Source organism: Alosa sapidissima, chromosome 4 (genome assembly GCF_018492685.1).
Source record: "Alosa sapidissima isolate fAloSap1 chromosome 4, fAloSap1.pri, whole genome shotgun sequence".
Taxonomy (NCBI): Eukaryota; Metazoa; Chordata; class Actinopteri; order Clupeiformes; family Clupeidae; genus Alosa; species Alosa sapidissima.
Genome location: NC_055960.1, coordinates 9,336,793 through 9,406,815, shown reverse-complemented (window position 1 = coordinate 9,406,815; position 70,023 = coordinate 9,336,793). Strand labels below are relative to the sequence as shown.

Sequence of the window (70,023 nt, the reverse complement as noted above, 5' to 3'; positions counted from 1 at the left end):
ACGCACAACGTCTGTAGCAGATGAGCTTTGCCGGCAGGTTCTGATGAAAAAAGTTTGGCTTTTCACACATTAACATTCCTCTCTCTCTCTCTCTTTCTCTCTCTCTCTCTCTCTCTCTCTCCCCCCCCCCCTCTCTCTCTCTCTCTCTCAGACCAAAGCCCAGGCAGCTCAGGGACGGTGGGCTGTTGGCTCTAATAGCTGCTTTGATGAGAGCGAATGAGGCCAGAGCCAAATGGGGGGGAGGGGGCATCAAAATAAGCTAATGACAAGCTGTGTCCATGACAACACAATAGCTGGGTTCCCATCCAACTTTTTAACAACGATTTTGACCATCGGAAGTCCTGAGTGAAAATGCTTAAAATTTGTCAAATAAGGAAAGTCAAATAAGTGAACTTTCACTTCTAATTCACGGAGTATAATGTGAGTAAGGTCTGTGGAAAAAATGTTTATTCACATCAAAAACACATTTGTCGAGATTTTATTATGTGTTTATGTTAAAGTTGCCATGACAACCTCCTTTCAATCCACAGCTGTTCACAACGCCTCCCTTCATTAGGATACTGACTATTTCTTCTAATTTACACAACACAGCAAATGGAGAAAAAAAACCCACACAGACTAGCATTTTTGGAGCCAAATGTTCATCAATGTGTTTAAAATATGTGATGAGCTGAACGCGAACCCAGCTAGTGACGAGCGAAAAGGAAGACAAGAGGGCTCACATGCAGGGCTGTGTTGGGACTGCTCCGAGCTTGCTTCTCCCCACCAAGGCCCAAACCTCAGCAGACTCTGGATCGCCTCGTCCTCGAACAGGTCAGCCCTGCAGGGGTCATGCGCATGGGAGTGGTGAGACACAAGCAGTGAATCAACTATTTACCCCCAGGTGGGCTGCACGCTTCAAGACATCTATACTCTTGGCCTCCCAGCTCATGCAAACTCAAAACCTTGACTCAATTCAATGATTCAGTTAAATTTCTCATGACTCACAGATAATGGTCCGGGTCAAACTTGTTGTGCTCGGCGGCTTGTCGGCCACTTCTCCTTGCCGCTGGTGTCGTTCTGTCGGGGTCTTTCACATCAACGACATCGCTCAGCTCCTCCTAATCGAAAAACAGAATAAATCTTCCACTGCTCTTAAACGTTGCAACCTTGAAGCAGGCACACTGGTGGTACACTTTCAACATTCTTTAATACAGGGATAAAAAGCCAACCTTGGATTACATCAATGGTGTCATTAACAACCAAGCCATTGGTGTGCTCAGTGTTGGAAATGACAAGGCCAATAGCCAACATAGTGACCACATAGAGCTTTCTGTGGGGCTGTCTAGACCCTGCTAATGCTCTCAGCCTGTTTCAAGTCAGTAATGCTGCAAGCGACACCAGTTCCCCTCGGGTCATTCTGTTTCTAGATGCAGAGAAAGTAGCCGACAGATTGGATTTAGCCTCAGGCTTTCTCAGGAGAGTTCTGGAGCATTTGGGTATTAAGTGCACGTTTCTCTGCCATGGTTCAAGTTCATCATCTATGGGTCTACTGCACACCAGGAGTGGATGACTAACAGAACTGCATACCATGCCGTGAACTATGACCTCTTGACTCCCAGGGGAAACGGAGCTACTTTAAACAGATTTTGCTTGAGCAGCCTAAAGCAACGAGACTAATACCTAGACATGCCTTCTCTATGTCCATGTCATTTTGTAGTATTACCATCTGGATTCAACCAGGCCAGACTTTTTCCAGATAATAAACTGCTTTGCGTAGATGAAGGCATGCTAAGCAGCCCATCAGATGGGATTAATTACACCCAAAAGCCGTAATCCTCCCCATTTCTGCAATTTGTGTCATCTGGAATCAATGACAAGCACCCTCTATGGGTAAAAAAAAAAGGTTGATTAACAACAACTGGGGGAAACGACCGAAAATGTGTAATCCACGAGCGGCCTCTGGCACCAGCTCAGTGTGGCAGGGTGTACAGTACGTACCTGCAGTCTGGTGAAGACCCCACACCTGAGGTTGCCAAAGCCGTACTTCTGCAGCTGGTTCAGTTCCTCCTCAGAGCACTCGGTGTACACTGCCTGCTCCACCTGCCAATCAAACTCTTCCTCGTCCTCCTCGTCCTCCTCTTCCTCCTCCACCTCCAGCCCAGCGCCTGCACTCCCCACACAGGGTTCTGGGTCAAAGCGAAGACCAGCAGGGAAGGAGTGAGAAGTTACAAAAGATGGGGGACTGAGAGGAGATCGTTCTTATCCAAGATCTCAGAAAACCCATGTCACAGAACAAGAGCATGTCAAAAAGGAAACAAATGAGACACACACACACACACACACGCACGCACGCAGACACGCACGCACGCACACATGCACACACACACCCAGACAAACACACACATAAGCATGCACGCACATACACAGACACAAGCGTACACTCACACACAAACACACACACATACACACACACACACACACACACACACACACACACACACACACAAACACAAACAGAAACACAAACACGCACGCACGCACGCACGCACACACACACATAAGCATGCACGCACATACACAGACACAAGCGTGCACACACACACACACACAAATACAAACACAAACACAAACACACACACGCACAGACACAAACGTGCACGCACACACACACACATGCATACAAAAACACACACATACCCAAGCACGCACACACATAAACACAAGCACGCGCACACAAGCGCGCACGCACACACATATACACACACACACAGAAGCGGGCGCACAAACGCCTACACACGCCTGCACGTGCGCACACATACATGCACAGTTGCACGCCTACATTCAGTGATTTTTGGATGACCGCTTGTGAGTGCATGCCCGTCCACTCAGACATACCCATATCCTCCACCAGGGGCTTGGCAGAGCGGGTGCCCTTGGGTGCCAGGAGGCTCGTCAGCATCTGCAGTCCCTCAAAGTGCTGGCCCGGCGTCTCTTTGGGCACACGCAGTGTGAAGGCACCTGGAACAGCCACAATCACAGGGTCAAGACAGGGTGAGACGCATTCTTCCACTAAGGAAACATTTCTTTAGATGCTCATCTCAAAAGGGTCTTTGGCTCCTCTCATCTGCCGTCTCGTTCAGTCTGCTACCATATAGGCCTGTCATGATCATTTTAGTTGACAATTATTTGTCACGTAAATAATTGCAATTAACGATTGTTCATTTGCTACTTTCTACAGGTCTAATAACAGTTGAATAATACACATTCAGAACAGTTTAATAGTAAACATACATACATTTGAACAGTAGTACATATCTAATAACATATCTAAATTAAAATAGGGTTGGGCGATGTCGCCTAAATTGGCATTTGACGATGTTTACAGTAAAACATTGTAATGGATGATGATATCGTGGGGGGGGGTGGGGGGGCGGGGTTAGTGTGGTAAACACTAATTAATTAGCCTATAGGTATGTCTGTACAGAAATACATGTATAATGTTCTACATAAAAAAATAAAAAATATATTATATAGGCTATACGGCCTGATGAAAGTGGACAGCTAAGAGAGACATACTGACCAGGCTACCGAAGTTGTGTGGAAGATCTGCTCCAAGAAAATTGTTGTGAAAAACGGATAGACAATCAATCCGAACACTTGTGTGTGTACCAACCAGCGGAATATTACACATTGCCAGCCTACGCTGGGCCCAGCAAAAAAGCTACTTAAGACTACTATCGTGGTCACTCATTTAAAATCTTAGTACTATGCAGCATCCCACGTTATCAGGCTACCGTCTATGCTGACTATGCTGCGATCACGCAGTCCAGGCTATAGGAGGGCGAAGTAAAAACACTTTTACAAATAACGAATCACGATTACCACTCCGCTGCTGTCTGGGACTTTTGCTAAATGCATGAAATACAAGCCTTACAGTGAAAGACGAATAGGCTACCTTCTGATCCTATAATTAACGAAAGAAATGGTTTATTTTAACACAGAGGAGAAGGACGCATTTGGCGCTCGCTGTAGCCTTGCAAAAATATTTGAGCGCTAGAATGTCCTAGTCGTAGCCTAACAATAATCTATATTTTCTGCTAAAACATTAGGCTACCTATTACGTCCAATGTAGGCTATAGGCCTGCGAGACATGTAGGCTACAAAAAGACAATTAGGCTACACATTCACGTCACAGTCAGGAATTATTTGAATAAGAGGGTAGACTAATCTAAGTCTTTTATTTTACAAGACGATAGACTAATACGTGATAACTGTTTGGTTGACAGCCTTTAAAGTAGGCTCAATTTCATTTTCAGGGAAAGGTTTTTTTATGTTTTAGCCTGTTACAGCAGGAATTAGTGACTGGGATGTGGGGGCGTGGCATCACGATGGTTGCTTGCCAACGTGATGCCTGTCAACCATCACGATGGACGATGATATCGTCCATCGGCACAACCCTAAATTAAAATTTTTAAAATACACATTCATTTACCAATTTACTAGCACTGAACATTCAAACATGCCTTGTAGGCTTAACAAAATGCATAGGCTAGGTATGACATGAATAACAACTTAAATACACAAAGGCTTAAGCCTATTACTAACATAAACAAAGAAACTGACAATGCTGCTGACAATGACAGGTACCAGTAATGAACTCACTCAAACCAGTTGTTTTTACACAGATGAATGGAAATGATTCTCACAGTAATGTAAAACGATTGCGGTCAGTGCAAGGAGTCATGATCAGGCGCTTATGTAATAACTGTGACAAGCCTACCACCATGCAAGCACTTCAGCCTACTTCCCCGTCACATTAATAAGCTAGTGCCTTGGAGGGTGTTTTGTCATTGAAAATAAACAGTTTTCTCCTCCTCAACAGCCAGGCATGTGAGCACATGTGTGTAATGAAAGGTATAATTATGGCTCGATACATGCGCAATTACGTTTAATTAATCAATCCCAGAGCCAACGCTAATGCTCGTGGTGAGGACCAATTGCATTTATGTGCTTGCCAAAATAGCTGTTAAAAAACGAGCCGAAAAACAAAACACTACACAAAAGGCCAATCTTTGCTCAAGTCTGCCAGGGAACCATTTCATATTCTCATGCATTTTAAACACCTAATAAAAATTTCAACACTCTGCCGGAGTATTCATCTTAAAAAATGCATTATGTCATTAATTACGTTGGCCGACTGCCCTGGAAAGAGAGACATCTCAATGATTTGTAATTACAAGTGTAAACTCACTGCGTGATTAGCGGGATGGTGTTACGAGCTGCTAGTGAATCATTTACAGGCCGCGGAGCGTGGCCTGTCACAGGGGGAAGTGGCAGACATCGGGGCAATGGTGTCAGGTTAAATATGCCACACGTCTTATAATTAAGGCCGGTAATTGACAACTCATTACAAAGAGCTGCCACATCTGATAGCTTGAAGATTAAACTGGCGAACCGCATTTGCATTAGGCGCCTTCATTTCGCACGTTGTGCAAGTGATGTGCGAAGATGAGACTGTACACAGTACAATGATAACAACGTGGGCGGTAAACGCGGACAAAAAAATGACAACAGCGGAAAACAAATTGCGAGCGTCACAAAGATTAAGCAAGGCATACATGGGAGCTATGAGAGAGCGCTCATGATGGCACTGACGGGCCAAATGGTCAATTAAATCTCCAGCCACTGTCTGTAATTGAGCTGTCTGCCGGCATTGCAGCCGGTGGGAAGGAGACACCGGGGATCAATCAACTCGTCCTCGCGTGCAGCCCGGGCCAGCGCAACTCAAGGACCTGCTGCTGCTGTGCACTGAGAGGAACCGGCTCCAGTGGTTGTCGGTCAGTGCTGAGGATAACCTCAAAATTTCATTCCCATGGCGACTTGGGCTTTGGATTCCTAACCAACATGCCTGCTTCCCATATAGTGCAGAGAGTGCAGAGTTGAGTGAGACGTTATAACCTGTATGAGACAAGCCTATGCCTTTACAAATGTGTGACTGGGAACTGGATGGTTAAGTTAGAAATCCAACAGCATGTGAAGGTGGAGTTCTAAAAAGCAGTGTTGAACTTGATTCATAACAAAAAGCAACGTTAAACATACTTGTCAAGCAGAGGTAGATATTCACTCAGAAATGTCTCCCATGAGTAAAAAACACCATTGTAGTGTAACAATCATTAGCAGCAAAAACAACATGTAGTTGAGGCTTATAAGAAGAATTTACCTTTATCAATATCGAATGATGCTTTCTCTCTTCCATCCTCTACAATTCTGCCAGGTAAGGTCAACCTTTAGACAGATAGACAAGCATGAAGGGTCAGCCTTTAGACAGATAGATACAAGCATGAAAACAGATACAGATAATAGTAGTAAACAGTAAAATACAGATACAAAGTAAATAACATTAAAATACAGTATACAGGTACCACATAACAAAACAACACTGAAAACACAGACCTCGAATCAGGAGTATCAAATCAGTGCAACAATTAAGTTTTCCCATAAAGAAGCCAAAGGCAAGATGTGCACCCATCTGATTTACTAATGTCACACTGACAGAAGCATGTCTCCCTTTATCATAGGCTGGACTAGTATCATACATTTACATAATACACAAATAACACATAAATAATGAACTACCAATGACCCTCCCTTGTGTTTTATATTTACATGAAACTATTTGACATTAAAGTACAGAGTCAAAATATCACACTCCTTTACCGAAGAAAGTACGGCTTGGCATAGAACTTGAAGTCCTCCCCATCAATGCACAGGTCAAACTCTGAGGTCCTGGTGTAGGGCACACGTATCATTAGGGTAAGGAAGTCCGAGTCCTGACTCAGCTCAAACGCTGGGGTCAGCATGATGATGTTGGATCAACTCTGTCATTTAAAAAAAATAAAGATGCTATTTATCTTTTATTATGATTGGATTCTAGACATCCACACACCCTCCTCCAAAAGTGGACTATACTTTATTCCCTATACACTGTTAAGTTGAGTGTAATGCATTTGCACTTGTGATTAATGCATTTGTTTTTGTCTTGATTAACATTTATTTAACATTTATTTTCCGAATCGAACAAATGTGAACAGCAATTAAATGTGCCTACCAGAAACAAGCAGGCAACGATCATGTAAAGACATGATTAATATTAACTGCATCAACAACGCCATCTTATGGTGAGATAGGACATGTTCTGCACTGCAGTCTACATACTGTCAACATGACATAGCTCGCCACCTATTTGTTTTAACACAAGTAGAACAGTTTCATGTCTTACAAAATTACGTTTGTTTTCATCAAAGCTGTTATACAACAGTTTGACTTAGCCAAGAGGCTGTTAAATTCCATGCAGACCTATCCTCTCAAACTAACGTTGTGATGTTTAGCAACACGTTGTAGATCATTTATAGGCTACTACAGCTACACCCACTAATTTACTAAATCACTTAACTCCCAAATTAGATTAGCTATCCCTAAATTCAAAACACCAATAACATTCATGCTGACACGTGTATTATTATTAGTCGAGGTTAAAGAACTGGCTATGTTAAACGTTAGCTAATTGTTATCAAACAGTATTTGAGAAAGTTCATACCTATATGACAATGTTGATTAGAAATTGTACTGTCGAAATCACCATGACCAATTCTGTCATTTCACTGTCAAACTTCCGAAAATAGTTACAGAAATCAGCAAAACATTTTCAACGTGGTTCCAGCTCTCTCTGCTGTGTACATTTCCCGCATTATGGCCAAGCGTTACCGTAAATAGTCTAAACATTTCGCTTCCCAGATTTGGATTGTGGCACGCGCCACCTACTGTATCGGTGGTGCAACATACACGTGCTCGAGCAGAGACGGGCTGTCATGTGTTTCTTTGCAGCAGCAGGAGACTAATAAAGCAAATTTGCTTTTGTTTAAAAACCAAAAGACACTAATCTGAGAAAATATAAAACAAACTTTTGATTTAACTTTAGTGTCTAAATTACTTGTATTTGTTTAGCATAAGTAGGCTATTAAAAAGTTAATTGCGATTTACCATTTTGTATAGCGATTTTATTCTTGCACAGGTGATCACTTTCCATTCACTTTTGGCACTAGCCTTCCTCCAATGACGCATAAAGACATTGTTGGACGAGGTTGGTATGAAAGTTTGGTATTCATATTATATTCATGAATTATATTCATGTGGTGGTAGTGGTTAAGGAGCTGGGCTAGCGTGCAGTAGCCTGAAAGTTGTCGGTTCAATTCCCGGCTTCCACCGTTGTGCCCTTGAGCAAGGCACTTGACCCCAAGTTGATCCGGGGACAATGTGATCCTTTGTAATATAGCTGACATATGTAAGTCACTTTGATCAAGAAGTGTCTGCTAAATGTAATGTAAATGTAAATATTACACATTATATAATATATTTTAAAATGCCCGTATCTTAGGCTATTGTGGCTTTCATGGTCACAGAGCTCTTTACAGTAGATGCATTGAGCAGGCAGAACCTTGAGCAGGTTTCTCATCACAGTCTGATCTTGACCTCAGCCTTTCAAATGTGCTGACATTCCTTTACCAAACAGCACAACATCTAAACTGCAATATCTTCACTTGACCTTAGAGTTACTGACTTGACCAGATTTACTGAAAACCAGTTGGGCCTCAGGCAACACCTAGGCTACAAGGTGTTCATATTTGACTGCAACAAGGTCTTACTGCCAGTTGCCTAAATAACAACCTTTTAAGCATATGCAATTAAAAAAAAGCCTGGTCGATCCTAGATGATCCCAGTCACCCCGTTCTCATAAATTGATTCTGTCTGGCCGTGGATTTGTGTCCAAGAGATAAGACAAATAGATACAAGAACTTTATTATACCTACCGCTAGCTTGATACACTCTTGAGTGTTTTCTACAAGTGCTATTTATTATGTTCTTATGGTTGTGTTTATCTCCACTGTTTGGTGAGTGTCCATGTTGTATTTATGTCTATTTATGAATGTGTTCTCTCTGCTGGCAAATTGCCCCTTGGGGATAATAAAGACACCTTGAACCTTGAATGTTCATTATATCAACACCAACCACACACATAATACACACAAATCAACACCATCAACTATATTACCACCTTAATAACTATAATAACATGTTTATAGCAACTTTCTGGTAGAGGCCATATGTTACAAGATTAATGTAATAAAATCATGTGTAGGGCAAATTGTGTGTTGTGAAATCAAGACCTTAAAGTAGCCTATGGTTTAAGAAAATCAACAAGGTGCCAACAAGGTATGGTAATCATTTTTACATGAACAAGTTAACCTTATTGTCAACTCAACTATACAAAGGAGATGAAACAATTTGGCTCCATGTAAAACAATGTGTACACACAAAGTACACAGAATAAACATTTATAACACAGGTACACACAACAACACATACAGTAGGCTAAGATACATACAGTCAAGATAAGGGTAGGAGTGCAAAAGAATGGTAGGCTAGTAGAAGTGGTAGAAGAGGATGTAGAGGTGGGAAGAGAGGGAAGTGGAGGGGAAGCAGGTAGAGAAGGGAAGAGAGGGAAGAACATGGTAATAGGTGTGTGAGGTTGTCAGAAGAGCCAGAAGAGGAGCCTATTCTTGGAAGAGTAGCCTACTGTCTTCAAGAGGTTTTAAAGACAAAGAGGGACGCCCCTGCTCTTAATTCTTATATATTAAATGTAATGTTATAATTAACTTCATGTCAACAATATGAAGTTAATTATAACATAGGACGTTTCCAGGGACTTTACCAATTCAAACTACCAAAATGAGTCAATTTCCTCAGCTCTTCTGCATAGACCGTTACGGTAAGTCACTGAAGGCCCTCCTCCTCGCTGTGGATGATCGAGGCGCTTAGTGTATCATCATCGTAGCACAAAACGACTGGGGAAACTACTAGCAGAATGTCAGCACGGGATGTTATTTATCACTTACAGTCATGAAGGAAGACGCTGATGCATTTCCGATCAAACGGGGCATTCTTTCACGATGAGAATCCATTGCAAAATTGTGGCGATTGCAGTATGTTTCGGAGTTTTTCTACTTTTGTACTTTTTAGGGGGGAATGCTGCAGACGAGCCGCCTTTGAAAGAAGTTGAGAAAGACAGCTACTTTCAGCCTTACTCTGGACCAGAAAACGTAGTTTCAGTGAAATTACCAAAAAAGTCACACGAAGAACCTCTTAAAGTTCTAAAAACCCCACGTCTGAGCCGGAAAGAAGTGAAAATATCCGCCAGAAAAAGCGATGTCAAGCCAAAGCTTAGGTAAGAAATGCGACTCCTTTCAATGTTTTGCGCGACTGCATTCCTTTAGCCAAAGTGATTTGTGTCCGTTATTAAGACGTAGCAATTGCGATGTGCCATAAACTAAACGTATCAGGTTATATAAATTGCAATACAGCTGTTGTGCTTGAGTAGTTCATCGAGGGAATACACTCGTCTCTTCTTAAGTTGCAATTGCATGCAACCGCAGCAATAGCCTGCTGCACGACTGCAAGTTATAGTCAATGTAACCCCACGACCAACAGCAGCGAGATGGACATTTGTATCTTCAAGGATTGGGCTGTGTAACCTCTTCACCGAAAATGTTAGCCTATAGTCATATTGAGAAATGGGTCATATTAGAAAATATTCTGTTTCAAATGGTGTTTGAAAAGAACCAGTCTGTCCTGTCCACTTCAGGCAATCATATCCGCACAACTAAACTGCAATACCAGTCACACGTCTTTGAAGTCCAATTAAAGAGAGAGAGAGAGAGACATACAAAACCGAACCTATGGATGCCCAGACTGCAGTTAAGCTAAAAGAAAATTAACAATCATAAAAGGGAAAATGCATATAGCCTATATTGTCACTATGAAAAATCAGAGCATATGGAAAAGGAAGATTCTCCTTGCTTCGCTCAGTGTAGAAGAGGTACACATTTCATAAGAGCTCATTTTCATCTGTTGGGTCAAGACCGTGGAATCTTAGTAAAGAATTGGGAAAAGGTCACCTTGAAGAGGATTATCCCTATTAAAATCACTCGAGTTCAAAGACGTAATGAAAATCAATTAATTAATTTAACATGCTCCCAAGACCATCTTGAAAGAGATGTCACGCATACTGGCCATTCAAATCAATACAAAAGCTGTGATCTCTGAATGAGATATTTAGGCAAGTGGGATTGAAAGGGAAAGCCTTAGTCACCACAGTTGGTGTTAAATATTTACCGATTCATGCTGAAATATCATTTGTATCCTTCACTAGGATCAATGCCCCAGACAATAGGACCTCATCAGTGGGAAAACCTTATGAGTTCATAATTGGTTATGCTGTTAGATTAGCCAACTGTGTCCAAAAGCTATTTTTTTCCAGTGAATTTTGGCTTCACAAGGCTGCAGCCCCACCTATGCGTGATTATATTGGAAATCTGGAGTCAAAGGGCCTATGTGGATACATTAGGATAATGACTAAACCAGAGGAAAGGAGGACTCTGACGATTAAAACACACTAGAGTGGACAAGGATACACACACATTACACACACACGCACACACACACACACACACAAACAGTCCGTGACACCTCAATCTCTGCCACAGAGGGAGAAGCTCAGGGGAGCCATTTATTTTGTTTTTTTTCTTCCCTTTTAGACTGAGCCTTGATTAACTCTTTCCTGACCACTCCCATATATCCCTGCCGTCTCTCTCTCTCTCTATCTCACACACACACACACACACACACACACACTCATCCTCTCTCCTGGCCAGCGCGTCACTTGGCAGTGTGTTTCCTGCCCTGCTCATCCCAAATATACAAACAAGGCTCTCCTGTCTGGACCGCATCACTTCCTCTGGACACAGTCTGGCGTTGCACACGCTGCAGGGTGGTTTCCTGTCTCATCTGCACAGAGTAGCGTTTTTTTTTTTTTCAGGTTGCGTTTGTGGCTAACGTTTGTGGAGTCTATGGCTAAGATGGGTAGTGTAGAAGTTTAACAGGTAACAGCTCCAAATACTGCTGTGCAATCACTGGAAAACATGTGATTGACTCTAACACTTTCCAGATCTGTGCTGTCACTCAATAGAAAAACACGAAACACAGAAAACGACGAGCTGGATGAAAGGGAGAAATAACTAGAACCAGAGAGTCCCGTGCTCCAGCTCTCTCGTGCACGTTCGCCAGTGCAGCTGGATCTAGTTTCATCCAGTTCAGGGTGTAGCAGTGTCTTTCTTGGCCCAGTGTTTTCTATGGCTGAGCCGTGTGTGTGTGCCAGAATGACGTGGAAATAGCAAAGCTGTCCAGAGTCTGCTGCTCTCAATTAATCAGTCCGTACACCCGATGGTACACACTGGCCTACGTGTACATACATATCATGCAGCGTACTGCTGCAGGGCCCTTTCCAGCCCAGAGCAAATCATCGCAATCGTGAATCACAAAAAAAAAATATATATAACTCTCTCTCTCTCTCGTTCTCTCTCTGCCACGGAGAGTTTTGTAGATAGTTCTGTGGTGTTTGAGACGGGTCACGTGGCTTGGTCGTAAACGAGTGGAGGTAAATGTAGCATGGAGGTTCAGAGATGTTCTGGAAAGCTGTGAAAGTGTCATGGGGAATGACTTAAGGTTCCCCTCCTAACTCTGGGCACACAGACAGCGTTCCACTCCCTTGACTCGTGTATGCAGATGAGTTTTTGGGCGGCCTTGCGGACTGCAATCGTTGTTAACGGCAAGACGTAAAGCCAGTAATGGCACCAAAAAAAGCACCCTCTGGCAGATGAAAGCGCAGACTTGCTCTGGAAAATGTGTTAATCAGTCGGCCGTTGGAGATGGAGCACACTTCGGGGGTCTATTAAAAGGCCTGGATTTGCGTTGGCTCATGGGGATGGCAGAAGGGGGGAGAGATGAAAGCGGCAGCGCTTTTCTGATTTTTGGGAAGCCTTTTGATACTAAAAGGGAAAATGCATATAGCCTATATTGTCACTATGAAAAATCAGAGCATATGGAAAAGGAAGATTCTCCTTGCTTCGCTCAGTGTAGAAGAGGTACACATTTCATAAGAGCTCATTTTCATCTGTTGGGTCAAGACCGTGGAATCTTAGTAAAGAATTGGGAAAAAGTCACCTTGAAGAGGATTATCCCTATTAAAATCACTCGAGTTCAAAGACGTAATGAAAATCAATTAATTAATTTAACATGCTCCCAAGACCATCTTGAAAGAGATGTCACGCATACTGGCCATTCAAATCAATACAAAAGCTGTGATCTCTGAATGAGATATTTAGGCAAGTGGGATTGAAAGGGAAAGCCTTAGTCACCACAGTTGGTGTTAAATATTTACCGATTCATGCTGAAATATCATTTGTATCCTTCACTAGGATCAATGCCCCAGACAATAGGACCTCATCAGTGGGAAAACCTTATGAGTTCATAATTGGTTATGCTGTTAGATTAGCCAACTGTGTCCAAAAGCTATTTTTGAGATGTTCTGGAAAGCTGTGAAAGTGTCATGGGGAATGACTTAAGGTTCCCCTCCTAACTCTGGACACACAGACAGCGTTCCACTCCCTTGACTCGTGTATGCAGATGAGTTTTTGGGCGGCCTTGCGGACTGCAGTCGTTGTTAACGGCAAGACGTAAAGCCAGTAATGGCACCAAAAAAAGCACCCTCTGGCAGATGAAAGCGCAGACTTGCTCTGGAAAATGTGTTAATCAGTCGGCCGTTGGAGATGGAGCACACTTCGGGGGTCTATTAAAAGGCCTGGATTTGCGTTGGCTCATGGGGATGGCAGAAGGGGGGAGAGATGAAAGCGGCAGCGCTTTTCTGATTTTTGGGAAGCCTTTTGATACTATTCAGATGGCGGTGCCGCCATTCACAGTCAGGGAGAAGCGTCGGTCTAGAGTACTGGCAGTGGTGAGTCCACCACAGTTGCTGGTACGTTCTGCAAAAGTCAGATGGAATGCTTTGTCTGTGGAATCTGCTATCAGGGTAGCAGCAGCTGGGAGGAGAAGATATGAAAATGAAATATCACCATGTCTGTAGCCAAAATGATCACTGCTGAACCTCAACCATAATTTCAATACATATCAAATTCCCAGTCACATTATGCATTAATTAAACGTGTAGCTGTATTAGTATGTTATAACAACATTGTATTCATATTGTCTTACTGTGTGCCTGGCAGAGTAAAACATAACTTGAGTAAATATGAGATTCCTAGTCACACTAAGCATATTGTTGCATATATTATACAGATGTGCATTAAGGCCCATTCACACCAAGAACAACAACGATAACTATAAATAAATATCGTTCTTGTTAATATATGAATGACGACGTTCACACATAAACTATAACGATAACGACATGAAGAACGATATCGTTGGGGATCACTTTCAGAGCAATTTTCAGAATGATAAAAAGCTAATAGCCAATCAGAACCCATCAAATTTTAACCTTCACATTCATTAACAAGGAGAGACTTTTTTATCGTTGTTCAGTGTGAACGCTTTTATCGTTATGGTTATAGTTATCGTTATCGTTCTTGGTGTGAATAGGCCTTTAGTCTATTCACATACTGACATTGTAGATTGTGTTTCTTATGCCTTGCCCAGTAACTGTAGTAGTAGGCTATGTACTACAGTCACAATTAGATGGTAGTTATCCATACTCACCAGTGATCAGCCCAACCAATAAGCAGACAAGTAGCTGATCATCCATGTGATCCCTCCCATGTGTTTGCATGCAGTGCCTTTGCCTGTGGCCTGTGTGAAACAAAACTGTTGTACCTTTTCACTTCCCCCCCACTGTGGCCTGTACTATAAGCTACACTACTCAGTCGGTGAAAATGCATCCAGATGTGGAGGAGGGAGGCAGGAAACGCTGTGTGCCCTGTTGGTTTACAAAAAAGACTGAGTCAACACAGCCGTTTCCATTGTAACCAACCAGCACATAAAACCTTGACTGTGTTTGGTGCCCTGAACATGGCGAGGACATTTATAGTTCCTTTCTCTCTTCTACTATCCACCCCCATCCACCCACTCCTGTGAATTTTAAAGTGGCATAAACAAGCGGTTTGTGCTTCCCAAAGAGCACGCTCACCTTCAAAAAAGCTCACACAACACAACACAACACAACACAGCCACTCCCCACGGGAGCCTCATCTATAATAATTTGTGCCGAGTGATTGTCTCTCAGTCAAGCAGAAAACGAAGTGTCACGCATGAGGTCCGCCCTGTTTTCCTCCGTCGCATCTGTCTGCCCCTCGCCTCGTGTGGGTTTATCTCGGGTGTCCACGTTTGCCTATCCATGGAGGCACAAGCATTAAAACCTTCTTCACCCCCCCCCCCCCCCCCCCCCACTGCCTATCCTCTTCTCACTGCACCACAAAAGCTCCTTTTGATGTGTTTTTTTTTCTCCCTTCGTCCTTCCTCTCTGCTCTCACAGGCTACATAGTCTTTCTGGCAGCATAGTTTGTTTCCTTTACAAAACCCCTGGATAAATGGCGGCATCTGTTCCTTGGGGGTGTCATTCCCTCATATCTGTAAGGGAGCTCCGAGTCCTGTGGGCCATGAGAACATCAGCCTTTACACAAGCCATGAAAACATGCCCTAAACCAGAAACATGCGGCAGGTTGTATGTCCTCAGCGCAAGGCTGCGTGCAGCCACAGACCTCTCTGTGTCTTGGCGGTGCCGTACACTTAGCAGAATTTGCATTCTGTGGCTGTCGCCATTTCGGCGTACTCCCCAGGCAGCGGTTATGCATGGGATACGGGATCTGTTTAGCTGCATCAGAAAGAAACATGTTATGGATACGGGACCCTGGGAGACAGGAGCGCGGTCATGTGGTCCATGGATCAGCATGTATCCGCCGCCTGTCAGGGGAAACAGCACCAAAGTATGAAATGTTTCCCAGACTGATCATCTCTTTCTCTCTCTCTCTCCTAGCTGCCTTTCTCTCTTTCCCTCCCTCTCCCTCTCTCTTGTTCTCTCTCTCTCTCTCCTGGCTGCCTCACTCTTTCCCTCCCTCTCCCTCTCTTGTTCTCTATCTCTCTCTCTCCTAGCTGCCTCTCTCTCTTTCCCTCTCTCTCTCTCTCCTAGCTGCCTTTCTCTTTCCCTCTCTCTGCCTCTCTTGGTCATGTTCTCATTTCCTTCCTTTTTTCTCTTCCCAGCCAATACTCAGAACGCTTCAGGAAGATAATCCCACTTTATTGCGCAAGGACAGCATTCACCGAACAGCAGATAATATATTTGATCATGAGCGATGTCTAAAATGAGTTTGAGGTATTTGGAGTCTTCATCACGTGAGATCTTATAAGCTGCTGTTGTTGCTTTTGACAGGCCGAAGAGTGATGAGGGGCGAGCTGTGGATAAGAGCGGTCGTCGCGTGGCCAGTAACGTCATGCACTTGGCTGTGGTGGCCTGTGGGAATCGGCTGGAGGAGACCCTCACCATGGTCAAGTCGGCCCTGATCTTCAGCGTCAAGAAGATCAAGTTTCACATCTTCGCAGAGGAGGACCTGTCTTCAGAGTTTGAAAAAGGGGTATGTGTGTGGATTGGGGCCTGAGGTTTGGTGTACAACAATACATACAAAAGTGTATTTTTATTTGAAAGTGCACATTGGTTTACAAGTTGTTACTGTGTTAAACAAGAGCTTCAGCATCTCATTTTATAAAGCAAATCAAAATACATTGTTCATGAATGCATGTTTCTATAAGTTTGCAAAGTCACCATGCGATGTAGCCTACAAATGTATCTACATTCATTTGTGCATGTACATTCATTCTAAACTGGCAATATGATTGACGCATGGCATGCATTTAAACAAGATTTAAAGTGGTGCTAAATGCTTGACCAAATTTGGTCGCTTTATGAATCTTCACAGGATTAGTTCAACCCAGGGCCAGGAGGTTGCTCTATTTTCCAGCAGACCTCATTTTTATAAAGGCATTCATATGGGTCAGCCGCACTCTCCCCCAGAACAGCTTTATGATTTTGTGCAAGTCTGGGAAGCAGTATCTCAATAATCCTCTCATAGGAAGGAAGAACTCCACCAAAGCCTATGCTGTTTGCATAAGCACTAATAAAAAAGTTGGGTCCAGGGTTGCTTTGAACTCTCTCTCCCTCGACTCGTTTAATCTTAAGCCAGATCAGAGCATATTTTACCTCCTCAGAAAGTGCCGTGCTGTAGCACCATTTATCATTTCTCAACTGGACAGCAGTTGTGGCTGACCTCTTGCGGCCGGTCTAGAGGACTTTTCCCCCAGCGAGAAGACATAGGCCTATGAGACATGCTGTGACTCATGAAAACATCTGCCATTTGTTTTGCTTTGTCACATTGGTCTGAACTGTCAGCAATTCCCTGGTGACGTCATGAGTTTTATTTGAGGTTTTGAATCAAGGACAGCAGTACTCGGTACTTTTTAAGCTTTCGAAATTGCCAGAGAACGCTGCAGAAAAACATCTGGCCCAAAACATCTGTGGGGCGATTAAAACAAGTTTTGAAAGCATTGAGGAGTGCTGTCCTTGATTCAAAAACGTTATAGTCTAACTCTAAGAAGAGGACTCAGCACCCAGTCCAGTTTTTTTGAAAAAAAAACAAAAAAAAATCCTTTTTATTTTACTGTTTAATTGTTATTTATTTATGCATGTAGCTGACGCTTTTATCCAAAGCCACTTACAGATGCCAATTGCAAGGGGCAGGGGCAAGTCTCCCTGGAGCAACTCAGGGTTAAGTGCCTTCCTCAAGGGCACGCGTGCTAGCCAAGTTCCTCAGCCACTACACTACCACATCAAAAGTTTTATGTGAACAATCTGGTGAACGTATCTGTATCAATAATGATGGCTAGCAGAAGTATTGGAATATATCCCTAAATAATGTTTTTCTGTCCCACTGCTAATCATAAAATGCTTTGAAGCCTTTTGAAACCTAAGATGTTTGTTCACCTTAGTGGCTGCTGCACAGAGTCCAAAACATTCAAACATACCAAACATGTCCCTATGGGTGTGCTTACTTTTCCCGTCTGTGTTGGTAGAACAAGCGCCGTGCGGCGAGCAGGAGTCTGACTGCTTTGATCTTTTTCTACCGTGTCAGCACCAGCATTGCCAGCTCCTCACGCTGTGGCCCTTTTGCCTCTGATCTGAATTGTTTGCTAATGCTACCAATCACCGTGCTGGCTCAGTCTGTAGCAAAGCAGAAAATTGTTGGAGCACAGGCGTTTAAAGGGGTTTAGAGGCGCCTACGCCTCCAGCTACTGTCCAGCCCCTGGTGAACCTGCCCATGAGTCGAGCTGGGAAAAGTGTGTGTGTCTGTGTCTGTGTGTATGTGTCTGTGTCTGTGTCTGTGTCTGTGTTTGGTGGGGGCTTGGTACTCTCTCTTTACTTGGTTAACTGAACTGATGTCTTCTGGGAACCACTCAGGAATAAGCCACCAATTCTGCGCTTGTTATTAAATTGGATTAAAATGTTGTTAGCATTTCTCACTTCATCAGGAAGTATCATTGCCTAAACAGTGTCGGATTGTGACCACTCTGAATGATGACATTGTCTAAATATTTGCCCTTTTCCAGTTGAGCAAGTGGCCCCGTCCTTTCTCAGCCAAGTTTCAGTACAGCATCTACCCCATTACCTTCTCTGTGGGGAATGCAGACGAGTGGAAGAAGCTTTTCAAGCCGTGTGCTGCTCAGAGACTCTTCCTCCCAGTAAGACCCCTTTTCCCTTTTGCTCCAAAGCACCTTCTCTGTGGCTTCCACAATGTGTCTGCCATGTGCTCTGCAGCCCAAACACAGTGAAAAATGGACGGATTTTCTGGTTTGTGCCATCAGGTCATCCTGAAGGACGTGGACGCACTGCTGTATGTGGACACAGATGTGCTCTTCCTGAGGCCAATGGATGACATCTGGAGCTTCTTCAAGGCCTTCAACAGCACCCAGCTGGCGGCCATGGCTCCCGAGCACGAGATCCCCAAAATTGGCTGGTACAGCCGCTTCGCCAGGCACCCGTTCTACGGGGTGACAGGCGTCAACTCTGGCGTGATGCTCATGAATCTAACCAGGATCCGTAGCACTGTGTTCAAGGTGAGGGAACCATGCCAAAAGGGAGCCATTTGGGAAAGAATCTGTATTTGGACTGCGGTAAATAATCTGTATTTGGACTGCGGTAAATAATCTGTATTTGGACTGCGGTAAATAATCTGTATTTGGACTGCGGACTGCAGAGGTAACTTTAGAATTATTTTAGTCAGCACTCAAATATACCGATAAAAACGATGAACATGCAGAGAGTTTCAACGTCCATTACTGTGGAGTGTGTTCAGTGTGGGCTAAATGCACAGTGTTTCCCAGAGAATTGAATTCCATTTGTGGTGGTTGGTTTGCAGAATTAACATGAATGCAACAGTTATTAACAAATTAGCACAGCGTGGTTATGATGATAACCTGATTTAAGCATAATTTAGTACAACCTGGAAAATCATTGTGTGGTGGTCAATGTTGATATTGTGGTGGGCCGCCACAATAAGTCAATGTATGGGAAACACTGATGCATACCTAGGCTACACTTACACATTCACTTTTCTGGGTGAATTCCAGTTCAGCAAAATGCAATAATTTTTGAAAACTCTTCATGCAGAGAGAAAAAAAGACTTTTGTATGGAAAGAAAGACTTTGTATGGTAGTTATACAAGATGGTGCTAGTGTGGTGACTCACCCATTTCCCACTCTCTTCTCTTCTCTTCTCTTCTCTTCTCTTCTCTGCTTCTCCTCAGATATTTTTTTCAACCCCTTCTCTCATTGTAGTTCGGGCTAGAAAATGTTTTCTACTGTTGCACTCTATGCTTTGAATGTCTCCTGCTGCTTATCTGATGTGGTGAACTGAATAAGTACTTATGTCCTTATCCTTGAGTTCCAAGTACAAACTCACCGCTCAAAAAGAACACACTGATAGAAGTGAGAAAACATCACTGTCTACACGCAAACACTGACTTTTTTTGAAAATCTCCATTTTGACTATAGTTTTTTAAAAATAATAATTTTCTGTGACTGAAAACACATTAAAAAATCTTACAATCTCAAAACATATGGACATAGTCTCTGACTGAAGTCATGGGTGACACTCTTGATTAGCAGGTTTAACTAATCAAGAACAGCATGACGGCACTGATTTCAATCAGGTGTATCTTATCTAGATTAGGGATGATGGAAGATTATCAGTGCACTTCGTGAGAGTGTTTTTTATGCAGTTACTGGATGTGCTAATGCTGTTGTATGTGTCTATTTATTTATATTTTCATAGACTCAATGAATAATGCACTGACTGGAGAGCACTTTAAATTTCGTTGTGCCTGTGACAATGACAATAAATACCTATTCTATTCTATTATATTCTATTCTATTCTATTCTATCAAATGTATGAAATAAATGTGGACAACATGCAACATCCTGATAAATCTGTTCACTCTAACAGAATAGCATGATTGCCACTGGTCTATCATGGGAGGACATGCTTCATCCTCTATACCAGAAGTACAAGAACCACATCACGTGGGGTGACCAAGATCTCCTCAACATTATTTTCCACTACAACCCAGGTATGGTACCAAAACCTGCTGGTTTGAGACTTGCTTTAGAGGCAGCCAGGAGGAGAAAGAAAAGAAGGTGTCTGGAGTTCTTTTATACATTAGTAGGTCATAGTTGTTGTGAAGGAAAACCTTTTTTTCCGTTTGTGCATAACCTCACCAGAAGGCTTTGATGTTGCACATAATGTATTTTTGTAAACAGCTGGGTTTTCAGTGTAAACTTCAAACACATTTTCAGGGTCATTTGTAGATTCAGTCCCAAGGACAGCATCCTCCCTTATCTATGACCACAGTGAATTATATTTGTATTCTTCCATTTAAAGGCACAGTCCACAATTTTCATCCAAAGCTCTTTGTTATCAAATTCAGTAGATAGCTTCTCATGGCCATCTGGCTTTTTATGTATTTGGGCAGTAAAAACACTGAGGATTTGGCTCTGTAAATGGGAAGCAAATATACTGTCTTGGACTGACACATGAACAATCTCAGCCAATCAACACAGTATTTCAGGAGCATGGAAAGGGGGGTGGGGGTGTAATTTGAGCTTTCACAAAACCAAAACCGAATCGCAAACTAGAACTTCAAGCAAAGATACTGGCTGAAAAAAGTTACAGTGTACAGTAAAACACTACTCCAGAAGGGACATGGCAGTGGTAGTGTTTGTGTGATAACATTAACAGCACTTTCCTAATAACAAGCATGGCCATACCAGAGGCACCAGCAAATGGAAAATCAGGGACATATGGAAAGAAGCAAATGTCAACAGTCTGTTAGCCTCTTGTATAGACAGTGCCCAGACCCCCCTGCATCTGTGTTTTTAGTGGTGCCCAAGTTTATTTGTGTTTTTCCCCCTCAAGTCTGGCATGGTTAAACACATGGCTGGATTCCGTCTGGTCTCAGTGGCTTGGTGATTCAGCTGTATTGCTTTGTCTCCCCAGAATGTTTGTACACATTTCCGTGCCAGTGGAACTACAGGCCGGACCACTGCATGTATGGCAGCAACTGCAAAGGGGCAGAAGAAGAGGGTGTGTCCATTCTTCATGGAAACCGAGGGGTGTACCATGATGACAAGCAGCCAGCCTTCAAAGTAGTGTATGATGCCATACATGATGTGAGTCCTGATCATATCATCAACATTGTAGGAATAATTATTCTTCAAGCCTTGCTATGAACAAATCATTTGTACGATTGGGGAAAACAATCCTGCACCCACACTCCTGTTTATTTAGCTTCTACTCAAAATCTCTAACTTCAAGTATACATCCAAGATATCAATGTTTTTTCTAGCAGTGAAGACGTTCTCCGATCAAATTCTGCCCTTTTGTGTCACTGGATGTCTAAAGTTGCTCTGCAGTAAAAGCTGGTGGGGGTGGGGTGGGGGGGGTAGATGACAACAAAAGTAGCCCATTGTGTATTCATATAATTCTCCCCATTCAATTAGCAACACGGCTCTTGGAGCACATCACTTTATCTGCTCATCACCGTGCTCCCTGGCAGCATGAGCCCCCTCTGCTGTTCAAATCTGATGAAATCGGCAGCACCAAATCACGCTGACCCCATTTCTGGTCGAATCACACTGTTCCAAACGGCCTCACCGCATTCCTCTTACCTCTGTTTGTTTTGTTGTTTTTTCTTGTGTTTCAGTATCCTTTCGAGGAGAACCTCTTCCAGTCCCTCTTCTTCCCTCTTCAGACCAAGTTTTTGGACACTGTGAATACGCTGTGTGGTCGAATCCCGCAGGTGTTCCTGAAACAGGTGGAGAAGACCATGAAGGCTGTGTATGAGCAGAAAGTGGTCAGACGGGTTAAACATCCATAACCTTGAGACACCTTGGTGGTGGTCAGCACTAAATATGCCTCGTCATCCAGTGACTAGAACAGGATGTCTTTCTGTGAAAGATGTGCAGAGGCAGCCAATGATCCTGTAGCATGTTGCATAACTGCGGTCAGCTGTAATCAGTCAAGTTTCAAAGTGAACCGAACTGATGAGGTTTGCTTAAAAAATGAAGATTCCTTTCTGGAATTTGAAACACAATGTTTGTGGCCTTGAACAAGGATTTCCACTCATGCACAATTGAGCAAGATGCAACACTCAAATCTTTAATACAACTTTAATGAATATTATTATAAACATCAATGAACTGATCAATGAACTGATGTGTATGAATGCACACCTATTTTGTTTTTATTATATTGTATATGTCTACATCTGAAGCTGGACAAGAAGTTATCTCAGAGGAACAAAGCACTTCTCAATTATAATGTGTTTCAAGAACTGAGCTGTTGAAAATACATATCATATTGTGATAGCTATAAGGACATATATAGCTATGTTTCACCATTGTGTTATGAATGTTAAATTCCAAAAGCCCTTTCAGAAGCCACTGATGAACAAAATGTGAATCATCAAAACCCAATGAGTATTTTGTTGTTAGTTACAAAATAATGTGAATCCAGGTCATATGTAATACTCTTTTGCTTTGAATATGTCCGATTTTGGTACAGTTAACAAAAATACATTTGCCACATTTTCACACATTGTATATAGACATTTACAGTATTTCAGTTAAAGTATATAGACTGGAATATAGTCCTCTCAAGTGCACTTTTGCCCAGCTAAATGGCTCTCAATGGTATGAGGAATTGAAATGTTTCATATGGAAACATTGAATTGTCTATGGTAAACATTTTCATTACATTTTTGTTGTAACTTTGTGAGGTCTGAAAGCATTGTGTTGCTTATAGTGTTACTTTTAGGAAATCTGAAAACCTACCTGGGAAAAATAACTTCTATGCTGAAATAGGACTTGTGGTCAATCCATGAACTGTTGTATTTGTGCTTTAAAAATGGAAAAAAATGGATGGGGCTGTGATTCCTGTTTTATAATAAAAAAAATAAACTCATCTGTGCACACGAGCTGTATTACATGTTTGCATTTAGCTATTAATGCAGCAAGGGGGGGTTGGTGTAAAACTAGGGAGCAAATGCCAACAACAGCACCATTAGCACAGACTTGCTTGTGATGTTTTTTTTTTTTTTTTTTACATTTTCAGATCACAGAATTACAGCATGCATACAAGTGGATTGTGGAAACAACGGGGGTGTTTGTTTTCACATAAAATATTGAATTATGTTGGTTTAAGAATTGCACATGATTATTTTTACATGTATGCCTAGACAAAATGGCAAACTTGATTTACATTTTTTAAAAATAGGACCACAATGACTATAAAACACATTCAGGTAAATACTTGGTGGTTTATAGAACCATCGCCTAATGCCCTCTGTTTATTAGGTGCAACAAAATCGTATTTTATGATATAGGCGGGTCAATATAGGGTTCAACGTCAAAAAAATTGATACAAAAGGTTTTTTTTATGGATTCTGGTACTGTTGGACATGCTAAATAACATACTAAAAATCTAGTAAAATCTGACCTTGGGAAAGGGGTCATTTTCAAAATGGCCGCCAAAATGGCTGTCAACAGTGTTCAACAGGTTAAAATGGCTATATCTCAATTACTATTCAGCCTACAGGGGTGAAATTGATATCAAATGATGGTCAAATTAAACAAGAATAGGATTTTAAATGTTAAAATTGAAAATGTTTCAATGCTCTACCTTTTTCAGCCATAAATTAAAATCAATGCGTTTTAATACAGAGCAAATGCAATACAGGATTGTTAACCATCTCCATGGCATGGAGGAAGATAAGACATGTCTTAACTGGTGTTATATCTCATCTAGAGGTTATATGCTTTTAGAAAATATATGGTTTGGGGTGTTTAATCTGTTTTGCCTGGACAATATAGGCTAAAATGTACCCCCTTTACACTAGATTTGCCTATACAGAATAGAGGGCAATGCATTGTTTATGGCATGGAGGAAGATGGGACATGTCTTAACTGGTGTTATATCTCATCTGCAGGTTATATGCTTTCAGAAAATATGTAGTTTAGGGTGTTTGATTTGTTTTCCCTGGACTGTACATACCAAAATGGATCTGCTTTACACTAATAGTTTAAGATTCAGTTCAGTTCAGTACTTGGATCTAACATGAAAGAGTATTTGATTGAGGTTGATTCCATTCCATTCGGTAATCAGTATCTGAAAGCTAAACTGAGGGAGTGGTACGGGAATGACATATGTTTCACAGAAGGGAAAGGTTTTGAAGGCATTGTGACACTGAGAGAGAAAACATCATGCATCCTCAGGTCCTACTATAAGAACACTAAAAAAGGTGGAGATAAAGAGTCATCAGTGACCTCTTAATCTGATAAAACATGAAAAACATTTTCTAGGCTGAATAATGCTTCAGATATAGCCAAAATTAGCCTCTGGTGGCCATCTTGAAAATGACCCCTTTACTGGGGTCAGATTTTACTAGATTTTTAATATGTTATTAAGTACATCTAAAGGTATCTTAATCAGTTGAAAAACCTTTTGTATAATTTTTTTTGAAGTTAGGTGTTTTTTTTTTTTTTTTTTTTTTTTTTTTTTTTTCATATATTGACCCGCCTAATACGCTGACTGTGAAGCAGATAAGCCTTGCCGTTGCGTAATTGAACAATTTCAAGGTTCACTGTATTCCACTTTACCACTGGCAGTGACATCACAAGCGCCATATTGAAACACTTTTCTTTTCCCATTTTTTTCTTGTCTCCAGACGGCCATCAGCGCTCTATCTCCTGCTGAATTCTGAAGATTTCTAGAGAACACCTCAAACATGGAAATCGATACCCTTCTGGAGGCCCTGAAAGGTTATTAACTATTAATATAGCTAATCTGCGAAAGGCAAACAGTGGACTTGAAATTAATGTTTGGGTTCTGAACTGCTAGCACTATGCTACCTAACTTACCTTGCTAGTGCTAGCGAAGCGACTAAAACGAAGCTAGCTGTGATAGCTAGGTATCGCTAATCTATTTGTGACATCGGCTAGCTCGGACAGCCAGCTTTAACGTTAGCTGCTGATCCCACAACTCACAAAGTTAGCTTGCTTGGTAGCTTATAGTTTTTGTTCCTGTATAAAAATAGGATATTGCTGTGATCATATATGCCATCTCTGTTGTAATATTTAATCTTTCCCTGATATATGTCATTGGTATGTAACACAAATTAAACAAAGTTTAGTCCTATATCATGTATTGCCGGTAAACTTTGCAAGCTGGCTGGCTGGTTAGCTTCTAGCTAGCTAACGTTGAGTAGCTTCATTTCGCAAATACCCGGCGCGTTTCAGCAGTATTGAACCAGCACTGGCATACCGTGGTATTTGATGTTATAAATGTTATGCCTATGTTATACAGTTGTCTGGTTTGCCCGGTGTATCATTTCCGTCATTTTCGAGTCATGGTGCTAAAGTTAGCATGGTTGCTCGGCTAACAGTAACTATACATGCTATTTAACGTTAGCTATGAGTGTACCCTCTGCCATCGTTGTTTTGCTAGTCAGAAACTATCAACGTCAAAGGTATTTTGAATAGGCTAACTTTAATTTCAATTGGTCAAATATTTAAGTTATCACCATTTATGTGAGTTTTTCAGCGTTTAATATCGTTACCCATCTTATAGTAGTTAGTGACACACTTGATATAACATGGACAGCATTTCTTGTTGTGATGTTAGCCAACTTGGTTAGCTTTCTGCGTGTCGATAGTTCACTTTACTGTATGTTCATTGACAGTCAGACAGCGTTATTGTGGCTTAACTATGCTATGGTAGCTAACAACATTTTGTAGCAATGTTGACCTTAGTATAACTAAAAAACGTAACTTGACAACTGTATAAAATACACCTACATTCATAAGGTCCCAGTCTGGTACATAATATGAAATATCTGGTACATAACTTGTAACGTTAACATTAGCAATAGCACAAAGAGAGAGGTAACGTTAGCTTATTGACTTGGTCACGTTGGTCAGATGGTGGATTAAAAATATATATATATTATATATATATATATATATATAGCTAGCTAACGTAAACTAAACGATTAATGTGCATTTTCGTACGTTACTCGTAGGCCTAACGTTACTTGTACCGGTGTAAGTAGACCCACACATTCAAGAAGTTAGCCAGCAGCTAAGGTTTCATAAATTGAAATAATTTCCTTATCTCTCTTCAGAATTTGAAAAGAAGGGGAAGAAGGAGGTCTCCCCTTTGTTGGAGCAGTTTCTGTGCCACGTTGCCAAAAGTGGAGAAACACTGTAAGATATTCTAATGGAGCCTACCATACCTGTAATTCTGCACAGTGTGGTTTATTATGCAATGCAAATAACATAAGCAGGAACTTGCTGTTGTGAACAAATGTGATCTGAACAAGTGTGATATTTAGAGATGTGACATTTCTCTTAATCAAGTGCTTGCATGTTCACCTCAGTGCATCCATTAGAGTCATCAATTTAGCATTGCAACTTGGAACTATTAAGCTAGTGTGCTAATGTGTCAGGAAGAGATTGCAATCTCTTATCTCGTTTACCCTTTCCAGGGTCCCATGGTCCCAGTTTAAGAGCTATTTCATCTTCAAACTGGAGAAAGTGATGGATGACTTTAGGGATTCAGCACCAGAGCAACGGGGTCCTCCCAATCCGAACGTGGAGTGCATTCCCTTTGACGAGATGAAGGCTCGAATAATGAAGATTGTGGATGGATACACAGGGTATGGAGTCCGACATTTCCAGTATCATTAGTGTTGCATGTCCTGACTAGAAACTGGACTGAGACTTTGAACCTGACTCGCTCAAACCCTGAGAGAACGCTCTGCTCTTTTCTCACTGAGCTGTAAGGAATTGCTTGATGAAGAGCTTGTTGAATTTCCCCTTGGGGATCAATAAAGTATCTATCTATCTATTTATCTATCTATCTAATGCATAGAGTCAGTCAGATGTAGGATGACCAATAGATTTCATGTCTCATCTCTCGGGACACTTGCTTCCCCCTAGAATCCCCTTCACCATCCAGAGGCTGTGTGAACTTCTGACTGAGCCAAAGAGGAACTACACAGGGACGGAGAAGTTTCTACGAGGGGTTGAAAAGGTGAGCCAAAAAGGATATTGATAACCTGGGGTGCGTTTCCCAAAAGCGTAGTTGCCAATGGGGAATTGCATTACAACCAACAAAGCTGCTAACTTAGTGCTTTTGGGAAACCCAAGTTTAGGGACACTTGGATGTTGAGTAATTATACTTTTAGTCAACTTGTTGATATTGTATACACTGCAAAAAGTGCTTATATAACCAAGTGTAATCTTATATTAAGATTAAAACAAATCTTGTTGGTATAGTTTTTTAGTGTAGAGAGTCTTACCTAGTGTTTTGTTGTAAAATCATTTGACTTTAATTTAATAAGTTTGACTTATTTTAAGACGTCTCATCATGAAAACAAGCACATTTGGCTGCCAGTGTGTTAAGTCAAACTCTATTAAATTAAGTCAAAATGATCTTACGAGGGGGCACTAGGTAAGTGTCCAACCAAAAACAATACCAACTACATTTTGTTATCTTAATATAAGATTAATAACACTTTGTTAGATTTTATTTTTTGCAGTGTATATATTAGGTGTAATTAAATAAAACATTAAGGATAATGTATGAGAACACTAGTAATGCCCTTATACAAGTGTAAGAATTAATTTTCCTCTTAATTCTCTTATGCACCTATACCTCATCGGTATAATAGAATGAATGAATGAAATATTTTGCTGAAATTAATCTCTGATTATTTTTGTCCTCCTGTCCTCAGAATGTGATGGTTGTTAGCTGTGTGCATCCTACGTCAGAGTAAGTGATTGAAATATGTGATTGTTTAAGCAGATTAATGTTATTGCTGGAAATGGCAGGAAAAGGGTACTTATGTTTGATTGTATGTGCCTTATTGTTTACAGGAAGAATGGATGCAGTGGTGTCAACAGAATGAATGGTGTGATGTTGCCTGGCAATTCGTCTGCATTTGCAGAGAGGTAAGTATGATAGTGTCAAACTTTGCCTTACTTCTCAGGGCCTAAATTTCAGCATGGGATTGCGGGTATAGCGCATCATTTATTCAAGCCCCGCAACTCTAGCCATTATAATGAGAGATTCCCCCTACACATTTTACAGCACTGTCTGATAATGTTAATCTAATAATAGAGCGGTGTGAATGTGGGACCAGACTGACCAACTTCTGACTTGAATCGAACGTAACTCCATGCAGAGACACACACACTCACAGAACAACTTTGCAGGTGCGCGCTCTCTCTCGCAGCAAGACTTGTCACCACTGAAGTCAAATTATGGTGCTTTTACATCCACTGCTAACTGACAGGAAAGGAAAACAAAAGTTTAGCGATCAGGAACTGTCAGGAAACACAGAAGGATTATATAGAGTGGCCATGAGATGCGAGGGAACATGGATGTGTTCTCCATTTAAGGAATGTAATCGATTGTGGACGTGCACAGACGGCTACAGAAACGGAGCGCATCGTAGGCCTAGGTTAGGCTACTTTCACTTTCTAGTGTGCGCATTCATTATGTGATGCTTCCTAACAAAACAGCGATCAAACTTTATCAAATTATTATGACGTGTTGTCACAGACACTCCTATTGGAAAATCAAAACCAAAATCATAAAAGTAAACACTATGTTAAGTGTTGTTCTGTCATTGAAGCCTGTAATAAGGATAATGTGATTTTGGTTTGTAAAATGTAAACTGTATTAATCCCCCCTATGTGAAGCACTGAAGGGGGGTATTCCCCCCTGTTTTGAAAAATGAATTTTAAGCCCTGCTTCTCTTTCTCTAGGATGCGTAGCAATGGTGCGTTGTTACTTGCTTTTGCTGCTTTGCATTCCTTTCTGTCCACCTGTTTGCCCCCTCCCACTCCCTCTGTGTGTTTTCCCCCCAGGAAAGTCAATGGTCCTGGGACACCGCGGCCTCTAAACAGGCAGAAAGTCCCCCTATCCAGCTCACTAGCCACCAATGGCCTTCCCGACAGCACAGAGAATAAAGACCCCAACACGGCAGGTGGACACAGCAAATCACACAGGTATTGGCCACAGGCTTGATCTCGCTCTTAGAGTCATTAAACATTTACTCATTCATGCATGCATACACTCACTCTACTCACACTCTCTCTCTCTCTCTCTCTCTCTCTCTTCCTCCCTCCCCAGTGAATCGTCTGTGTCGGGTCCAAGCCGAGGCTTGGCGAGGAACAAGCACGCCGTGAAAGAGGAGGACGAGGGTCTGGAGGAGGAGGAACAGCCCGAGGTGAAGAGACTGAAGTTCCTGAAAGACGGGGAGGACGGAGCAGAGGAAGACGACGAAGAAGAGGAAGACGAGGAGGAAGACGACGCGGATGAGACGGCGGCGGTGGAGACCCTCCGGCCCACGCTGGCTGAGAGCTCGTCGGACGCCCAGCAGGCCCGTGCCCAGTCCTCGGCGTCGCCAGAGAAGCAGAGGGACGAAGAGCTGGAGGAGGAAGAGGAGGACTCGGTCCCTGCCAGCTCTGCAGCTGATTGCCAAGACCAGGGTAAGGCTGCCATCCTCTGTCACGTTGGTGTTGTTTTCCATGGTATGCTGAAGGCTGAGTCTCCTCTTTATAGAATAGGGATGTGCATTTTGGTCATGAGAAGACGAGCGAGTACTTGAGTACTTATATTCCAGGAGGATATTTGGCTACTATTTTGACTATTTGCGGAGTTGCTCTCGCAACTCTCCTAGTGTGGGTAGCGTCTTTTGTTTATTTTTTTGTTCCTGGTTTTCCAGTTGATGGTGCACCTCACTTCTTGTTTACAGTAATTGTTAGCTAGTTCTGGCTTGGGCTGCTGTTCTAGCCTGGCCGAACCTGTTTGAGCACTTGAATCGGCTTTGCAGGTCTCTCTTGCAAGTCTCCCATTAGAGCATCCTTCTGAGTCACCAAAAACCCAGGAACCTATCACAACCACTTATCTGATTTTGGGCTGGGCTTTGCACAATGACACAGTAGAGGACAGTTGGCACTGCCAATGGCTGCGCTGATGGCGTCACTTTTAAGACCTGGATGTGTGTTTTTCTTTGATACGGATTAAGCAATTGCATGTAAAGCCTATTTTATGCTTCTGCGTCGAATCGAGGGCGTAACCCCGCAGACCCCTCTGCGTCGCCTCCAACCCTCCGCCATAGCTCGATGTGCACCTCCAAAAAAGCTTTGCAAATAAACTCCGACATATTTTGGTTACAGTGACAGAGTTATCCATTTGTAAAGTGTCTATATGTATATGTCGTTTTGAAATTAGCACTTAGCCAGCAAGCAGTACTTTGTGGGCAGTTGTGCTAAAGTTTGTTTGCTAACATAACTTAAACTGTCTGGCAGACACCTTGCAAATAGCGTCAGACTTATTTGCTGGTTACAGTAACAAGGTCAATGGATTTTACTGTGTCTATTTTGCTGTCTCGATACTTACAAAATCTAAGCAAGAAAAGGCCAAACAAATAAGATTAATTTTTTAGCACAACCGTCTATAGGTTTTGCCATTCTAAGTACCGTTTCGGTCATACAGTCTATGGTTTTGGTGGTGAGCAACACAGACACAGGGGACACCGAACTTCGAAGCCACACACCCCCTAGCGTTATGGTGGTGAAATGGACCGCAATGCAAAGCAACCCGATGGAGAACCATAAAAGGGTCTCGACACCGTAGGAGTGACGGCGTAGCTACGCTGTGGAGTTGACACAGAAGCATGTTAAAGCCTTAACACCTTGGTTTACAAGAAAGATGTATTTGCTGTATTTCAGTAAGGATTCGGTTAGAGTTTAATGCACTTAAATTTAATTTCACTGCTGGTTTTGCCTCTTGGAAATTGGAGGTGAACCAAGTTTTGTTTTTATTTGTTTACTAATTCTCCATTCCAGAAAAACAATTCCAACTTCAGTTTTTGGAGTCAAGCATTGCCAACATTGAATACTACATAGATCCCTTAAAAAATCCTAATGCTCTGTTTTGGAATGTGGATTCCAATGGCAGTGAATGTGGTTAAACGAGTGCTCTGGCACATAACCGGTGTGAAACAGAATCTTATTCCCAGGGTGGAGCATTTTTGGCCACAATTGCACCCTCACATTGGAGTCTATTGTATACCAGTGAAAATTTGTGATTTGTTGCACAGCTGTTGGAACTCAGCTAGACAGCTGCTGCCAAAAGTCATCAATACTTTTTTACATAAAAAAAAAAGAAAATGTCCGTTACAGTTGCATGATGCATGTACGTACCCTATTTCATTGTATAATATTGTCACATATTAAACCACGTAAAGTTCAACAAATTAGTGAATAAAATGGGAAAATGTATTAGCAGGTGGGAAAAAATTTTAGGAAGTGGGTGAAGATTTATAGACTGACATAGCCATGTTGCAGACCAACACCAACGGCACTGTAACTAAACTGTTGATCAGTCGTAAACTAGGGATCAACAGATATGTTTTTTTCAGGGCCGATACCGATATCAATTATTACCAAAACAGGAGGCCGATAACGATATGTCAGTTGTCAAAAAGGGGGGTAGATAGTAAAGGCTATATGCTGCAAAACTGTAATTAAAAATCATTTAATTATGCAAACTTTTCTTTCTTCTTTTGATACACAATTGTTTATCAACTTGCATCACTTTGCAAGTGTAAATCCTGTGTATCATGTTAATCCAAGAGCTGAGTGATGGCAATTATTTTCATAGAGTAGGCCTGCACAATGGGCTATGTGCTTGTTAAGGGACCTGTCACAAAGAGGATGCTTTGCCATCGTGTGTGTGAATGCACGAGAGAGGGAGAGGAAGAGGTGCATGCGTGATGGCAAGTGTTACGGTTGAATAGTTTAACAAAACAGTTTTAAAATAGTTCTTAGGCTATTTAAGCATGCAATTTGTGTCCATGTGTAGGCTATAAGATACACTTTTGAGAGCCTAAAAGGCACGTTAATAGCCAGCTCATGACGCGATTTTGTTCAGGTCGGATTAAATTACGGTTGGCCCTTGGTGCATGTAATCTTTTCTGGCAGTCCGTTCTGGTGTCCCGTTATTCACAATTAACGAACGAGGCGGAGGTAGAGAACTCCCGACGCGCAGCACCCGAGTTTGTGGGCTAACTAGTAAACAGCATCAGTAACGTGCATTAATCGGGAATTCGCTAAATGAAGGAAGTGGGTCCTTTACTTATTGATCCGGATCAAAGAGACAATAGCTTACAAAGTGGTGTTTTTGTAACTTCAGTGTAGATGATTGTGATTCACTGCAACTTCAGCAATGTAGGCTACCTTCCTTACCTTCGAAAAATAGCTCCGTAGGCTACAGCTGAAGCCCAGTCTGCCTCAGTGAGAATTAGTGGGGTACGAATTGTATTTCCGTAGGATTTTTTTGCTAAAATTGCTTTATTTGGGGTCCTACTGTTGAAAAATGACGGGGTGCAAATTTTCTGACCCCGTTTTGCCCCCCCCCCCCCCCCCCCCCACACACTCTGGGGGGCGCTTTGTCACCTTGGCCAGGATTCTGACCACACAATCTTGGTGTCAATTTAGGGGTTATTGAGGATGCTGAGTCCATTTATGACAGTTTCATTGTGATCAGAAGTTGTTATGACTCATATTTTGCAGTAATAAAGGCAAATCCAATGGGGCAAAGTCGCCAAACAGTAAGTGAGCTCATATTTTGGGAACACTTTGATGTATGTTAACGAAACTTGGTCACATGACAACTGACCCCCTCCCAAGGGTACACAACAAATTTGGTGTAATTCGGCCACTGAGGGTGCTATAATTTGCGAACCTGCATTTAGGGGTTACAGTATATCATGATGACGTAGGGTTAGCAAAAAAATTCCAATGGCTAGTCATACTCTTCATACTTATATTGATGATCATTGCAAATTTTCCCTAACCTGACTCTCGCCAGATGAATTTCGTTCCGCCTAGCTCCACTCATCCATCTGGGACAAATCCATTGGAGTGTTGCTTCAGAAGGCTGGGCCTAATCAAAAAATGCTTGCATATAATTGAATAAGCCACTTGTCAGTCATCTATTGACGTGCTACTTCTACCACTCACATCGAAGCCAACCCATGACGCTGATAAAAATCTCACAGTTCCTTCTGCGCTGTGTCACATCTATGAAACTCCCACCCTGCGTCCTGATTGGCTCTACCATACAATCTCATGCTGAAATCACTCTCAATGGAAGAGGTCCCAGATGGATGTGAGTGAAGATAGGCGGAGCTAAGCGGAACGAAATTCATCTGGCGAGAGTCAGGTTAAATTTTCCCCACTCATTATAAACAATTGGCCATTTTTCCTTGAAGAAAAACTAAATCATCAGCAGTCACAACTTTATTTGGCCCCCTCATTGCTGCTTGCCAATTTTTGTCAAAGATAACTATTTCAACACAAGATATATGTGTTTTAATTCTGTCTAATGACACAAAGCTGAGAATCACATTGCTAAGATACAGACAGAAGATACAAGAAGACAAAATTATTATTACTTGGACCAGTCTTTAAAAGCAAAACACGCAAGAAGAGAGCAGCAACATCAAGGGTGTTTGAAATTCATCTGGAGATGAAACTCACAATGTCTCTAAAGGAACTTTTGAAGAGGCAGATACACTTATTGCTCATCAAGCAATGGTGTGTTCAGCTGAGACTGGATGGAGTGAAGTTAGGTTTTTAGAGTTTGGTCACCAGATACTGATGTCCTAATCCTTCTGCTTGATCTTGTTGCTGGTAAGCACCTTGGACCTCACACTCATCTCAAGTTTCTTACTGGTAAGGGCACAAAATATAGAGAAATTGATGTGGTAGAAAGAGTGCAGATTATAGGACATCAAAAATGTCAAGGCCTTATCGGTCTCCACAATTTCTCTGGTGCTGGGGTGGTAAATTTGTGGGTGTCAGCAAAAAGACCTGGGTTGATGCCTACATCAAACTTGATGATGATGATCCTGTCATCAGTTGCTTTAAGAAGCTTGGTGAAGGTCCATTGCCATCTAATCTCATCAATGGTGAACCCCAACAAGTCAGAGGTCTAGAGCAGTTTGTCTGCAGTGTCTATAGGTCAACTGGTCACACAACTCTACCAAAACTGAGGTGGGAGCTATTTCGGACCAGGAACATGGAGGGAGAAATGTTATCTCCGTCACGAGCTGCCTTGTTGCCTCATATCCTTCGTGCCAATTACATTGCCATGCGTGATAAATCCTACATTTCAAACTGTCCAGTTCTTCCTCAGATTGAAGAAAATGGTTGGACTTTCCAAGAAGGAGTTTATGTTCCTGTGACATGTCTTACTCTCCCTGCCCCTAGAGCTGTGATAGAGTTGACAAAATGTGTGTGCAAAATCCGCTGCAAAACACTCAGGTGCACTTGTCACAGACATGGAATTCCCTGTACTCCTTTTTGCAAATGCTTTGCTGGTGACTGTGAAAATGCGACCAAGCATACTACAAATGAGGATGATGCTGATGAATGATCGATTTATGTAGAAGTGTATTTCTAAGGTGTTTTATTTCCTGTTCATGTTTATGCAACTTTACATTAATAATTAGTTCATTTATCAATTAGTTCATCAATTAGTTCAGTACTTAGTTAATGTACACTGCCATTGCAGTAGAGCTACAGTACATTTTGTATTAGTTTTATTTCAAAGATGTTAAATGATTGATTGCTTTATTAGCTATTGTAAAGGAAAATATCAGATTGTTCACCAGATTGTTAAAAAACACACAAAAAAAAACAAAAAAGTATCTAACCACATATCTGCTCACTGAGGCCTTTAGTCTCTAACTTTTTCTAAAGCCGCTATATCTAACAAAGTTATTATTATTATTATTATTATTATTATTATTATTATTATTATTATTATTATTATTATATAAATTACTCTTCAAGTTTATACTGTGTATTAACTTCTTGAGTGCACATAACTTAGAGTGTATATAATCCATTTGACCAAAAAATATGATAAAATACCCTAGAATAGGACCCCAAATAAAGCAGATAAAACAAAAAAAAAAAATTTTATCAAAAAAATCCTATGGGACCATTATTTCATGACAATTCGTACCCCACTAAATCCTAAACTTTGTCTGTGTTCAGTCTTCGATCCTGATTGGCTGCATTCGTGCTAACTAACAAATCAGACGGTGTAGTGGGCGGGACAATGCTCTTGACCACAGAGTAGTAAATGCAGGGAGTGAGAGACGCTTTACAGACAAAATAGCGTGTTTCCTTCTTTATCAATTTCAATATCGGCTTATCGGTGGAAAAAATGGCCGATACCGATTATTATAAAACTGCTAAATATTGGCCCTAATAATCGGCCAGGCCGATAATTGGTCGACCCCTATCGTAAACCAAAGCCTTCCTAATACCGCAAGGGTTCGTTGCCAAGAAGGCATGCTCATGTGTAACTGGGCAATTCCTTGGAAAATGGACTTTTTGTCACATCCATAACGCCAGTGAAATGCCTTGGCATTTGTATGATGTGAATGATCACATAATTTTTTTGTGCATTTCTTCTCATGTACATTCTTCAGCCAAAAATAGCAAATGCTCAAATTTCATGTAATCATTCACATCATACCATACCATCACATTTTATTGGCATTATGGATGTTACAAAAAAACGTAATTTTCCATGGAATTGCCCAACTGTCTTTTGCTGTTTAATGATTCACTGATCACTGTAAGTTAAGAAAATAATTGATTATGAATATAGGTTAATGGCCCTGATACCCCCCCTTTTCTTACTCAGAGCCCTCCAGCACGCAGACGGAGCTTTGCGCTGAGGAGAGCAAAGTGGGAGAGAAGGCCGAGAGGGAGGCCAAGGCAGAGCGCGAAGTTCCCAGCAGCGCTGCTGACGATGACAACGCCGAGGAGCCTGCCGACATGGACCAATCAGAACAGCGGGCGCCGTCGGGCGTGGCCGGCAGCCCTGAGGGCCGAGAGGCGGGAGAGGAGAGCAACGAGCACGTCAGCAGCAGCAGCAGCAGTAGCAGCTGTAGTGAGGAGAACGAGGAGTCGGCAGCCACCAGCGCCACCCCCTCTGACAGTACCACAGAGCCCCCCGCAGAGGGCACCCCGGAGTCGGGCACTCAGGACTCGGCCGCGGCAGACGAGCCCATGGAGGTGGATTAGACCAGTCGCCACCACCACTAGCAGCAGCAGCAGCAGAATCACCACCATCTGCCATCTCAAGACCGACCAACCTTCCTTCCCTGAACCATCTGCTCTGTCCTGCCCCCCCCCCCCCCCCGAAACACCCTCATGCTCACCAAGAGACTGACTGGAGTATGCCACAGTGGCCTCCCTTCCTCTCTCTCTCGCTCTCTCTCGCTCTCTCGCTCTCTCTCGCTCTCTCGCTCTCTCTCTCTCTCTCTCTCTCTCTCTCTCTCTCTCTCTCTCTCTCTCTCTCTCTCTCTCTCTCTCTCTCTCTCTCTCTCTCTCTCTCTCTCTCTCTCTCTCGTCTCACATACACGTTGGCTCAGGAAGAGCTCGCCGGGCCCCAGTCGCCCTTCCCTGAGCTCCACACGGTCACCTGTTACCCGTCACCTGTTGCTGGTGGCTCTGTGCACCTGGCTGTGTGTGTTTTCTACGTCATGGGTTTGAGAGTTTTTAAAAGACTTGATAAATGCGTAGCTCCCCATACGCTCCATTTGTTTCTGTTTGTTGGTTTCTGTCGATCTATCTGTCAGTCAGTTTTCCTTCCAGGTGAGATGGCGTTCCTGGTTTCTCCCGTGGCTTGGCCAGTCTTGTAGGTTTGTAAGGGGGTCTGTTAGGGTGACGTGTTTTGCTTTTTTTGTTATTTTTATTTTTTTAAATATATACTTCTTTTGAGTTTATATTGCCGTATTATTGGTAGGGGCTTTTCTTAGCACAGCAGTCAGAGGTGTGTTGTGTTGACTTGCCTGCCTCCAAGTGCAGGAGCACGTCACCAGAGTAGGCTACCTGCACTGTAGTGATGCAGCCACTCCAAAGATCCATTATGAGTAGCTTTTGAATCTGGAGCTTTCGGCCCCGCCGTTGCGGTTTAGCTTTAGTTTTGTTTTTGTTTCGTGTTCTCTGTGTCTTTCGCACTCTTCTTCCAGGTGTCAAAAGAGGAGAGGTAGGTCTCAAAAATTGTGGGCGACTCCAAACGAAAATTACTGTAGCCTTGTGTCTCTCCTTGTCTCGTATTGAAAACGACTGCACAGGCCAGCATGGTGAAAGCTACCAAGCAACCAGACTTATTGAAAGCCAGTTTAGGTGTTTGACTGTGGCTGTTCTCATCCATCTGCGTAATTCAGTCAGAAGGAGAGAGAAAGGGGGAGAGCAGCGGGCTACGTCAGGCAACCCAGGTGGAGCGACGCCTAAAGTGTCCCTACTGTCCCATCTCGTGCACCACCACATTGATCTCTCACTGACGTTTCCCAAAGGAGGAGGGTTAATCTTGGTTCCTTTAACTTGATGTTTAACACACGATCACAACTTTTTTTTTTTTTTTTTTTTAATTTATGAAGACATTTCAGTTTAATAATAACCTATATATATATTTGGAGAAGCAAAGCAAAGGTCTTTTATCGTTTCTTGTTTTGTTAGATTTTTGGCAGCCAGTTATTGACTGGACGTAAGCAACTGAGAGCAGGAAGCTGCCAAAGCATCCCTCTGCGAGTGTGTAAGTGTGTGGTTCTCTGACTGTCTCATTGTTGATCTTAATTTTTGTTTTTGTTTTTGTTTTCTCCACTGACTGTGTGCTGAAGCAATAACTGGCTCCCAAAAGGCGCAGTTCTCCGCAGCTGTACTGGTTTTGATAATTAGAATTTTTAAATTCCTGTAGAGGTTTTTTGTAGATTTACATATGTGTTCACTGCCTCTGTGAATCCATACGAATTGTACATTTTTTGTGTATACCTGAATGCGTGTGCTTTACAGTATAAATAAAAGATTTTCAATACAATTGAGGCAATAAATGTTACGGGTTTTAATGCTTGGTTTGTTGGTTCTTTTTTTATTTTGTTGTTTGCATCTGTATTTTGTATTTCTTTCCTTTTAAGAAAACCCAATTTGTGTAGTATACCACCTGGGTTTTGTCCCAAAGAGAGTAGTAGCCTTGTGTTTTACAATAATTACATAATGTGGAACTCAGAAACAGAATCTCAGATTAGAGGCTTAAAACTCGAACAGTGTGAGCCGCTTTCATCAGGGTGACATGTTTCTGCCTAAAGCGCTCCAATGTCTCAAGTCATAGGTTTGTTGTGCCTTAGCGCCACTCCGAAATACCTGTATTTGTAAGTGCGCCCCCTCCCCAAATGACACGCGCAATGTCAAGAGGATTAGTAGTGGTTTTTCTGGGTACCTGTGGATCTTTTTAGAAACCTATAATGCCAATTTATTCGAGGGCAAGCATTAAATATAATTTTATTTTACCTGCCTATCAAAATGATAATTTCCACAATTACTAGTATGTCTGCACTGGCAAAGTCTTATGACCCAGCTCGCCGTCATCCGACAGCATCCAGCACTATTTCTCCTACTGTTTGGAGTTGAAGGACAAATTGCAGTGGGTTTTGCATACATTAAGTGGACACCACTCCAAAGTAGTTGTTTTTTCTTGTAGAGGTCTTAAAGAGTAATTAAAGTTGTATGCCCTGTTAATGATGCGGTCCTTAATTCTGGCCCAAGGTTGATATTCCAGCTGATCAGCCAAGCTAGTTGCACCCATCCACTCCTGCTCCTTATGGGTGTTAATTGGCTAGAATATATCTGCTCCACAATTCCCATTCACAGATGCACAATCAGAGCTTTTTTGTTGTTTTTAACTTTTTTGTTGGCCACTTGGGTGTCCTTAAGCTCTGGCTTTTGGACATTAAATGCTGCAGGTCCTTTGTAACTCATCCCATATTTGTCTTGGAGTAGATGGCAGGTGCTTGAGGTGCCACTTTATTTCTGAACACCCTTTCTGCACACACCCAGAGACTCGTTGCTTTATGCACTCAGCCCTTGTTTGCAGAGCTGTATTACAGAGTGTGCGCACCCCCAGTGTTTAGCTCATGGGTTCAATAAGGTGGGGGGGAAATGTGTGTAACCTGTGTGCCTCATCTGTGTCTGAAATTTACCCAGCCCTCTCTAAGGAAATAAGAGGGGGATTGTCTAAAGCCTTCACCAGGTGGCAGCACTTCACTGTAGCCTTTGTGAAACCCCGTCCTGGGGGAAATAAAAAAGGCAGCCCGTCGAGGGACCGGAACGGCACTCTAATTCCAATGAGCCGTAATTTGATCTAGGCCCATAAATAGGAGGGGTTATTAACAGCTAGCAAGTGCTGGTGACGAGCTGTCTGGAGCATACTTTTATGAGATGTAGAGCTGCTTTTCATTAGGGCCTAATGATGAATGAATTGTCTTGTTGGGACCCTGAGAAGGATGGTCGGTATTTCACAGCACAAACTCAAAAATGGTGATGATCAAGCCAGGAGACACCGTGATGGCGTTCTCTCCTGCACTTGTTTCTTTGCCATTTGTGTAGTGTTGTGCAGTGCAAACTACTAGGGTGGTCAACATTAACTTGAGTCTTGCACCAATGGTCACCGCTTCTGATTCTTCTCCGTACTCATTGCATCAATCCGCGGTGCACTGGACATGGAGTGCTGCACAGTGTCGAAATTGTGAGAAATCCAAATATTTAAAGTGTACCTCAACCACTGGACACTGTTCCCCATGGCAGCGTATATGCTGATAACAAGGTGTCCTCTCATTATGCCCCTAAATCCAGCCGAGCAGTGCCTCTTCATTATCAGCTGCTGCCTGCTTGGGCCCTGGAGTCTAGTGCCTCCAGTCTCATTACTTGGGGATCAGAGCCAGCAGAAGGTCAGGCCATTGGCAGATTTGCATGCAAAACCAGAGCCCTCGTAGCTGGAGGAATTATCTGGGCTGTAATGAAATGTGGACCCATGCAGTGAGCAGTGGGAGCATGTCTGGGATGTAGGACTGGCATATGATATAGGCAAATGGTATAGACGCCTAACAGTTCATGAGGAAATATAGACGCATACATACAGTTCATGGGGAAATGGTATAGATGCATACAATATATGGGGTTATGTGTTTGTTTGGGTAGGTTTGAAGCTGTTTGATGAGCTTTGTCTCTCTGTCCCTCTCTCCTCTCTCTGTCTCTATCCGTCTCTCTCTCTCTCTGTGGGTGTCTTGCCTAGTTGTACCTCTAGAAGGCCAGGTTTTGACAGGTCTGGTTGAGCTCCAGTCTAACCAGACAGAAAAATAAACTAACACGATGAATCAGTCTTATGAGCATTTGAGCTTTTCAAACAAATCACTCTCTAATCCTCAGTAAGGCTATCTGTTTTCTTTGCTTGAGAGACGGTCAAGATTTCATGTTTAATAGCATGTGTAAGTGTGGTCCCACCATTATTGACCTTGAAATCAAAAATGGTTTGCCCCTTCCACACATATAAACGTTCATTTCCCTGAAAGGGGGAAAGCTTTGCAAAGATCAAATCAACAGAAATAAATTGGACCATGTGGGAATAAACCCCAAGATGAACACAGCGGTTGGAACATCTATCATCCAACAGCAACGGTGCTGCCCGCCAGACCATTTCGGAGGAATTTCTGTGAGGAGATATTGGAAGCGCAAATGTCACGTTTAGCTGGCTTTAAAAGCAGCTTCGGAGAGTAATATTCTTCAGTCTAACATCTGCACAGACATGTATTCTCAGATAAGGAGCCCCTGAGCACCTCAGTGTCCCCTGAAACAGAGCTGACGTTAGAGGACAGCAAGAGAACCCACTCTTGCCTCAGTGCATAACCAATCAAGCTAATTACACTCTCACTTCCCTCTCAGTTTAATTATGACAAGCTCCATGAACGGCCACCGTGTCTAAATTTCATATTACATTTTACGGATTGTACATTACGCTGGAGTGACCTGTTGATGAATAAATCTTAGTTTGGCCGTTTGCAATTTACCAAGTCAATGACAGCGGGGCCCGTTGAATATAAAATTCACTGTGGCACAGCAATTCAAAGTGTCAGCTAACGACAACCATTTTTCATATTGTTTTTTCAGCGTTGGCTATGAAAAATTCTGGCACGGACTGCTAACAAAGTGCAACTGGATGCAATTTTATTGTCACTTTGATCCAAAGCAAAGCTTTTCTTTCTCTCATCGCTCAGATGACTGCTGAGACATCAGCCCAATAACTAATCATCATGCAATGCTGCCCTCTAAGAACACCACGCCACGTGAGCAGTCGCTTCAACTGCTGATCAGTTCCGGATGGAAAACGTCACGGAGTTCAACATGCTGATGAACTTCAAGGGAAATAGATCAAAAGTGCCCCCCCCCTGCCCTTCACTGTATGTGTCACCGACAGTCTGCTTCTCTACAGGATTGCAAGGTCACCAGTGGGTCACAGAGAGAGAGAGAGAGATGGAGAGAGAGAGATGGAGTGTCCTCAGCTTGACAGCAAGAGCCCGCCTGGTCTCCCCTGTCCGCAATGTCTGTGTCATCCAATAGAGGGTAGTATTTAGTTTCCCCCAGCCAGGCCCTAACATGATTACTCTGGCCCCAAATCAGAGAGGCGGGCTGACTGCCTGGAGCTGTTGATATGAGCTGCAGTGCATCCATGCCTTGCTTTCCCTACTCACAGTGTGCAGTACAGTAGCAGCCAGCTGCCCACAGCTGCATGTCAAAAGAGCTGGGATGCACACAAGAGTCAACTTCACAACTGTTTCTGAAGTAGTTTGACGTTTTTTTCTTTTATTCCATGCTAAAACATGGATTCTGATTTCAGTCTGTTCAGCACTCTGGTTGACATCATCTGGCTACAACCGACAGACTGGCATGCCAGACTGTCCCACGATGTCTGTGCAAGTTGTTTGATTTTTGAAGTGATGTGTTGATGTGTTTGTGGTTCAATGTCAAGTTCCATTGTCTGGCAAATACAGAGGTCAAACATTCTGCACCGACCTGACAAATGGCAAGCATTGCCCGTGGGTGGACACAGTCCAGGCTGCTTGCAGAGGAACCAAACGGAGAGGAAGAAGGAGCGGACAGCAGGCAAATAGCCTCTGCTAAATGATGGACCTTTCAAAAGGACATCTCTTTGATCCTTGGGCGGCCATTAGTAGAATTGTATGACTTCAGCTCAACTTTGCATTATAGTGGGGCTGGAGAGAAAGAGAAGTATATAGAAGATGTATAAAGAAGAATCGGCAGTACATGAATGGGGCCAGGGGAGAGGAGAGACAAACTTGCACTATGGAAAGGGCCTGTGGTTTGGCATAACCAGCTCACAGCAGGGTTGAGGCCCAAGAAAAGGTGTCCTTCTCAGGTACCTGTTGTTGAAACTGTCACTAACCTGCCAGACTGGCATGAAGTGAGAACAAATAAAAAGAAGCCTAGATTATGTCTTATCACACACACAAGATAGCTCTGGAAGACAGAGCAGTTGTAGGGAGGGGGTTCACACTACAATAAATCTTTCAGGGAGCATTTCCCCTCCCGCCATTTGAAATGAAAGAGACAAGAAAATGGTACCAGACTGAGTGATGGGAAAATGATAGTGTTTGTATCTCATGCATAGCTGACACCTGTGCCTCTCCCTCCACACAGAGTGGAGACGACGTGTTGATCACTGTCACTCTAGTTCATTGGTCCCATTCCTGGGAAGTCTTGATTTCAGAGTGGAGTCAACGCTGCAGGGATGTGGTTGCCAGAAATCCATCGATTGTCTGATGTTTTACATGCATACTTACAGAAATGCCTACAGCAATGCTGGTCTCATCAACATCCTGAAAGAGTCTCAGCCTAAAAAAGCAGGTGAATTATTTCAGCGGAATAATGGGGGTTGATGGAATTGGAGACAGCAGAAGACAGTACTGAGTGGAATGGAGTGGTGTTGACACAGAGCCACAGGGTAGCAGGCCTATCCACACCCCTGCACCTGTGAGTGTCAAGCTCAAATCACATGTCTGCAAATCTAGAGCAAAAAATGAATTATGTGTTTATGGACAAGTTTGTTGTTTGGGTTCATCACTGATCTCAGTGTTAGCAATAGTTGGTAACGGATACTGTATTTAGGCTGTACTACAACAGGATAATTCTGCCACTATGGCTGACAAAAGTGGCTCTTTATGGCATTATAAAAATGAAATGGTTTATTGAATACATAATCTGTTAAGTAATACATTATCTGTTTTAGCTTTTAGTCATTCTGTATCACTGGTCTTAATCTCAAAAGTACATCTTGTTTTATTTATTTTTTTTAGTCACTGGAAAAACAATCGTGTTTGGATTTGATATGATGACATTGAGTTGTGCGGCCTGCGAGCCTGAAACCAGCAGCTCCTGAATATCCGCCAACCCCTCAGCTTGTCATCCTTTTATGAGTTTTTGTTTGGGGCTATTGGTTCTTTCAAGTGGGGAATTGGCTGAACGTTATTAGGCATTAGGCTCTTGTCTGCAACACATCTGTTTCCAAATGTGCAGAAATTTAACGAGACATCCCCATTAGGCAGATATCACCCGCGGGGGTTATGTGATTGTAGGGTGTGTAACTACAGGTGGGAGCGTGGCTGTCAAATCAAAAGGGAAAAGTCTTTGTGATGTCTCCTATGGAGATTATCTGTGAGAGCTGCTGTTCCACACCTGTAGACTGGGTGGAAAGTATACGCAAACAGAAGATTTTATCAAAAGAATATTTGGCAGAGACACTGATGGATGGGGGGGTAAGTCCAGTGTCCACAGTGTCGAGACAAATGAGTACAAATCAACAGCAGGAGAAATACAAAAGCATGATGGAAGAATTAACATAATGTTTATTCAAACTACAATACAGATGAGTAAAACATGACTCATCTTTTACGCCTTCTTCCCATTCCTCACAGGCCCCAAGCCAGCCAATGCATAAATGCTTTATTTATGAAATTGCTCCTTTGGTCTTGGCCTGCATACATAATATGCTGTTTAGCGTTCTGAGGCACCTGTCACTTTATTGTTGAACATAGTAACGAAGGCTGGCTCATAGGACGCTGGTGGCTCTAATTTGTAGTAAAGTGTATTGATCAGGGGGGATTCTGGGGGTCTGTAGGTTGTGGTGTCCACAGGAGTTCTTTCAGCCTGATGAAGTGCTCTTAATTGACTTTGCTGGAAGTACTGTGTGTGAGTGTTCTGGCTCTTTATTCTCCTCTCCTCCTGCCTCTCAGGCTAATAGCAGAGAGAGAGAGAGAGAGAGAGAGAGAGAGAGAGAGAGAGAGAGAGAGAGAGAGAGACAAGAGAGAGAGAGAGAGAGAGAAAAACAGGAAGGTGGCTTTGTTGCAGTGCCTGGGCTTTTAGCGAGCATTTTGTCCGAGGCGTGCTGCTCTTTGCGACGAGGTTGTAGAAGGTGCGAATGGAGAGCCTAATAAAAAGCCAATTTGGTGCCATTTTGTCCTTTTCACACCGCACGGAGTGCTGTTGTGATTAGAGCTTGTTAGCTGAGCGGGTCGAGAGAGAGAGAGAGAGAGAGAGAGAGAGAGAGAGAGAGAGAGAGAAAGAGAGAGAGAGAAAGGTTGCTAAGAGAAGAGCCGATTGAAACAGAGCAGGAAACATCAGAGGCGTGTGTCTGTGTCCTGCTGGGAAAAATGCCCATAATAACAAGGGTACACAAACACACATGTGCACACAAACACACACACACACACACACACACAGTGACAGTGCATACAGCCAGGTTAATACCACCCTGGGGGCACTAATCATTGGAACTAGTGCTGAGTGACAGAACACAGACAGGCTACACCCAACATAATCTAGTTGCATTTATTTGATTTGAAGTTAATAAAAACCTCCCTCGTAATATGGCTACTAACCTCTGGTCTGACGATGATTTAATAGTTGATTTAGATGATTTAATAGAACATCTGCAACCCCCATACTTTTCATTTTCAGTTTCTGCAGCTGAAACAGTGAACTCCAAACTAATGCACAAATGGTCAGGAAAAATGGGCTAAATATCCAAAAACAACAGGTGAAAAACTAGCCAGTGAAAATGTGCCATTTTTATTTACCGTTACCTTATTTACCTTCTTACCGATGTGTTTCTGTTAGAAGAATGTGTTACATGACTGTGTCTCTGACTTCAATGAGACAGCCACTCAGTGGAGGAGTAATCACACTGTTTATCACGGCCACACTGCACCTCACCCCCCACTGGGTTTCATCAGCACATGATCAGACCCACGGCATCCTCATAATCACCACAATGACAGACCCGTCACAGTGGTGTGTGTGTGTGTGTGTGTGTGGAGGGATGTTTATGAGGGAGGGAGGTAAATGGTCAATCGATGAGGGCTAAATGGAGTGTGTTCTGATGGATAACGACAGAGCAGCCAAGATTTAGAGATCACTGGAACAGTAACACTCAAGATTTTTAACCGCTTCACTCCCCCTCTCTTGACCGCTGCACGGCTCTCCATCTGGACCATAAACACACTGGGGTCCAGACCCACTAATCCTGATTCACTGCCCTGAATTAGATGTGCTGTGTGTGAGGTAAAATAACAATTTATTTAATTATTATTGTGATGAAGTAAATATACACACACACACACACACACGTTATTGTGTTACTGTTATTTCTTATGCTGAGATGATGTTCTGGTGGTTTTGACCTGTATTTGAGTGTGATCAAATGTGATGATTAAATGCATAGATTTATGCCCCATTTAATGCTTTTTGCCCCACGCTGTGAAGTTCTCTTCAGGCTCTTGCAGACTGAGCGGGGCAATTTCCTACCACAGCTGTACTTCGCCTCGGGCGGAGGTGTTCTTAAAGACGACACGTTCGCCTACTTTCACAGCGATTTCACATCTTGCTGGCTTCTGAAGGTGCTGACATGCTTTGTTGCAGCATGCATGTCTCACAATGGGAAGAAGGCAAGAGCAAAAAAAAATGTACAAAATGCAGCATGAACGGCACACCGTGCAGTGGAATAACACCCTTTAGTTGAACTCTCGGATTAACATGTGAATCCTGCCTTGGCTGGGGTAGTCAAAAGGAAAGCTAGCATGTCTTTCAGCCAGAGGCCTTACTTGAGAAGAGGGGTTGCAATAAATTTTACAGGATGTTAAATCGTCCATTGTGGCATTGTTAAAAGGCCATTGAGGGCCTGACATGGAGGGACATCGTATCTTTTCGAGGAAGCACAAAAACTCGTCTTGTTCCCTTTCAGGCATGTGAATTCCACGAGAGCATGGCTGAATGAGAGCCATCTAATTGGAGTCATAATGGCTCCAAGGAGGCCCCATGTTCCCACCACCTCCGAGCATGTCGAGGGCTCTGCTCGGCTCTGCTCTGCTTGGCTATAAATGGTAAGGGAACATGCATCTTGGTGTCTCTTGGAGGTGCAAGGCTTAGTGATACAAAAGTCAACGCCAGTTCATTGTGATTCCTTGTTGAAGAATGTTTGAAACCCAATGTTGTCCATTGAACCATTTAGAACCGTTGCTGCAGCATCTCATCATGGACTGGATGATCCCTGAATGTCTGGAACAGCACCAGAGAAGTGCTGGCATCCCAGCTGTCTGCCTACACCGTCAGATCCACCTGAAAGGGAATAATACATTCGGTAGCCTGCTAGCATTGCACTGATACACCAAGAATATAAAATAAGCACAACCACAGTCGGGTCAGGTTCAGAGGCTTTGATGAAATGCACCTGTGTCTGTTATCCAGAACATATTAAGGGGAGCAAATGAGCTGGAACCTACAAAGCCCACAAGAGAGAGAGAGGGAGAGAGAAAGAGAGAGGAGAGAGAGAGAGAGAGAGAGGGAGGGAGGGAGGGAGGGAGGGAGGGAGAGAGAGAGAGAGAGAGAGAGAGAGAGAGAGAGAGAGAGAGAGAGAGAGAGAGAGAGAGAGAGAGAGAGAGAGAGAGAGGAAGGGAGGCCTGTGGTGGGAGTGGGGGTGGGCGGTGAAGTGGTGATGGGCTCTGTCCTCGGGGACCTCCATGGTGGGAACAGGAGAATGACTGCAGGAGCGCCTATAGGGGAGGACTTGCCCTCCGTCATGAGTTACTGCACCGTGAGGCCGTAAACCATGCCAGCACAGCAGACCTCTGAACTTAACAAGTCCATGTGAAGTTCAAGGGTCAGATCGTCGTATGGAGCAATTAATCTCTGAGGGGCAGTTTGGGCGGACTGTTTCTTTAGGCCATTCAATGTTAATTGAAGCGTATATTACCGCATGTTGTATTTTTCCTGACTGATGTGTCAGTGTAATTGAATAACATTCCTGAGGAAATGTTTTCAGAGTACTTTCATCTGAATACAGATTCTAGAGGCAGCATGAAGTCTGAGATTGCAGCTAACAGATGACCTAACATGTAGCGCTAATCAAACTGTAAAAAGGTTTTTGAGGGGAAATAAACTTCAAGTTTTCGTTGCAAAAACTTACGAAAAAGCTCGACAATAGACTTTCTTGGGTTTTCCTGGAAGCGTCTGATGGAAACTAATGTATGTGATTAGTTTCCATCTAATCACATACTAATGTATGTGCATTAGTATCACATACTAATGTATGTGATTAGTTTCCATTTCCGATGGAAACTAATGTATGTGACAGTAAAAACTTTGAATTCAAACGGTTTCTTAACTACTAGAGTAAGTAGTGATGGGCAAATGAAGCTTTGGTGACCACTAAACCACAGCAGTGTGAAGCTAGCAACACTAATGAAAAAATCCAATATGGCTGCCGCATGTACATTTTTCAACATAAAAGTCCCTACCCAAACCAGTATATGTAACCAAAAATATTGGTTTGCTAAGGACTTTTATGTTGAAAAATGTATGTGTGGCGGCCATCTTTTTGCTTTTCAGCTAGTGTCGCTAGGTTCACACTGCTGTGGTTCAGTGGTTCACCAAAGCTTCATTTGCCCATTACTCTGAGTAAGCATGATAAGATATGCATATTTGTTGGAACAAATCAGATAACAAACTAGATGTACTGCAGAGCAGTACAAAATATGACCACCACCCAATCCTGCACATTATCTCGGCAAAAATAAATCACTCTTGTCAATTTGTCTCCATCTACTGCATCCTCTACTCTTGCATGTAAATGAATGTGTGCATGTGTGTGTTTGTTTTTGTGTACATGTGTGCTTCTCTGTGTGTGTGTTCGCTTGTGAGTGTGTGTGTGTGTGTGTGTGTGTGTGTGGGGGGGGGGGTAATGGTGTGTGTGTGTGTGTGTGTGTGTGTGTGTGTGTGTGTGTGTGCGTGGTTATGTGTGTGTATGTGTGCGTGTGGGTGTGTGCAACCCTTCGCTCAACTCCACCATCTACAGGCCGATTGGTGTACAGTCACTAAATTTACACATAAATTAATTTATTGTATGACCCCTCATGAATGGAATTCCACAAAACTCAGCATGCATTCAGAGGCTGTCATAGTGATCCTACACGTCAAATTTTGTGCAGTTCTGAAGACGTCAGCCAAAGATACCTACGATTACACCGCCTCATTTTTGCCTTTTGCCTTTTCAACCACAAATTAGTGATTATGGGACTGGTTGAGATGGTCCTAGGCCCAGTGCTGACACCCTCTGAATGACAAGTTTCGTGGAATTTCTGTTCATGGGGGGCCGTATCAGCCACACATATGCACACACATTTACTCACACACACCCACTGACATACATAAACACACACACATGCACACACATGCACAAACACACACACATGCACACACACACCACACACCCACACACACACATGAACACACAATGACCAAGGCGCTGTTTCTCAGAAATCCAATGTACTTCTGTAACTCCTAGTACAGATCTGTGCTGATGACAGTATGTGGGCTCTTGTTTATTCTTTATTCATTTAACGAGGGCTTGAACTGGAGTTCACCTCTCTGGCTAATGATGAAATTCATCATGCACTGTCACTCAGGGCCCAACTCCTCCTACTGTCACCCCTGGCAAACTATGACTCTGTTTACAGTTTTTCTCAGTCGCTTTGGTGCTTTTTTCAGATCAGAATGAAAATTCTCATAACTATTAGTTCAACCTCCACAACATTTAGTCATTTGTGCACATCATAGTAGCAATTTCTCCTTCCTCTGAACAAATTGCAAATACTTTTGGACATGTATCAGTTCCTTTCATACAATTCTCTGCTGTTTTTTAACATTATCATTTGCTTATGTCATGTCAGTCAAAATAAACTATACTTATGAATGCTGAATAGTCGTTCCCAATAAAACTAATAGTCTTCATTTCATTGCTTGAGTCATTACATACAAAATTGTTGAACTAGTTATCAAATTCTGTCACAATGCTGTAGAATTGCAAAGAGCATACAGTAAAAATGTACGTATTCAGTGTCTTGTACTCACTCACCTAACTACAGCAATGTGTAACTTTACTGTAGTTTTCAAATGGCTGTGCAAGTACTGTATAGTGCTGTCTTGAGCATGTTCAGGTAGTGTCACTGAGTTCTGACCCTTTTTTGCACTGGAAAACACTGAGAGAACTGTCATAATGAAAACATGACAAAGCCATTTGACTATCTTGTTCATAAACAATGGTGTCAAGACTTCTCATTTTGATGACACTGACAGTTTCATTGACATGAATACCTGCTTTTGAGGAATGGACTATCCATTTTGAGCAAGTGTCGTGCTTTTGTAGGTCATCCACTAGGTTTTGCAGTTTTCACTAATTGTTTTGAGAATTGCACTAACTGCTGTGCAAATGTTAATAGTGATGTGAGAAAAGCACCAAAGCGACTGAGAAAAACTGTAATGAAGCCACTGTATCCTCTGAGATAGACAGTCAGACAGATAGATACATAGATGAAGTGGTAGATACAGAGAGAGAGAGAGAGAGAGACAGAGAGGGATAGATAGATAGATAGATAGATAGAGAGAAAGAGACAGAGACAGAGACAGAGAAGGATAAATAGACAGAGAGAGAGAGATAGAGAGAGACTAGCAGGGCTTAGAGACACACCATTAGAGTATTCATCCGTCTGATTTTGCCGTTGTCCTTCTCCTCACTCAGCCTCCTCTGGCTTCGCTCCAGCTGTGCTCCCCTGGTGGCTGTGAGCGCCTGTGTTGTTCAAACGTCTCTGGTAACCAGAGCAAAAGCTGTTTGGGATTGCAGTAGGGGTCAGTGAAAATGGAGTGTTGAGTTTGACTTGTTGTTGGATGAGGGAAACGCTCCATCACGCTTTGACATCGGTTACATCTCTGACGTGACCTCACAGCTCATTTGCAAGAGAGGGGTCGAGCAGCTGTGCCATGACTTTCTCTCTTCACTTCGACCACGGCGTCTGTTGCCGTGCCAAACGAGCAGCTCATCAATCGCCTTTGCCTATATGCAGCGCAATCATCTTTGGTGGAATTGCACGTGGGAGAGCGAAGTTGGGAGCGGCCGAGGAAAACAGCCAACACAAATTGGTTAACGTTGCCTGGTCTGTTTTTTTTTTTAACTCCGCAGCTGCAATTGTGTCCATCACATTACACTTCCATCTCCGCATAGCAAACAAACAAATAGCAAATCAGCAAACGAAAACGAGCGCCGAGGCAAACGAAGCATCAGAATAACACGCCAGAGAGAGTCCTGCAGCACCAGCAAACCTTTCCATTTGTAAAATGCTTTTTAAGGCTCCTATTACCCTCTGGCTTGCATTTGGATCTCTCTCCGAAATTAGGAAAACTATTTGATTTCTCCCAGCACTCTCACACCATCCTGATGAAAGACATCAGCAACTGAGCCCCAGGTTAGCCAGCCAGCCATTCAGTCAGTGCTGTGGACTTTTAACATGATTGAGAGACTGAGCTCAGCAGAGCAATGGGCATCCCTAATAAACAGGCCCATTTAAGTGCATTGAAATGCCACAGCAACCATTTATTTATGGCCTTGTGCTGATGGACAGGCCTTGGAGTGAATTTCACAGCCTTACATCTTATGCATCTTATACATCTTATCTCAGCATAATCCATAATGCATCTGATGTGTGGATGCATATATGTTTTTTTTTTATCATGTTTAATCAAGTATAAGAGCTTTTAGTTATCAGTTTTGATGCCACTTTATGATATGCACTGTCACCCCACTGGATATTTGTCTGTTGTAAAATATGATCATAAAAGCAGTCCCTGGAGAGAGTACAGCTGGCAATTACATCTGTTTTTAGGAGATGGCACACATTTGCATGACATGTTTGATAGACTGACATGTTTGCATGACATGTTTGATAGACTCTCAGACAGATTTATATTGTTGATTATAGGCACCATTCTGTGTAGTGCTACTTTCAATAAGCAAGGTGTCCTGTAAAATGACTGCTTGTTTAGGTCAGCGCACATTGTCTGAATAAGTGATGACAGATGCTGATGTTTTTGAGATTGCTGGATTTTGGTACCAAACACGAGTGAAAACCCTAAGTGAGCTTTGGAGAAAGCTGAGTGAAAATGGTTGTGGTAAAGATCATCCAACATCAATGACCTTGATAATTTTCTCCTTAAAAGCAGGGATTACATTTTGTCTGTGAGTAGCAAAGACTGCTTTTCCTTGTGCTAAACTGCATGTTTATATGATGAGAAAATGGTCATTTACATTGTTCTGCCATTCATCTGAATCTTGTTTACTTGCAGGAGAGACCCTGATTTTACTATGAATATGCAAACTGCCTGGTGATGATTTGTCTTCCTGATTGCGCCTTTACGCCACAGCAGCCAGAGCAGAGCTCCCTATCATCTCCTATTCTGTGGAATTAGAGAGCGAAACACGGGCAACTCCGTTCCCCTTTGACGTGGTTGTCGGCTCCTGATGTGTTTTACATGATTGCATGTACATTTAGAAAGGAGAAAAAAAATGTTTGCTAAAGAGAGCTGCCTCTGATTTAGCCTATTTATAGAGATAGACTCCAGTTAGTAGGCCTAACATCAAAAAGTTTGGTCTGCTATACAGATCCAGCTTGTAGACTTGCTGTGTGTGTGTGTGTGTGTGTGTGTGTGTGGGGGGGGGGGGGGGGTGGGGGCCTTAGCTTCTCTTGAACACTTTCTTTGACACAACAGGACAAGATGGCGCTCTGAAAACGCCCAAGTAAATACATTAGTTTTGATCTTTTTAGCATAATTAAATATCCATACCTCTGGCCCTGCTTCACATTCACAAATACATTAAGTGTATGGAAATTGCAGGAATTGTGCAATGCCCATGGCACCTGCTAAGTGGTGGTGAAGCTGCTATCGGCACTCCTATATCCAGTGTACACCTCGGGGAACTGTGAAAGGTGTAAAAATCAATTAATTTAATTAATTTGCTCGTCCAGCAAAAAGAAATTCAATTTGTCGCTGGAAGACACATCCATTCCCTGCTGCTCAGAGAAATCTATTATTTAATATAACTTTACAAATTAACAGCTGGTGTTTGAAAAATGGCACATGGACTGAACCATCAGAGTCACAGAGAAATGTAAAAAAGAGACCTTTGTGTGAGAGGGGCATTCTGGCAGCAAGAGCGTGCCGAGTGCAAAAGCCTTATGAGATTTACAAATCATGTGTACTCATCAAATGTGCTTGTGAATAAGTACTGTATGTCATGTAGGCTTTGTGTGTTTACACCTAAATGCTAAATGCTACAGCACTTGAAACACAAACACTTTTTTAACAATCCATGAAAAATGTGTGTGTTGGACTTCATGGGAGTTGTATGTACACGGCTTTTAGAGGTCTCTTCAGGGGCTTCTCCTGTGAGAGTTCTTATATTGAACTGAAGACTGCAATTAGTCATTGCTGTTACAGCATAGCAGCCAGGGTAATTTCTCCATTAGTGGAGTGATGTTTATAGTCATGGCTCATTTAATCCCCAAGCTGGATATTTGGCAGCTTGCTGGACGCTCCTTTGGAGGGGAGTTTCTATTTGGTCAGTCCAGTCATCATTATGTGTACTCGTTATATTTGGGCCAAGTCCAAAATCCATTCTCTCGTCTGATGGTGAAATGGCCTGAGATGTATGTTCTACAACATTGCTGCTTAAAATGAGAGGTGTTGCTGAAAACTAGTTCAGCTTCAAAACTGTGGGATTTGTGATTACATGTCCCCCCCCCCCCCCCCCCCCCCCCCCCCCCTTGTTGGTAGCTCACCCGAAGCAGCTCCCTCCACAAGAAAACGTTCAAAACTGTCCTCAGTTCTTCAAGGACCACACGTTTCCCATGACTGTAAACAATATTCACATTTGAACACATTCCTACTACATTTAAAATTTTAGCAAAATTCTTCACTAAAGTTGGGAAATGCAGTCAATACAGTTTACTCAAGGTATCCCCACATGAACTCAATGAGCACACTAACACAACACAATTACCATAGGGTCCTTACCTGTGTGCATTGGAACAATGGATCCCACCAAGTAGCTGCTGTGGCAGACAGTATAAGTATAAGTATATACTATCAGCACACAATGAACAGTGGGGTGAAGCACACACTAATCCCGATGCAGTGAGCTGCCTGCATCAACAGCGGCGCTCGGGGAGCAGTGAGGAGTTAGATGCCTTGCTCAAGGGCACTTCAGCCGTTCCTACTGGTCAGGGTTTGAACCAGCAACCCTCTGGTTACAAGTCCGAAGCGCTAACCAGTAGGGCCTGGCTGCCCCAAACATAAAGAATGTGAACAGGAGGGGAAAGAAGACTGTGACAACAAACAGAGCTAGTTCCACTTCAAATCTGTGCTACTCTAGTTCCAGTACATTGGTTGTACTGTAGCATTAGTTGTTTTAACCTTCAGCTAACGTAGGGAGTGAGCTCTCTTTTTGTCCGAGATTGGACACAGCTGCAGGTTTACAATCCCACTCACTTTTAACACCTCATATTTTTTTTATTATTGTGCTGGACTCAGTGGAGGGGCTAGAGATCTTTTTATAAAGTGAAAATTGCACTGACTTATCACACAGCAATCTATTTCTTCTAATGAAATGCAGTGTGAAAATGTGCCAACTCAAAACAATCATGGTTGACTCATCCTTTAAAGCAGCTCAAAATTTCACCTCACACTGTTCAAAGCTCGAAATTGTCTGGACCAACTGCCTTTGCCTGAAATGACCCTCAGTCACCCAACCCCCCCACCCCTGTCCTGCCTCCCTCCCACCCTCTATTTCAATCTGATGTAAACAACTCTGGCAAGCCTTCCGCACTAACACGGGATAGCCCCAAAACCAGACGAGCAGGCAGGCAGGCAGCCTTATCACTAAGCATGTGCGTCCACTAGGACATCCATCTCCTTTGGCACAGGCAGCACCTCTCCAGTCTCCCCTGGACGGACTCCGCCGGGCAGTCAGCGTGGTGCACAGAGACAGACAGACCCTATTTCAATTCATTTCGATGATAAGGCAAACACAGGGAGAATCAATCCACAAATAAATGCCGGTGCAAAAGAGCGATGACTAGAGGTTATAGCAGTTCCATGATCGGCCTAATCTGTGGGAATCAGGAGCTGCGACATTCCAGGATGGATTTCAGGAGGTTTTTCCTCCCGGTTGACTTGCATGCTGTGGCGTTATCTAGCACTAAGGGAGTGTAGGGAACCCTCAGCACGGACATAAATCACACCACACTGAGCTCAGTCAGCCTCTGCAAGATGCAATCAATTACCTCGTAATGGACAGAGAGAGAGAGAGAGAGAGCAGAGAGAGAGGGAGAGAGAGAGGGAGAGGGTGGAAGAAAGTGAAAGTGCTCTTGTTCCTACCCTCTCCTTCATAATTATTCTCTCTAAGTAGCGCTGATTAAAACTGCCAGGGAAGAGGTGTATTAACAGAGCCTGGGGGGCTATGAACACGGCTGCCTGGAGAGGATGCAGAACACAATGGCCAGGCAAGCAGGCATCATACCAGCATTAACCCTTTCAGTCCATTCACCCTCTGCTGTAGCACGGCCAGAGATGTGGGTGCAGTTTGTTTCTCCCCTCGAGCTTTGCTCTTTTACTTCGGTGTTGCTGCTGCCCAAGTCTCAGTGTCCCTGTGCAGAGATGATTTTTCGTCTCCTCTCTCCAGCGCTAATTGAGTGGTGCACATCAAAAGGCAGTCGCCTCGTCCCATTCCGCTGCGCGGTGACTGCGCGGCCAGATGAGGGCTTCTGCGGTGGGCTGATTGGGCTTGGCGCTTGCTTGCTTTGCGACTTGGAGCGCACTGGAGTGGAAGGCACCGGGATGACCTCCCTGCGGTCGCACTCAGCTTTGGGAGGGTGTGTGTGTGTGAGGGTGGGGGGTGTGTGTGAGGGTGGGAGTGTAGAGGCACAGGGGTCAGGAGAGTGACCTCAAGGTCGAGTGGTCAGTGGAGTGTGGTGGACAGCAGTCACCTCCCCCCTGCGGGCTGTCACATCTTCACACACGCACTCGGCACACTAGTCAACAGCTCATTTCTGTGTGGGTGAAGCTTCTCTCCTTTCTTCTCTGTACTCAGTAGACTAATCAACAGTTCCTCTCTGGCACTGCAGTGGAGCCATCTCTGCCTTCTCAGCCTGAGGGACGGCAATAATTACTTCAACTTCACACACATGAAGATGAGGCTCTTCGGAAGTTTCATATAAAGTTTCAGAAACCTTGTTATTATGCAAATCTCCCTCATGGTTAGGTAATATGGGATCATTAGGAAGGCATAGACTGAATAATATTGGGCCTCAGGTAACTCTAACTCTGGTATTGATTCCTGACCCAAAAATAAACTTTGGAGTCATCCTGGCACAGATGTACTAGATGAATGCCAGACAGCACTCTGATCCAAACGCTAATGATGGAAAAGACACACAGCAACAATGTCTGCTAGGTTTGGCACAGGATCAAACACCTCTAAGTTGACAATGTTGGTAAAAAAATGGATAGATCTGCATAACAAAAAGCTGTTGTTAAATTAGTTTACATGCCATGTAGGCAGGCAACTGGGACATAAAATGTTTAAGAAGCTATTTGTTGTTCTGATCTATCCATTAGTTTTTTTCAATGTTGCTACTTGCTAGGTTTATTTTGTTTTTGCCAGATCCAAAAGCTCTCCGAGGAATAACAACTCACCAGCTGTGGCGCTGTGATTTAAAAGAGGTTCACAGCCAGATTGGCAATCGGCCTAAACGTTGACATGGTAATTAGTATTCAATACTCTCAGGTACCGACAGGTCATTTCAGCACGACTGCTTGTTAGGCTGTTGGTGAAAGTTAAAACTTCAAGTCGTCCTGTAATAGCAGAGGAAAAAAGCTAATCTGCTTCCTCACTCTGCATGAGCAGTGCCTTCTGCATCAAAGTTTACAAAGTAGAGTGACTTCAGAAAAGAGAAAAATTGGGACAGGCGAGATGGAAAAGCACTCATTAAGAGTACACAATGTCCTGATCATAACATCATAAAATGAGCGAGCAGCCATTTTATGTGATTCTGAGCCACTGTTCATTTTACAGTGGGAATGTGAGGAGTTAGAGGAGCTTTTCTGAACCCCCCCCCCCCAGCTGGGATTAGTCAGTATTTAGCAGAATTATACAATTACATAAATGGCCCACAGAGACGGCTTGGGTTTCTGTTCGCAAATGGGTTTCGCTTTTCTTTGAATTTTCTGTTTCAAAACTCTGAAACCGCAGAAACCTTACTTACCTTTGACATGGATTGAAACTGGAGGGAGGGAACACAAGGCTTTCACCAGGTCTGGTTTTCCCTTCAGAGGACCGGGGTGATATGCATTAACTAACTCAAAAAGGTAGAGCACAATGGGCAAAACAGAGCGCGCTTGAGCTGTCAAAAAGGAGGGATAAAGACTAAAGACCAAATCCAGGGAGGTTAATCCAAGTTCATTTCAAGTTTCTGTACAAACTACAGATAAGTTTGGGTGACTTGAAATCCCAAGGTGTCTAATCAGAACTTTGAGTTCCTTTAACAAAGCAGTAATCAAGTCTGATTAATGCCAAGGAGCCAAGGAAAAATGTCCACACCATATTTTTGAAAGCTCATCAAATATAAAACAATAATTTATTATTTCTCTCATTGTACAAGACATCAATGTTTCTAACTAGAGTTGTTAAGCTTTGTGTTATTCTTTGCCAGATACATAGATTCCTACAAAGGCTTGTGGACTACAATGGACTTTAACAACGACAAACAGAGAGGTTTCGATTTAGTCAACAAACAGGCGACTTCTTGTCCTCCAGCCACAGATACATAACGGTCTCACATTGGTTGTTTTGAAAGACAATGAACAACATTGTGTATGGCAGTCAGGAACTCAAGAGTCAAACGTCAGCACCTTGTGTGGAGGATTTGTTGTTTCTTCAGTAAAAGTGTTCACTTTCAACTAAAAACCACACTTTTTTCATAAAAATTCTGTGTTCACCATGAAGCTAAATATTTTTGTATTTCCTTTTAATATGCAAAACATATGCATACACAGTAAAATACTGATAATAGTTACTTGTTTAAAAAAAAAAATCAAAAACAGAAAATGCTAAATGTTGGCAGTTATTTATCTCTGGCACACAGTCTTTTAACAGTTCCAAAGCCTTTAAAAACCCAAATGACAAAGTTCAAATTTAAAATGCATTTTTTTCATTGTGTAAAACAGCAAGCACAAAAAGGAAGAAAGTTATAGAGAGCATTCGAGAAAACTGTCTTTTCATATTTTAAACTTTTGAATAAATCCCCTCGTTCCAAAGTCCAACCATAAGGCAGCTATTGGCCTCAGCACCCACTCTCACCAATCTATAGTCCATAGTTTCACCTGACATGACTTTAACCACCTCTCTCTCTATCTACATCTCTCTCTCTCTCAATCTCTCCCTCTCTGTCTTGCACTCTCTCTCACTCTCTTTAGTATCATATTTACAAATGTTGCCACATTGAACGAGGCAGGAATCTCTACCCCAATCGGTAGTGTCTTATGTACAGCTCCGTGGGCCTGTGCGGACCGCTCCGCTCCGCTCCCAGTCTAGACGGTGGTGACGGAGAGCAGGGAGTTGTAGACGCGTGCGCCGTCGGGCGAGCGCGTGCCGTGCGTCAGCAGCTCCTGGATGGTCATCCAGTTGTCGAAGATCTTCTTGTTGCGCTTCTTCATCATCTTCTTGTGGCTCAGTTCGATGATGTTGAGCTCCTTATGTGGCTCGTCCGGCCCCGAGCCGGACCCTGTGCCCGGGCTGCCGTCCCCTCCGCACCCGCCGCCCTGCCCGTCCTTGAGGCAGTCCATGCGGCTCTGCTTCATGAACTCCCGCCGCTGGCGGTGCTCGCGTGCGCGCACGGCGTGCTGCTTGCGCTCCTCCTTGCTCCAGTAGCGGCCCATCTTGAGCTCGCTGGCCGCGTCGTCGTCCGTGGTCATCCCGCTGCGCTCCTCGCGGATGCGCAGCGCCCGCTCCTTCAGCAGCCGGTCGCGCACCGGCCGCTTGGTGATGTAGCGCGTGCCGTCGCTGCGGATCTTCACCTTCCACTCCATCTTGGGGCCCAGCTCCGAGCCGCCGCTGCCACCACCGGGGCCGCCGGCCCTGGACGAGGTGGGGGACAGCGGGTCGCGGCACATGCTGACCAGGCTCATCTGGCTCTGGGCGTACTCCACGGCCGACTTCTGCTGGATGAGCTGCATGTAGCTCTGGTAGTGCTGAGCGTGTGCGGGGATGTGGGCGTGCTTGTAGGGCGAGTGGCCCTGGAGGAGGGACGACCCTCGGCCGGACTTTCCCCCAGCGGTGGCGGCCGCTGCGTCCGCCTTACGCTGACCCTCAGCCTGCGTCACGCTCTCCGGGTCCTTGGACGAGGACGAGGACGAAGACGACGTGACTCGGCCGCGTCCACTGGACCCTCCTCCTCCGCACACCTCCTGGACGGGCGACAGCAGGGGCTTGAGGACCTTCCCCGGGTTGGCGGCCACCCCCTCAGGCAGACCGTCGCTGGCGCGCCGCAGCGAGTTGTCCGGCGAGAGCTCGAGCGTGAGCGGCGTGCTCCGGCAGCTCTCGCCTGTGTTGTAGGCGCTCGAGCTGTCCTTGTCCGACTTCTCGGGCAGCTCGGTGATGTCGGTCAGCTCGTGGCGCCGCGCCGCGTCCACGCTGGTGTTGTAGTTGCGGAAGCCGCTGTTGTGCAGCATCCACGACTCGCGGTACTGCTCGCGCAGCTGCTGCACCTTGTGCGCGCGCACGATGCTCAGGCACTCCAGCTCGATGGTGCGCAGCTCCTCGTTCAGCAGCTCCAGCTCTTTGTCCACCCCCTCCTCGCCTCCGACTACACCGCCGCCCGCTGACGCTGCCGCGGCCGCCATGCCCGGGCAGTAGAGGGCGCCGCCACTGCCCCCGCCGGCCGCGCTGCGCACCTGACACTTGAGCTCCAGCAGCTCGCGGAAGCGCTCGCACTCGTCCGCCGGGATGCCCAGGAAGTCGGACTCGCTGATGAGCGACTCGCTGCTGAAGGGCAGGTCTCCGCTGCCCAGCGTGTCCTGGCTGTAGGCCAGCCGCCGGCGCCCGCTGCCGCTGCCCAGCGTGGTGCTGGCCGAGAAGGGGCCGCACGGGGCGTGCTCGTCGCCCAGGTTCTCCTGCTCCGAGCTCTCGTCGTTGCGCGTGCTCTCATCCGTGCGGCCCACGCCGCTGTCCTTCTCGTGCCGCTGCGAGAGCAGAGTGGCCGTGTCGGTGGTGCCGCCGTCCTCCTCATGCTTCTTCTGAGAGAGAGAGAGAGAGAGAGAGAGAGGGAGACGGAGAGGGAGAGAGAGAGAGAGAGAGGGAGAGGGAAATAACAAAAGGAAAGAGAATTAATTTTAATGTTTAAAGACGTCAACTCAGTTTAAAAGGACTAGAAACTTTCTGTGCAAGTCTGAGTCCTCCTCTGCCACTGTCTGTGGTGATCTGACTGAGTGTCAGACAAAACGTTTTATACTTCTGTTATATTATACTCCCTTGTTATATTATATTCCCTTGTTATATTATACTTCTGTTATATTATACTCCCTTGTTATATTATATTCCCTTGTTATATTATACTTCTGTTATATTATACTCCCTTGCAGATATGCACATCAACAGCTGTGCACATCACAGACACATTTCTTATTCTCTCTAATCCCCTCGTTAACTATCCATGTGCAGTTGGTACCCTTGATGCATTGTGCCAGCGTGGTCCCAAAACACTGTGGGGTAGACAGACATCCACACAGAACCGTGTGTCCACTCTCTGATGACCAAATCTCCATCACTCAGACCTTACTCTGCCACAGGCCTACTTGTGGATGTGCTATATTGTAGAACACTGCTCTAACTGCCTGACCGCTGTTACCTGCTGGAGCATGCTGGCAGTGAACTGCATGGCCTGGTGATGCTGCTGCTCCAGCATGTCCATGTGCAGGTCATCCAGGAAGTCGTTTCGGTCATCATCCATCCAGCCTTCATCCAGCTGCCAGGAGGAAGAGGAGGAAGAGGAAAAGAAGAGGGAGGAGGAAGATGAAAAGGAGAAGGCAGAGGGAGGAAGAGGAGGAAGAGGGGGAGGACAAGGTAGAGGGGAAAGAGAGGAGACAGGCCGTCAATGTCTCATGATTGGCTATACACTCATCCAGACTGACACCCTGCCTGTTCTTGTCCATCACACCCACAGGCATTTACAGCTGACCTATAACATTTGAACATAATATGAACATATTATATATCTAAACATAATGAAGAGTTCAGATGCAAAACCCTCTAAATCGGTTTGACCACTTTTCTTTTAAATGAGCATTTTTTACCAGGCGCCTATGGGTTTTTGCCTACAAATCAATATTGCAGACCAGGAAGCGGCATTTTGCGGGTTTTGAAGCAAAATTATTTGATTAACATATACTATGTGTGGAGAGCATTCACTCACCATTGTTATCTCATTTTTGACGGAGTTGCCGTTTAGAGGCTGTCATGTTTGGAGAAACATTAAATCATTCATATGACACATCAGTGCATCCATATTACAATGGGTTCAGTGTGGATTGTTCTCTATTGACACACTGCTGTCATGAACCAGAACAAAGTAGCGTGGAGGCCTGGGCGGCAGGCACTGGCCTGTGCGTGACCCTGACGCAGCGCTACCCTGTCAGAGCTGAAGGCTCCCTGCTGGTGCTGTGCTAACGCTAACGCTAACATCTGATTGAATTTGCGCTTGCCTTCCCTACCTGGATCTCTGGTCGTGCCACGAGCAGACAGACGTTCTTGTTCTCCTCGCTGGTGAGCAGGGCCACTGCGTCCTCACGATTCTGGATCTCGATGCCATTGATCTGGACACAGAGATGGGGAAGAGAGGGAGATGGTCAGCAAGGATATCCTCAGGCTATTGAATAAAAGATACTTTTTCTCCCTAGAGGAAAAAGTTGCTCCTTTTTCTGATTGTCTGTGTTTTTTCGCGCCTGAGGAAAAGTTACCTGGATGATCCTGTCGCCTTCTCGGATTCTTCCATCCTTTGCTGCTATGCTGTTTGGATCAATCTACAGATGAACAAACAACAAAGACAAAACAAATGTACTCACTGAACACCAAAACACCAACCAACTGAGAACTATTTTTCACATGTCTACTAAGCCTATTCTATATTAGCCTAGAAATCTAGACGCACCCTAGTGGCAGCAAATTACATTTGCTTCCAGGGCTAGTCTAGCAACTCTCCGTTGGCTTGTGAGCTCAAAAAATTACAGTAGGCGGGCTTAACATAATGATTGATGGCAGAGTTGCAACGGTTTGGCTTGAATTCCCTGCTACTTAAAAAACAAATTAGATGGATGTTGCTGTTGGCCAACAGTGTGACACGAGTTAAGCTTGTTTTAAGTTGGCAAAAGTTTAAACTAGCCAACTAGCTCCGCTGGTGGGAAAACGCATGGGACTCTGTCCTATTGCGTGCAGAGGGAATTTGAAAGACAACCGATTATCCCGCCCCTCGGACTGAGCACTGCGAACGTTGAGTGCCCAGACCCTACATTTTAATGTGGGTCTGGCTCGTCAGGCTAATTCTATATAGCATAACATGAACATATTTTTATCTTTTACTTTTATAGATTTCATACACATCCTAATAAAGAACTAGGCCAAACCACTTTCGAACATCTATTTAGTAGACAGACAGACCAGTCCATTTTTTTTAGGCACTGTAGAATGATTTCTGACTGGGGTAAAAGAAAATCTCTTATCAAAACATTTTTTATGTTTCAAAAGCACAGAGCTGCTATGATAAATGACGATATGTTACCATAATCTATTTTTTTAGCTCAAATACCCATCACAGGAACAGTGTCTCACTTATAGTGGCTGGTTGCAAAGATTCAATCTGATTCAAATTCAATCTATGAAAGAACTGATTGGCAAAAATATGTCTGTGTTAATTTCACGTACTTCACTGACGTAGATCCCGGTCTCGTCCTCGTCGTCGGTTCTGTAGCACACGGTCAGACCCAGCTTATCCTGAATGTTCGACCGGTATAAATCCACTTCCTGGATCGAACATGAAAAAAAGCATCCAAAAAAGGAAAAGAATTTTGAGTGTGGAACTCAGCGAAACAGCTTTATGCTAAGCAGTGTTAAAACATAAAGCTAATCCTGCTGAACACTCACAACTTTATCTTAAAGTAGCATTCGGCTGAGATATGGGATGGAGTTCATTTGAACTGGGGCTTGCTGCTTGCCGTAGGAGCGAGGGAGAAAGCAGACAAGCAGATAAGCTCATTTCCCATTAAGCATAGCATCATTCATCGTCTTGTCATTACCACTGCAATCTGGGCCTACACACACAAATACCTCTTCTCAAGGGAATTGTGCAATGTCTTAGTGAGTGCACACACACACACATATAAATTCCTGTGTATTTAAGTATGGATAAAATACCATGCGTATCTGTGTGTGAGTGTGTGTCTGCATGTGTGTGTGTGTGTAATCAGTGAAAGTGTGTGTGTGTAATCAGCGTAGGTGTGTGTGTGTGTGTGTGTGTGTGTGTGCGTGTGTGTGTGTGCGTGTGTGTGCGTGTGTGTTGGGGGAAGGCTGGAGGAGTAGAGAGAGTTAAGACTCCTGAGCCCTGCTCTGTCCTGTAGTTGAGTGCTGAAATCTGCCCTAATCTCCCCAAACCCCAAACACGCACTCCAGGCCTGATGAGCTGCCCAGGAATGCACCACCAGCTGCCCACCCCCTGACCCACCCCACCGCAATCAGCATAGTTACAGACCAGCACACAGTCCAGTCTCATTCACACACACACATATAACCACACAAACAATCACACGCATACCGCACACACACACACACACACACACACACACACACACACACACACACACACACGCACACACACACACGCACACACACACACGCACACAAACAAACATACACATACACAGTTAATCTATAACCGACTACACCTGCTCTTACTCTACACCCCCAACACCCACCCGCCTCTCAGTGAAAGTCCTGGACACAAAGGCTGACCTTTCCACAGAGTCTCCATTCCACACCTCTGTTGTGGAACTATGTGGAAAAGCTCCTTAAGAGTATTGCATAACCCTATTACGTGTTCTAGGTTCTGAGCGGACTCGAGGGTTTGCGTAGGGTAGCGGAGCAGCAGCAGCAGCAGCGTGGACTGGACTGGGCAGGGAGGGGGGTGGTGGTCTGCTATGTGCAAGGCCTGAAGGTCACTCCTATTATCCTTGCTCCGAGGGGAAGGTGCCCATTCATCAGCTGAAACAAGAGGCAGCCCGCTGTTCGGGGCAGCTCGGGCACAGTCTGGGGCATCAGAGAGAGAGTGTGTGTGTGTGTGTGTGTATGTGTGTTTGCGAGGGTGTTTGATCATTGATCTCTGTCAGTAGGTGGTGGGTGCGTGTGGGAGGGAGGTGGTGGTGGTGGTGGTGGTGGTGGGGTTCTGGTGAAGAGGTCAAAAGAAGGACGCTGTGCATCTGTCCTGAGTGATGAGCCTGAACTTCACCTCTCTCTCTTTCTCTCCTTTCTCTGTCTATCTCTCCCTCCCTCTCTCTCCCCCACTCTCTCTCAGGCTGTGTTATTAATGCGGTTGCAGCAGTGCCATGACCCTGCGGGCCCCTATCTCCTTCCTGCACGCTCATCAGTGCCCCATATCTGCGACGTTAACGCACATCTTCATTATCGGCCCCATCACTCTTCCTGTATTATCCCTTCCATCTCATTATCCCCCCCCCCCCCTCTGGTCTGGACGGGCCAGGGCACGGCAGGCCTGGAACAACGCCGGCTCAATAGCGACTCGAACGCGGCTCGATCGTGGCTTGATCGTTGCTGAGGAGAGAACCACTCAGCGTCGTCACAAATAACTAATGGATGTCAGCGTCTGGCATCTGCTGGCCGCATGGAAAGCACACGAGTCACTCGACTCCCGTCTGGCCCTGACCGCTCCGAGCTCTTTAGGAGGCCGAGGGGAGCGTGTGTTGGCTGAGCTCATCAGGGCAGAGATAGATCACAGCAAATGGACGCAGTGCAGCTAACAGACAGACACGCACAGTGGCTGACCGATTAACAGACAGACAGACAGGCAGACAGACAGACAGGCAGACAGCGCATACACAGACAAACAGAGAAATGTACAGGAAATGACACATTAGCGCATAGACATTAAGTCAGACAGTCAATACACTGTGCACACACATTGGCAGAAAGAATGGGAGACATAAACAACTGCACTTATGCACAGACAGACACACCCAGACAGAGGAGGACATTACGGCACAGACAAGAGACTGGGAGAGACAGGCAGGCAGACTGAGAGACAAAGACAGATGGACATTTTAGTGGACAGACAAACAGAGATTTGAAGGGAGCTAGGTAGTGGGCAGATGGGGCCACTTCAGGCCGAGGGAGACTGATGTGGCGTCTCTGGTCTCAGCTTAAATCTTCACTGATGTCATGAGAGGAGAGCTGCACTGTGTTTGTGTGTGAGCGTGGGTATGTGTGCATGTGCGTGTACGTGTGTGTGTGTGTGTGTGTTTGTGTGTGAGTGTGTGTATGTGTGCATGTGCGTGTACGTGTGTGTGTGTATGTGGTGTGTGTGTTTGTGTGTGTGGTGTGTGTGTGTGTGTGTGTGTGTGTGTGTGTGTGTGTGTGTGTGTGTATGTGGTGTGTGTGTTTGTGTGTGTGGTGTGTGTGGTGTGTGTGTGTGTGTGTGTGTGTGTGTGTGTGTGGTGTGTGTGTTTGTGTGTGTGGTGTGTGTGGTGTGTGTGTGTGTGTGTGTGTGCCTTTGTGTATCCTTGCCTCATACTCCAGCTCCTCACGCTCGATCTCTTGCTGCATGCCCTCCAGGAAGTCCGCAGGGTCAAAGTACTCATGTGCAGGAGAGTGTCTGAGGGTGACAACACACACACCACATTTAACAATGACACCCAAAGGGCCACACCTGAGAAGACATGCTTTTTTAGCAGCACCAGGACTGAATGATGTGTAATGGTTCTTGTGTCCTGTCCTGAGACTGTCCTGCATTTTTTGTTCTTGTGATCAACTCAGTCTTAATTCCCTCAGGAAAGAAAATACACATGTATGCACAGCTTTCACACTCACAAACCACTTTCTTTCATTGGTAAGGGACTGAGGGGTAGATCATTGAGCAGGAATGATCCATGTTCTGTGACCCACTAAAAGGAAGAGGGAGCACGAGGGACCCAGAGAGGTAAGCCTGGGGGTTGTAGGTTAATGTGAAGATTGTGTTTTTTAATTAAGTAGCAAAATCAATTTAAGTTATCACCTTTGACCATTCAGGTAAAAAGAAAAAAAGAGGGAAAGAGAGAGAGAGAGAGAGAGAGAGAGAGAGAGAGAGAGAGAGAGAGAGAGAGAGAGAGAGAGAGAGAGAGAGAGATGGAAGGTGACAGCCCTGCGGAGTCCTTTGTCCGCTCTCTCAAATTAAAGAGGACAACTCCATTTGGTCCTGTGCCCCGAGCCTCCTGTCCCTGGTCACTAATGAACAGGTGCTGCTGCACAGGTGTGTGGTAGCCCTGCCCCTGGCACACCAGTGTTCCCCATTCACACTATACACTAGTGTGAGTTAGGTCAGATACAAAGGTCAAAGAGAGCCAAGGCTGAATGTGGAATACTTTTTAACGCTGTGTAACTTAAGAGTACAATTACCAAATGATTGTCTCTGGAATAAACACACTAAACCTTCCTGTTTGATATGTAAAAATATTCATAAGTTCTTTTCATAGACTCCTTTATCTAGCGCCAAATCCAGGGCAAGGTATGAAGTAGCAGAAGTAAAACAATTTAACAGTATGTGGAGTCGAACCTCTGAGACACTCACTCCGTGTGTGTGTGTGTGTGTGTGTGTGTGTGTGTGTGTGTGTGTGTGTATCTGAGAGACTCACTCTTCAGGCAGCAGGTACTGCTCGAGCACGGTAACGGGTGGTGGGCTGGCGGCAGTGGGCAGCTTGCTGAGGGCCATGATGTGCTGGAAGGTGATCTCCGTCTGCGTGGCCATGTCCACCACCTGCATGTCCCCCACGGGGCCAGCCGGCTTGGGCCGAGGGGCCCGCCGCAGCACCTGCACCATGATGGGCTCCTTGGCGTTCCGGAAGGCCTCCACCGCCTGCTCGTGCGTCGCCTTGGACAGGTCCTTACCGTTCACCTGCACAGGACACAGACAGGAGTGACGCGGTGAGGGCGCTTACAGTACTCATGCACTAGCACTTGGACATGTAGAGGTAAAGGTGACCGATATTTAGCTGTGGACTGTTCTCTGCTAACCACTACCCAGAGCGACAAGGACTCGCAAAGGCGGTGTGTTCAGGAATCAAACACCTATAGACAGGGCAGATATATTGTGCTTTTGTTTGTGTTTAGGGTTCTTAGCAGATGCTTTTCAGTTGTCCAAAGCGACTTAAAATGACATCAATAAACATTATAGTAACATTAAAATGAAAAGTTTAAAGTAAAGTCATCGAGCCAATTAAAAAAAAAAAGAAAATGGTCACAATAATCCAACACACAATCCCTGACATAACCGGCTCCTGATTCTAGACCAGCAAGGGGATGGTGCTGAGTTGGAACCAGTTCTCCTGACCGAGAGCCAGCTCTGTGTGTATGGAGATGCAAAGAAGTGGGTCAAGATTTGCCACTGAGTCCAAAGCAGCAGTGGAACTGTGTTGGTGGAAAACCGATAAATGAATAGTCCTACTGACTGCTACTCTTGTACTCGGACACGTGAGTCGTCAAATACACATATCGACGAAGTGGACACATATGTACCGTGACGGCTGGCCCCGCTACAAACCACTGGGTCTGGGCAGAGGATCGGCTAGTAACGCTGGTTGAGCGTGAGAGACCTTTCAAGGCTCCGTTGACCAACCATATGGAAAACTGCAATCCCCACTGATTCTGAAAACATTCAGAGGTTCGCAGTTTTTTTCTCTCTCTCCGTGGTTCAAACAGGACTGCTGAAGGCCCGGCGGGTGCTGGGCATATGGTGTGTGTGCAGACCGCAGAGCAACCTGCAGAAACCACAGAGGCTGTGCACTGCACTGTCTCAACCTCGCTGCTCTCTTTTCTACGGGCATCTGAGAGTTGGCATGACGACTCAGTTTAACAAGGCCACTTTGAAAGGCCTGCTGATGCTTTAACGAGCCACTCCACGAGTGACTGAGCCTCGTTTCTCTGGGCCGTCCAGGGCAGGGCTGCCTGTGTGCAGATGAGGAGGAGAACATGCGGTCAGTCTCTCATGGCCTCCCAGCAGCTATCGCATGCACACACACTCACACACACACACACACACACACACACACACACACACACACACACACACAAGTGCACACACACACACCCAGTGTGTGCAGATGAGCTGCGCTGCTGGAGGAGAATGTGCTGTCACTCTCTCATGGTCTCCCAACAGTTCAGGCTACACTCTTTATTTACGCTCAGCCAACAGCCTAGGCACAGTGAGCTGCTCTGATAGAGACGACTCGGCACGCACACACGCACGCACACACACACACACACACTTCTCCAGGGAGGAGTGGATGAAAACAGGACCATTCGTCACCACTGTGTGGGGAAAAAGGGAAACTCTACAACAAACAGTCAAATAGCAAAACAAAACCAAAACAAACAAGTATGAACAAGAAGAACAAGAAAAAACGAACCAGGGAACCGAATTTGAAAAAAAAAAAAACATCCTGGTAGAGCCGCACAGATGAGTCATGCAGTTAGTCATTCCTATCCTCCTTCTTCGATGTCTGATAACCTTTTACTGTCTGACTGTTTAACGGGGTCAAAGCTCTGCTAAGCAGAAAAAAGACGCTAATTACATTGAGCAATTTATCAGGGTCATTAGCCTGTCAGATCCAAGTGACCCTTATTTAGCTAAATAATTTTGAGCAAGTCGGTGAAGAATGTGTCCTCTCCCTCGTGGAGATGATCTGGGCGCGCTGCACCACAGTGCGCTACACTATGCTAACTCGGAGATGAATGGGTGCAGGGGGCCGAGCGGAGACGCACGCGCCCGAGAGACTAATTGCCTTCGGATCATGAACAGAGCGAGGAGGAGGGAGGGAGGGAGGGGTTTGAGCTTCCTCAGGATCTCAGCACATTGTGCCCACTCGCTGCAATTTTGTTCCATTTTACAAAGTCTTATTTGCAAAGTATTTCGTATAACTAAAGGGGGGGGGGGGGGGAGTTTCCCAGTGCCAATGACCATGTTGTTCATTTCTGGGTTAATGCACTCCAGTGACATGCACTCTGAGATATGTTGACTATAAACGTACCTGACAATGGACGATGCAAAAAAACCCACTAGTTTTGTTTTGATGGGTACACAAGTTTAGATGAATACCCTGTTAAAATGCAGTAACAAGTATTGTGTTTAAAAGCTTCTACTGATCAACTGAATAGAATGGCATGAATTGAACACTGAATTGCATATCAAAGGAACCAAGAGATGCTGTGGCAGAGTCGGAGACTGTTCCATCTCTGGAAATGCAAAATTGGATACAAGAGAGCATTCGGAGGTGGCAAGCAATCCATCTGGCCAGGCAGCCTCTCACAGGGATGGTGACACCAAGGACTGGGCTGTCTCTCCTGCTGGCTGCGTATTAGAGCTAGGGGTCAGCTAAGAGCAGTGTGCTTTATCAGAAGCGCGTGCGCACATGCACACGCACACACACACACACACACACACACACACACACATTGCAACCCTCACCCCACAGCACCCAGTCCTCCCGAACAGATCCACTTTCAGTCAGCTTGGGTGTTTGGAATTTGTTCATTTGTTATTCCTGACTGCATGTCTGCTTTGATATGATCTGAGCCTGGGGCACTTCTCATTTTCAAACGCTCCTCTGCTCTCCATGCCTCTGCTCTTGTGTGTGTGTGTGTGTGTACACTCTGCCTCCACAGACACACACACGCATGCAGACAAACACAAAGCTGTGTGCGGGGCTGTGTGTTTTCCTACGCGGATGATGAAATGGGCAGGATGCACAGGAAACTCAAGTGATGCAACGCTGCTGTGTCTGCCTCTGATATTACCTGAGGTTACAGTCTCTCTGTGACTGCCTATTGAAAGCTATTACTT

General features: G+C 44.1%; 4 protein-coding genes across 6 annotated transcripts in view; 2 read left to right on the top strand and 2 right to left on the bottom strand.

Annotated features, from left to right (window-relative positions):
• The window catches only part of shq1 (SHQ1, H/ACA ribonucleoprotein assembly factor), a 36,677-nt gene extending 28,939 nt beyond the window's left edge, over positions 1 to 7,738 (bottom strand). Inside the window, exons 1-7 of the mRNA XM_042089111.1 lie at positions 7,580 to 7,738; positions 6,700 to 6,860; positions 6,203 to 6,267; positions 2,878 to 3,000; positions 1,981 to 2,168; positions 988 to 1,100; positions 723 to 820 (exon numbers count right to left, since the gene is read on the bottom strand). Coding sequence (XP_041945045.1) covers positions 723 to 820; positions 988 to 1,100; positions 1,981 to 2,168; positions 2,878 to 3,000; positions 6,203 to 6,267; positions 6,700 to 6,842 — 730 coding nt within the window. The 5' untranslated portion in view covers positions 6,843 to 6,860; positions 7,580 to 7,738. The remainder of the gene's footprint in view (positions 1 to 722; positions 821 to 987; positions 1,101 to 1,980; positions 2,169 to 2,877; positions 3,001 to 6,202; positions 6,268 to 6,699; positions 6,861 to 7,579) is intronic.
• A 2,135-nt stretch (positions 7,739 to 9,873) lies between these two features.
• Positions 9,874 to 23,613, top strand: gxylt2 (glucoside xylosyltransferase 2). Its single transcript, XM_042090143.1, has 7 exons — positions 9,874 to 10,264; positions 16,316 to 16,517; positions 18,544 to 18,675; positions 18,799 to 19,050; positions 20,439 to 20,562; positions 21,489 to 21,661; positions 22,195 to 23,613. The coding sequence occupies exons 1-7, from the start codon at positions 9,990 to 9,992 to the stop codon at positions 22,366 to 22,368; spliced, it is 1,332 nt and encodes a 443-aa protein (XP_041946077.1). The 5' UTR covers positions 9,874 to 9,989; the 3' UTR covers positions 22,369 to 23,613.
• Positions 23,614 to 25,144: 1,531 nt separating this feature from the next.
• Positions 25,145 to 38,499, top strand: ppp4r2b (protein phosphatase 4, regulatory subunit 2b). The gene is made up of 9 exons (XM_042089780.1): positions 25,145 to 25,309; positions 26,671 to 26,752; positions 27,034 to 27,204; positions 27,488 to 27,581; positions 28,285 to 28,322; positions 28,427 to 28,501; positions 29,423 to 29,563; positions 29,688 to 30,046; positions 36,288 to 38,499. Exons 1-9 carry the CDS (start codon positions 25,276 to 25,278, stop codon positions 36,668 to 36,670), a joined length of 1,377 nt encoding a protein of 458 aa, XP_041945714.1. The 5' UTR covers positions 25,145 to 25,275; the 3' UTR covers positions 36,671 to 38,499.
• Positions 38,500 to 57,480: 18,981 nt separating this feature from the next.
• pdzrn3b (PDZ domain containing RING finger 3b) overlaps positions 57,481 to 70,023 on the bottom strand; it is a 99,522-nt gene continuing 86,979 nt past the window's right edge. For 2 of the 3 annotated variants that reach the window (XM_042089859.1, XM_042089861.1), the window contains 7 exons: positions 66,821 to 67,080; positions 65,718 to 65,805; positions 62,850 to 62,948; positions 61,889 to 61,951; positions 61,643 to 61,744; positions 60,781 to 60,897; positions 57,481 to 60,169 (listed from right to left, as the gene is read on the bottom strand). In XM_042089859.1, coding sequence (XP_041945793.1) covers positions 58,466 to 60,169; positions 60,781 to 60,897; positions 61,643 to 61,744; positions 61,889 to 61,951; positions 62,850 to 62,948; positions 65,718 to 65,805; positions 66,821 to 67,080 — 2,433 coding nt within the window. In that variant the 3' untranslated portion in view covers positions 57,481 to 58,465. The remainder of the gene's footprint in view (positions 60,170 to 60,780; positions 60,898 to 61,642; positions 61,745 to 61,888; positions 61,952 to 62,849; positions 62,949 to 65,717; positions 65,806 to 66,820; positions 67,081 to 70,023) is intronic. The other variant, XM_042089860.1, reaches the window with a different exon arrangement.

What these genes read in the sequence shown, in the direction of transcription:
- gxylt2 (XM_042090143.1), top strand. Translation starts at nt 9,990, where the DNA reads ATGAGAATCCATTGCAAAATTGTGGCGATTGCAGTATGTTTCGGAGTT. An exon ending in GATGTCAAGCCAAAGCTTAG is followed by an intron (nt 10,265 to 16,315) that starts GTAAGAAATGCG and finishes TGCTTTTGACAG; the next exon opens with GCCGAAGAGTGATGAGGGGC. An exon ending in TATTTTCCACTACAACCCAG is followed by an intron (nt 20,563 to 21,488) that starts GTATGGTACCAA and finishes TTGTCTCCCCAG; the next exon opens with AATGTTTGTACACATTTCCG.
- ppp4r2b (XM_042089780.1), top strand. Translation starts at nt 25,276, where the DNA reads ATGGAAATCGATACCCTTCTGGAGGCCCTGAAAG. An exon ending in CCTTCTGGAGGCCCTGAAAG is followed by an intron (nt 25,310 to 26,670) that starts GTTATTAACTAT and finishes ATCTCTCTTCAG; the next exon opens with AATTTGAAAAGAAGGGGAAG. An exon ending in AGCTGATTGCCAAGACCAGG is followed by an intron (nt 30,047 to 36,287) that starts GTAAGGCTGCCA and finishes TTTCTTACTCAG; the next exon opens with AGCCCTCCAGCACGCAGACG.